Below are 60,948 nucleotides of genomic sequence, written 5' to 3' on the forward strand. Positions count from 1 at the left end.
TTTAAAAACGGCAAAAGAAGGTGTATTTTTTTTATCGTATCTGGGTTTAAAACATGAAAATGTGGTCAGAAACATTTAAATTGAACAACGGTTTAATGACGAGCAAATGGTCGGGTGCACTGGTAGATACGATCTTCTGCTACTGATTTCACCATAAAATCCTACGTCGATTAATTCCGTAAAGTCGTATCTGCCAAAAAATGTTTATTTTTATTTTTTTGGGCTCGAGTATAAGTTCATCAACTAGAAGCAAAAGATCGGATGTGCAGGAAGATACGACCTTTTGATTCTGATGAAAATTGAAAAAATTATCTACCACGGTAATTGCATAAGGACGTAACCGCCAAAAATTATTAACGTTATTCGTATCATTCCGATAATTTACGATTTGGATAATCGACGTCCAGAAAATCGATATAATCACCGTATAAATTAGTTAGTTTCAATTGTTTAATTTCAACTTGACCATGCGTTTCAATGGTTTCCAAACCAATGGCAAATAAAAAAAAAAAAATAAAAAAAAAGGCTGTTAAGGCCTTCTGTTGTGATCTTTTTTTACACGTGTATACTTATCTATGGAAAGAGGTCGTATCTGCCTACATACGACGATCTACCTTTATATATTCAAACGCTTGATTTCGAGCGAATTATAAGTTTTGATCATTTTCAGAGCGAACGGTGAAGAAAAAAAAGGATTCACCGTGTCTAGAACGGGACGACAGGTCTAAATAATCTGCGTACATGCTATTCGTTTGCCGCCGGTCATTCGTTTCAATTCTCGGGCGATAATTTATAAGGCGGGTTAAGCTGGTAATTAGTCATGCATGCACGAGGATCCATAAAACTCGAGTGGAAATATTGATCGAAATATTGTCTGTTTGATATTTTTAAACCGATCCGGACTATCATCGCACCACGTGAATGAGAATTGGAAACCGTGCACACAAGGTGAGCAGTCTATGTCGACCGTGTAACACGCGCGTACATCGATCACTTTTTATCGTTCTTTTCAATCGCATTATCAACGATAGATGTATCGTACAACGACGCTCTAAGGTGAAAAAAACTTTGAGGGATGATTGTTTCTGCTTAGCTGTATTGAATAGAGGTGATACATGTACAATCTAACATGCAGATTGTCAACTAGGATCAGATTACGGCAATGACGAGCGGTGGATTAGTAATATTCAATTCGTATCCGTCGAGTCGTATAACAAAATACATACAACGCTCATGCCGTTGTACAATGAAAAATGTGAACACAATTGCGTTCCAAATACTCAATATTTCAAATATTTTTCCCTGTTCTTTCGTCTTATCCTAGGTTGCAGCGACGTCTTTACCACGACGAGTTCGATGAGAGTCACGCATGCAGCTGCAGTTTGGCTATTGAATCGGCCTGACCCTCGTACGATCCACATGATATAATCCGGCGGAAAAGAACCGGTAATCGACGTCCGCACGATACGATACGTCTCACTTCGCGGACAGTTACTTCGAAATCAATTATCTCCGTCGTCGATTGAAATTCGAACAAACTACAATCCCGAGCTGCAGGTTATTCGTAAGCCAGTTGAAATGCCTCCCTGACTGGACTAACGAAACCGCTGCGGTATACCTACGACAGCCCCTCCTTCAAGCAATAAATTTACCTAGCTGCATTGTATAAATCGAGGCTGAATATGGGTATCAAAATTAACGGTGAGCCTTTTATTTGGCAAATTAATTTGGCAAAAATCTCCTTATATTCAGCTTCTCTTTCCTACTCGTAGTTCACGCGAGAAGAATGAGAAACAAAGCGAATAAGCGCGTATACCGGCAGCCGCTACCTACGTGATTGAAAAACGAAACGATGATGCTTTCGCGGGATTGTTAGCGGGTCGAAGGTAGGGAGGGGGGCATTCGACCTTGCCCGAGCGTAACGGTACTATGACAATTTATTTGGTAGGTACCCGTACCCGTGGCTATTCGCCCTGCACCCGCCCACCTTGCCTTGTACCCACCGCACCGTGCCTGCCCGATAGAACGGCGCGACGAGGAAATCCGGGGGCAACCTTTACCTCGATTCGCGGACGAGGGGACCAGGTTGTTACCCACGTTTCATTCACGAATTTCACTTTCACGGCCACGGCCGGCGGTCGCTTCGGCTGCCGCATGCCGCTCCGACCGAACGGAGCCGGTGTAATACACACAATTCGAGTTGCACGTAGTTTGCTCCGAACAAACCGCGGTGATCCAAGCCCGCAGGCGCTCGTTCTCGTCCGTCTCTCCAGCCTCGCTTCGCCAAAATCCCCGAGACTCTCGCCCGGCGACCGACACCGGCAAACCGGTAACTGTCCGCACGTTCAAAGTTCCGACGATTTTCAACGATCGGTTAATCATTCACCGATCACGTACATAAGCAATATGGTGACACGTATCGGTATTAATAAATATCGGAGCGTCGGAGCGCGGATTCGATGCCGCTACTCCGGGCAAGGCTAGCGTAGCACCTTTCTAATTGTACCTGAACTCTACGATGCATTCGCAACACTTGCATTCGAAGGACGCCGACAAAGTTTCACCGTCGACGATAACTCTTGTCGAATGTACGATATAGACAGGCGCAGATACCTTGTGGGATTGTGTGTACTCTCGACAGTTGACTGTACGGAAAAAGAATTCGACCAGCTGACCGTATCGCATGTCATTAAATATTAACACATTTCTATGCGCGCGCGCCCTCGTCAAGCTTTTAACTATGAACTGTGAGGCCAAATTTTTACTGCCTTTGACCACCCGTTGAATGACCGAGAACTTACCGTGAGCACAACGAATTGGCACCAACCCACGATGAAAGCTGAAACACAATTCCGGAAAAGATATTGCGAGATTTTGTTGTGCGTCTGGCGTGATTAACACGCCTCGATACGAGTATCTTGACCTTTTCTAACTTCCGGCTGATGTGCTTGGTAGGTTATGGTTAATACTGCGGAGAGGATAGGGGTATTTTTCAGAGAGAGAGAAAGAGAATCCGAAATTAATTCTCGTCGTGCCAACCACGTATTCCGAACGGACGGCATTCTCTAATATTACCCGATTCGGAGTATCGACACGAACCGCGAAAAATCTAGAAACTAAATGAGGCTGGAGCTAGTAATGTCGACATAACGAAACATCGGTTAAAAAATCATTATTGTACAATTTTAGGATGACTTTCGGGGAGTCGGGTTTTCAAAATCAGAGCATGTTTTGTTTATCATGCTTTACTAAACTTCAGATATTCCTGAAGGTGCACAGGAACAATTTTTTCTCACAATCAGTATGCGTCGTTAGTCACGTTACTGACTCCATCCTCATAAAACTAACCTACAGACAATTTGACTAAAACCCAACCTTATTGTAGACTGTAACTCAACTGAACTACATTTTTCTCAACTCAAAACATCATTCGAAACGTAATCTCAAATTAACTAAACTTTCAATTAAATGTAACCTTCATCTTAACTTAAACTCAACTAAAACGAAATCTGAACCAACACTCAACTCGACACGGCGCAAACTTAATCGCAAATCAAATCGTAACCAAAATTCGCAATCACAAAATCTGTATCGCAGCCGCTAACTACATCGGTACAACTTGACTCAAATCTCAATCCACAACGCATCAAATTTTCTCAAAATTCTCAGATAATTAATTACCTATTCCGAAGTATTCGAGACGTACACGACAGGCGACGCTGCAAAACACGCCACCGCAACTCGACCCTACAAAGCAGATTTCGAGCACTTTCCGACATCGTAAATCCAAAATGGCTGTATCGCACGCAATCGCCAGAACTAGTGATTCGAAAATCTCTCGATCTGCCGCAACGCGGATCTTTGCGCCACCTGCTACGTCACGTTACGCGACGCAAGAATCCGCAACAATTGATATTAGATCAATTTTTGAAATAGCGCAATTCGACGCCGGCCTATTTGATCATCGCAGAACTTAGCGCTAGATCGCGATTTCGTCCGCCGCGCAGCTTCATGAAGATCCCTCTTCGCTCGTCGATCTTACATGAGGTCGAAGTTGGTAACATTACCATAACGATGAACGTTTAGGAAAAATCGTTACTTCGCAATATTCAGATTGTCTAAAATTTACTAAACATTAAAAAACGAAAAATACTTATATTTTGTAAAGACAACTCCTCGTAAGTCATTCTAAAATTTTTAAATAATGAGTTTTTAACTGATGTTTCGTCAACTTAACGTTACCAACTTTAGCCTCTTTATTCTTCGCAAATTTGGCGGTCAGCTGTCGGCGGGGTGAAATCGGGGAGAGGAATCGCTTCCGCCGTGGGTACCCGGTATGCAGGGATTTTCGTTGGCTCTCTCTCCGCAGCCTCGACGTCCTTACTTCAAAATTATTGCCGTTCGCTATTCCATAAAATAGTTGAAATGGTCGCCGACCCTTTGCTTGGTGACGACGAAACTCGAAAAATAAAAAGAAACAAAAAGCCTTAAACGAGTCTTACTCGCTGCCCTCTACCGTGCCCATCTCGGAATATCGGATACGCGACTCCGGTTCTGGCGCTCTTTCGGAAATAGTTCGACAATCGATACCGTAAGACCTCTAATTTTGTTTCCGCCTATGTTTCAGAAAGCCGTTTGTGGCGGACATTAAAAATGCCACGTTACAGAACTACGTCGATTAGCATTACACGTATTTCTTTCAGAGGCTGTTATTTTGTTGTAAGATTAGGTCGAAATGATTTTTCAATTATTATTATTTGTTCCTGCGATAAGGCGAATTCTACTGTACCGGCGAGAGTATAAAGTATAATCGAACACATGTTCAACGGGGGCACGCGTGGTGCTTGAGATCTAAATATACGATGTGAGAGATGCGATTGAATTTGGAAACATCGACGTGACCAATTTTTACACCAAATTTGTGCCGACATCGATCAAAGCAGTGTCAACCGGAAACTAGCACTGCGACAATGATATACGTGATAAATACACACACGAACACACATCTATACTGTGTGGATCTTTATCACGGAAGAGAAATGCTACAACGTTCGGGTTGTAATTGCTCCGGAAAAGGCGGCGCATGTGTGCAGTATAATAGTAGCGAGAACGACACGTCGCGTGCAAACGATAAGTAGGCAGATAAGTGCAAGGACAAACAGGGTGTCCAGTAACATCAAAGCATAAAATTCCTGAACTTTTTCAGAACCACAAGCTGGGTTACCCGGAATATATACTATATATTGAATAATTTTTTCTTATGGATGGAAGTCAAAAAAATTTCTGTCCGTTTCGAAGAAGACTTTTGCTAACTGGATAATAAGTATAAATTATCTTTTATTATAAGTGTTTAGTATCAAGTGCAAACGCTTCGATGTGTGAGGTACTATTTCCAAGAGGATATATTTGTTTTATTTATTTTGTGGTATTTGTTGTTTAAAGCGGACAACATTTCTCTACAGCTAATTTGAGATTTTAGGAAAATATAATTACGTGGTATTGTAGAAAAATGTTAAACCAGAGCGACTATTGTTAACTTTGGAACAAGTTCAGTTTCGGATATTTTGAGATTAACATAATATGAGAAAATGGAGGAGAGGAAATAAATTCCAAAACAATAAATCATAGAAAAGGTTGCAATCGCAGGAATTTAACATTTATGCGTCTATGGCTATAAGCATGGCTTGATGTCGGTGGGAATGCTGTAAAAAAAAAGCATGTCTAAATTTCAAGAGAGGATGCATTGGATATATGTATGTGGCGGGTGGATGTACAGGCGATGTAAAAATAGTGACGAGAGTGAGAAAGGGAAAGAGGAGGCGACGACGGGCTCGGCGGGAGCCATCTTAGTCGGTGTGTGAAAATGTGAAGGCAACAACGGGGCAATGGGCAACGGGCAACGTGGAACAAGGGCCGTAGGGTGTACAGTCGGAGGTAAAATATTTGGCTGCTAGGTCGGTCGGCGGGCGTACGGTACAGTAGAGCGAGAAAATTTGACCCCTCTGCGATTACGTTAACGAAGCGACACGACGCTACGGTGCGGTGGTGCGTGAGCTGCGATACGCATTTAAGCGAGGAAAGGAGAACGATGCAACGGAGTATGCAAAAACGGAATGAGGAGAAATGAGGCAATACAGAGAAGACAAAGAAAATAATAAAAAGGAAATTAAAAAAAAGTAGACTTCTGAAGAGGGCAGAGGAGGCATCATACCCGAAGAGATTGCGGAGTTTCAGGCGTGGCGAATTCTCGACGTTGCAGGCTTGTGATAAGATATTACAGATATTTGACACGGGGTAGAAAAAAAAAAACTCAGCAATATTTGAACATTTTCGGGAGGCCTGATGTCTGGCTGTGCGTGCCTACGCGTTGACCGTTCACGATGAGCTTATAAATACATGCACGTAGCACATGCATGAGTAGATTCTCAATGCACCCGCCACGAATTAATCAACCAACGACCCGAAGTCCCGATGCACGAGCAAATATACGTCAAATGTTTTTTTGCAGCTGTACAAATTACATGTTACGTTACGTTACGACCATGCATAAATATATCAAGCGAATCGTCAGTATTAGATTTAAACATTTCTGTGATTAACGTTTTTTTTTTTTTGTCAATAGAACTTCAGCTCGTCAAGCTGCAATGTGCGTTTCACGTACACGTTATACGCACGCTTCAAAAACAGTTAAGGAATAACATTGTGGGTATTAGGTGGATTCGGTGTACATATTTCCAATTTTGGTCTGGACGACGACGAATGTGTAAATTTGCGAGCAATGATCCCGGCTGTAACACGATTCTGCCATTACGATTCCTGTGTAATTTTTTTGTTCACTGCTACAAACTTTTGCAAAGTTCACGCTGGTTTTAATCGCCTTATACCGTTATTATCAATAAGGAGGCGTAACGCGCAGACACAAAGCCAACAAAAAAGTGCTATTATACCCGTTAGGCGCGAAACGCTGTTTTTCCTGAACCTCCCTTCATTTTCCAGTAATAAAACTTTCCGTATTGTCTTCAGGTGCGTTTAAACTCATGAATTTTGTAGTTTCATTGACTTTACTGTCCTCTTCTGTTCCGTAGTATTTGACGGCTATAGTGCAATATTTGGTCTCCAGCCGGAGGTATTGACTTGAGTTAAAATGAGCATACCCTGAAGATATTTCTTTTTCACTCTGTATCTACACGCTTCGCAATCGGTATCGGTCAATGTTCCGTCTAAATATAAGAAGATGGTAAATGTGAACGCAAGATTAGTCACCGAACATCCCCTGTCCATTGCGATATCATTGACGTGTACTCGTGTGTTTCGTACATACGCGACAACGACACGAGCTTGCACTCTCTCTCTCCCTTTCCCTCTCCGTTTTCCTTTTCCTCTTCCTCTTCCTTTTCCACTCGCTCGCCCTCGCTCTCTCTTTCTCTATGTCTATGTCTCTTTCTCCCTCTCTCTCTCTCTCTCTCTCTGTGTCGGTGATTAAAACAACTTGCTGCAATTGTATGTAACAATAAAACCAACGACACGTCGTCAGTATTATATCATCGAGATGCTCGTCAATTTCAAACAAACAGAAATGCAGATCTAAGAATGTGTATATTATTAAGATAACCAAGTCGGTAAACAAAATTGGGTACATGTGTATCGGGAAGGTACTATACAGCAGCAGCGCATCCCACGTTGTTGACACTTGTTATTGTAAACAGTTGTTTAACGTCGGGGAAAAGAAATGTTTGTCCTCCTGTCAACTTCGTTTTCGACGTTTTTATGAGAGAGACACAATTGAGAATGAAATAGAGAGTTGAACAAAGACAGCGGCATGACACACCCAGCCCAGAAAAGAACGACGGACTTCACAATGCATACAATATAATAATTGCAACGACTTGCAAGCACCGGAGCAGTTTCGGTGTAAATATGAAGAATTGAGAATAAGAAATGTTTTGACTCAGCAGCGCTATACGAGTAATAATTATTGTTATTACAGATGACGGTGTTGCGGTCGTTTGTACGCGCCGTAAAATATGAAGAGAAACCGGTTGGTTGTTGGTTGCATAGCAGTACACTACACGAGATATCATAGAGGGCCGCCGCTGGACATTACGATATAACAGCAAGGCAGAAGTTTTTCATCTCGCTCGCCGGTTGCGATTTACTTCTTCGGAGATATTATTTCCTTGCTCACAGGAATACATGTATCTGTTGTTTATTTACCGTTGTCAACCTAATCTTCCCTTTACGGGGTTCGCCTAACCAAGATTTCCACTCTCGCGTATGATTGTATTTCTTATTTATCCATAGATCTACCGATCAATCAAACGCTTAGTTCCCGCATCGACACATTCGAAGTAACACATTCCAAAATTTACGGAGCCGAAACTGCGTTCAGTCACACCGCAGCTATATCAGCGTCGCTCGCCCGCAAGGAACGAACGATTATAATGTATGTGGCATTTATATATACTATTCGCGCCTGTTTCTAAGCGTTGAAAACAAACCGATGGAAAACGTTGAGCCATCGTTGTTTCTTTATCCCGTGTACTAAAATACCACAGCACACCTCGAAGAGTCGAGTAGAGTGGTGTATATCAGCAATTTGTAAATTTATTTGTTTAATTTGTTCGGTTCTAAACGTTTCTTCTCTCCTCCGACCATCGTACGGTGTTGTAACACGCCGACCAGAGAAGATGAGAAGAGTGAAATAAGGAGATAGATCTGAAAATATTTACACGTCCAAGGAGGAGCGAGATACTTATACCCACGCAAGAAACGGGATTTGAGAAACTTCTGGCTATGTCCGGAAGTGCGTTTTCCAGTTGCGCGGCCTGGAGGTGAAGAGGAAATCGAGCAAACGCAAGCGTGAATACAACTCAAGGACCCGTTTGAAACTTGAGAGACGATGGGACGACGCGACGCCATCGCCGTGTTTAGAAAACGCCGTGGGAAGAAGTGAAGACTTTGGAACTGTTGCTGCGCCCTTTCCCTTTCCTGTCTTGCCCAAATCGCGGGGAAGGTACCCCGGTCGTTCGATTATTCCGACACCGTTCCATCATACGGAAAGTCAAGTAGGCGAAAAATGTATACAGAAACGCAGAATTATTCAAACCGTTGTCAGAGAACCACGAGGCGAACGAAACTAATTTATAAGGGCAAGAAGAAACTGTCATTAGATGCTCGCATTTTCAGACCGATCGGTGTACTTTTGGAGTCGTCTTTAAACGATCATGATAGCGAATAATCGGGTTCTCCGTTGTCAACTGAACTCACCTGTCGGAGCTTTCCGAGCTATCGTATCGATCGACGCATCGTTTCTTCCCGCAGGGTCCAACAAGGGTATCGTCCGCTGTTCTAATTTGTCCTTTGAAGGTGGTGTTGCCAACCCCCGTTGGCACTTTGTCGATACTTTTAACCGCCGCTCCCCTCTTCGGTTCGGGGATGATAACACCGCGAATCGCGTCGCCGTTAATCTCCCCAAGCAACGCCGTTCTATCATCGACCGAGCCAACAGTTTTTTTCCCAACAACACTCATAGGGTGCAAGAGAACTACGAGAGTCTCTTTCGTTAGCGGTTTCTTGTGAACAACCATGGTCGTTGCCGAAGAACGAAGGGGCACATCATCATGGACACAACCACTGCTTATACTGCCACCTCTGCTAACTTCATCGTCATCGTCGACGTCGTCGTCTTCCTCGTCATCACCAGCATCACGATCGTCGTAGTCGTCGTCGTCGTCGTATTCGTCATCATCGTAGTCGTCGTCATCGTCATCGTCATCATCATCATCACCAACATAAACATCACGTTTCTTTTTCTCGTCGACACTCGCCCACGAGGTAATATTATCACTTTCTGTAACCCGAACACCTTCCTTATCAATGTTTATCACTACATCGTTATTATTACACTTGTGTCTTTCTTTGGGCACGCGATTTACAGTGCCGAACTCGCTCGGCGCCTCTTCACCGGACGGCCCGTCTGCCATCTTGTAAACGAACAACTGCTGATGCTTTACCGCTGAGCCGCCGGTACGCGATGCTGGTGGTGGTGGTGGTGGTGATGCCTTCTTTCCCTTTCTTTCAATCTCCTCGCGTACAGCTACGGAGCAGAGCGACCGTCGCGATCAGTCGCCCATGTTGACTGGAATCATGACGTCACCGTGCAAGACGCCAAAGCCAGCAAACCACCCCGCCCGGCGACGCTCAGCGAGACTACCGACGCGCTACCATACGGTCAAATTCCGGCTCGCGGCAGCGGTGTACAAGCGACATCTCCCAGCGGACTACGAACTAACGTAGAATTTTTAGCTCAATTACCACCGGTAAATGTTTAGCAAACAAGGAACTTGCAAAGGCTTGTAAGTCGAAAGAGCCGATGCTCGCAGTTTTCGTGTTGTATTTCCCGAGATAGTAGGGCCCTCTGAAACAAAATAAGATTTTGGAACTGATGGCGACCGCATGCCGGTAATCAATCACGATACTTACAATCTCGAAAGCAATTCTCCGCGGTAATTGTACTTTGCACCGTCTATTATCGGTTAGGTAAATGTAGATCGGTTACCCATAAGCATTTACCGTCGGGATTTGCCCGGCTGAGTTTTCATAAGTTTTTATCGGTAACAGTCTCACATACAGATCTTCAAACTTGTTGGATTGGGCGGTGACTCGTTAGTGAGACATCGATGTTGGTTCCCCCTTCAACCACCTGCAGCAGTGCGACCTGAAGATAAGCCAATCAAATCAGCCGGATCCTATATCTATACAATACCCCAATGTGACAGCGTAGATAGAGATAGATAAGGAACTACAGTTAGGGCCACACCAACGATGACACATCCCACCAACTGAACATACAGTTACTCAATGTAAGATCCACAGATTTCTATACACAGTGATAGCTAACAGCATGGAGTAAGAGTGAAGTAGGCCAATCTCCATGTTACAAATCCTGCGTTCATTTTTAGATCTTTATAGTAGTACGGTATTCTACCACTCACAGTACTGATGCACAATATGTGGTCGACTAACAGTGGCGGCGTATGGGGTTTGTTTACAATGCGTTCGAATGTCTACCGCAACAGGTTGTGCGCATTTGCACGTTGCGAGTGACTTTGTCAATGTTGGTTTTTTCAATTACCTGCATGCGCCACGTATTACAAACAGCAGGCATTAAAATATATTTTTCTTGTCATACGTATCTTATCAAACAATAACTTATTTCCTTTATTCATTATACAAATTAATTGTTAACGGGTACTTGTTTGCATTCAAGAACTTAACCTCACGTTGTGCACTTCCATATAATTATGAAACAATCGTCGAGGTTTATCATCTCCACGCAGTTATAAACTCTTACATAAATATTATAAACTCTAGTGAAATAGCTCAATTTGTGGCAAGAACAGTTATTTTTTATCGTCAAAAGAAGTTGAACTCATTAATTATCAGACAAACTGTGAATCCTTACCTGGGACACACATTTCAGACAATAATACATAAATTTATATAGTATCGACTAGTAGTGCAGTGTAAGAGTGCTTGTCTCTTGGTCGACTCAGCTAAAATTCTATTACCGTTCTTTTTAAATAGTACTGTTAATTATTCTGCTGTCATGTTTCGTTTGTATATTTGTATTTTTTTTAAATTGTTTTATTATGTGAATGTACATACACCACGAGCATGAGGCTCTATGAGGTTATCTGCAACTGTATATCTATCTATATCCACAATACCCTAGTACGACAGCGCAACTATTGCGCAGACGAAGAACACAGTTTGGTCACACTACCGTGACCAACCCCATTAACAATTGACAAGTATTAAAATTAATTTAAAATAAGTAAAAAAAAGAGTATACAGTGGAAAAAATCGGTACTTAGAATAATTTATAACGAAATTTTTTTTTTTTTAATTTTACAAAAGTCGAAAAAAATAGTGAGTATGGAGGGCCCACGACCGGACCGGTCTTAAAAGTTGTTAAAAGAACAGTGGTTTGAAATAAAAAAAATTTCAATCGAAAATTTCAAATCAAAAGGGACACTCACTTTCAAAAACACGATTTAAAATTTCAAACTCAAAAATCTTAATCACAAACACTTTAAATATTATTTTGTTCTGTAAAGGTCATTTAAAAACGAAGATTTAAAAAAATGAAACTTTAATTTGGACCATTATTATTAAGAAAGTTATCAACAGAAAACCAAAAAAGAGCGATTTTTCGGAAAATTTGGTATTTTTTTAACAAGTAATCAAGAAAATCTCAAAATTTACCAGAAAAGCTCTTATTAGGCGTACTAAAATATATCAAAAAATTGAGGAAATCAAATATCAAAATTTTTCAAACCGTCTGATTTGGTGTAGAATGCCCCATATATATGTCATATGTATTCTCGTGATCCGTAATTATATTATTTAGTTATAATAATGTGAAATAATTATTTATAACCGAATATATCAATAAAAATTAACATTTTCTAATAGAGCTAAAGTTAGCAGCCAAACAAGCTAAGTTTTTTTTTGAGGGTTGACTTTGGTGAACTTCTGATTATCGGTTGAAAATTATCGTACAAGAAATTCCTTTCACTAATTTTTATTATCATGGATATATATAGATTATGGTAGTATAGGTTTTGAAATAAAATATCAGCCTCCTGCATTGAAAGAGTATGCGCAAGGAATTTTTGTCAGTGGTAGGCAAAATCTTTGAAAGGTTTTTTGCACATACATTTTCATCGCAGGTTAAAATTTTTTTTCAAAGCCTATATCATAATCTAAAAATTGGTGAAAGGATTTTCTTATACCACCCTAGTCATTTACATGCAATCCTGTTGACCTCAACACTGAATTTAACATATACGTTTAAAGCCAGTGCGCTTGAATCAGGACTGGTTGTGCCAGTAAAATAAACAATGATTAAAAAAATATTGGGGTCTCAGAGATCTCATTGCGTTAGTTCTCTTTTTTATACATGAAAAATCTTTCCCACATCTTCCATAGTTTTTTTGCGAAAACTAACATCGGAATCTATTTTTTGAATTGTTAAATTTTGTCTCAGAATTTTGTTCGAGTCGTAATTGCGCATATATGGTGTGTAGAGTAATAACGTTCCAAAGTTGGCTGGGATCTGAGTGACCCCGTGTAAGTAATGTAGAAATTTCCATAGATGTAGGTGACTAGGGTTAAGAATTGAAAAACCGTTTTTGACCAAAATTTCACCAAAGTCTCCCCTTGAAGAGGTAAATCAGTTACTCGTTTTATAAAATAATAAATGAAAAACTGTACAGCACTGTCCAATTTTCAGGAATAGTTTAACACACTTGACTGCTGATTATCGCCACTGGATTTAGTTTCACTAATTTTTACATATCGTACATCATTTTCAGAAAACACAGTTAAAAAAAGAATTCCCAAAACGTTTCGATTATAACTGGAAAATAATACCGAACGTTCGTCAAAAACTTCATGTCTATATTTACAGCTAGGTAATACCACTGATTAATGCAGTCCATAATCAGAAAAACAACTTTAACCTTCATTCACATTTTGGGGTGATCTGCACCCCATAAAATATTTAAAACCCAAGAATCTTTTCAGGCCAAAATGTCTTGTTTTGTATGGGTGGATTGCGATACACCCCATACAGATACTACGTGATTATTAGGAAGCAGTGTGAATGGAGGTTAAGTTTTGAGTAACGCTTTAAATGATAGCTGTGAGAATTTTTCAAGACAACCAAAGATATCGTAAAACAACTTATAAAATGTCTTTAATACTTTTACGGTTGCTGCTTGAAATTGCACTTATGTACAGCTAAATATTAACGATCAACCTATCATTGTTATACATAGATATATTTTTCTACATTTTCATCATTTGAAAGTAAAAGAAACCCACCCCCTCTTATACCCATAATGACGTTGGCATAATCCCTTCAACCGTGCCAACATTAGGGGTGAGTACTTCGTTGCACAAGAAGTTCAGGGGTAGATCCACAAGGTGCCCCTTCAAATATAAAAAAATACATATATATTGAAACGATCTTGATGGTTGGAACACATTACACTGCATCAATAATATTCAATTGTACCCGTACCTTAATGTTGGCCACCAATTGCTCGGATTGAATAGGGTCAGACAAGCAAAGCGGAGTATCATCTTGATATAATTTCAGCATGGAAAAGTTGACAACAGTATCGGATGGGATGCAATTAAAAACCTGCAATAGGCAAAAAAAAAAATCATTACTTGAAATTAGTCATGCAAGTAAATTTTTATATTGCCTTACTCTTTCAAACATCTGGGTATTTAGATGACTTCTGGCGCACCAAATATCATGATAAAAAGATTTCTTCACTGGGTCCTCTAAACTGATTTCCTCTTCCGAATCTTGTATACCTAGATGTTCTTTGAAGAGCTGTTTGCGCAAGGAACCTCCATATTTACCACATGCAAATGACATGCCATTCATTCGACCATCATCAAATTCTTCATCCTGTACAATAATTGATGGTCTCCAGAATCCGATTTCGCTAATTTATATACATTATTGTAAAAGCATAGACGAATCAGATATGTAGTGAAAACAACTCACATGAATTATAACTGCAATTTCGCTATCCCTGGTAGCTATCATGCTTCTGTCATTAATGTTTGCAGAGCCGCAAATCACTGTACAATCATCAACAATCATTAATTTGCTATGAACATAGATAAGTTCTGTCACCAACGAGCCATTTAGTTTCGAATGATTTCTCAAGCCATGAAATGTTATGTACTCGCTGGGATTTGGTATACCAGCTTCCATCAACCGAACCAGAATGGCATCTTTTCCTCTGTAATTCGCATGTTCTTGGATTAAAAGCTGGGCTCGTCTTGTTAGAACGATTTTCAACAAAGTTCACATACCTTGATATGGAAGCATAATTCCAATGCGTTATAGCACGTAAAGCTGTTCCCGTCGTACCTCCTACTTCCCCCTCAAAACCAGGCAACAAAGGCATTACGACAAATACTCTGAACACAGAGCCTTCTCTGTAGGCTCGTATTATTCGCTTCAGCAGCGTTTCGCCAATACGATTTTTCACAATGTCACCTCCCACTGAAGCAAGTGATATAAAGAACTGATTCTCTATATAAATGTACCTAAAAAATGTAGGGGCTAATTTATAAATTGCTGTGTACAAGGAAGTGTTTTTATCCACAACAAACTACAACTCAATTTAGTTAGAATTCTTTAGCAATGAAATGATCATAGAAGGTTTCCATGCAAAAATGTAATTGGTGATTGTTTTGAAATTCAAATGAAAAGTATTAACATGCAAACGCCTAGTATGAAACGAGCAGTTGTTAATTAAGCGGTTACCAAGAAGAATTGCTTGAAGTGAAGTCGTTCTATCTGTAATTCCTCTGCATGATGAAATGTTCCAACGAAGATACAGTAATATATTCGTCAGGAAATTCGAAAGCTATAATTTATTCATGCTAATATGAATAATCCATGAGAGGAAAAATTTATTATAGAACTAATAACACTGTGCTAACCATATAGTTTTTGAGCTTAGTTCAATCCACAGATGGTTGCCACAATTATGAGATTATCTGACGTTTCTTCAATTTTAATTCTAAAATAATCAAGATAAATCAAATAATAATTTATAGTTTCTCACCTTTTGGAATTACTTATTGCTTGGATGTAAGCCTCGTGTATACTTTGCTCCACTGTGTCTGGTTCGAGAAAACCCGCGGACCATGAGCTGACAGATCTCAATACTTGGCATCTGACTTTAAACGTAGCACTGGACTGTGTGAATGGAATATAGCTTCTGCAATCGTTGTAGGATTTTGGTAAGAGGAACGGATAACTCGCGTTCAATTTTGCTTTCTCTAGCTGAAAATAAATCAGAATTTTAAGGTTCATTTTGGGAGCAATGAAATTTTTCAGTATGCTGCTCACCTTAACAGCATTCCATCTCTGTATAAAATGTCTAGCGACATCCCTAGCACTTGCACCCTGAACCATTACGCCAATGTCGTGCCAAGGCATTCGCGGGGTTGTGCATCTATCCACTAGATCTTGATAAGGCATGTCAAGATTATTAAAATCTTTTACTATAAAATTTGTATAATCTTTGCCAAGCCAAAGTTTAGCCCCTCCTGACATGCCAAAGGCAACGTCAGCAGTATCACATGTCATGCCCTCTCCATCTCCATATGGCGTTTCCAAAGTTGCGCTGAAAGCAGGAACAGTGATAAACAATTCTTTAGTAATAGATCCTAAAAATCTATGAAAGAAAATTAACTTACTCATCGACTTGGTCTTCTTCATCACTACTCCCTTCATTTGGATTATACACCATGTTTATCCACTCCTTCCTCTTCATCCTAACATTATACCTCACTTTGTCAACAGTCATTTTTGCCATATCGAAAATATTTCTTCTCTGTGACTCTGGAGTGTTGCATTTCACATAATCTACCACATCAGGAGGGGATAATAGTAACGGATCTCCGGGTTTTAATTGCGGCAACTGAGATTCGCTACTCATTGTTGGCCTGTAATTGTCACAGATAAGAATATAACTCGTTTCAATGCAGAATTTAATTCTAGATTCTATAGTATTGTCACGTGTCTGACTTACAAAACTGGCATCGATTTTGTTGTAGCCATAGCTACGGTGTTTGCTGCTACTGCCAAGGGTAACAAAATGTGTTTGTGACCCTGCAAGTTTTTTGTCGGTCTACTACTGGTACTCGTCAATTTTCCTTTTGTCGGAATATAGATGCTAGACTGATGAACAGAACCTGCAAAAATAATTTCTGTTTACCTTGTAAATGTGATCTTCTCATTTTCATCAACTGTCATATCTCTATTTAGTTTGTTTTTATAGGCAGGATTTAATACGTGCCTAAATCTGTAAGCCTGTGTTCGGAATTGTCCCATCGTCCGTAACATAAGTCAATTCCACCTAAGAATGCAAGCGCTTGATCTACAACCACAATTTTCTCATGATGCGCCCATAGAAAGACTCCAACTCTCGCATGATCAGGATGTCTCAAGACTTTTATGTTCTCCGGACATTTTTCAACAAGCTTCTGTTTACTGTAGAAACTATTTATACCCAGTGCCAACTCAACCTCCTTGTAAATCAGGACGAACACCTTTACACCTTCCATCTACGAATATTTTCAAGTGATTTGCTAAATACATTCTTGAGATGTGATAAAACTGATGTTTGGATACTAACTCACCACGTCTGTATTCCTATTTTTGTAGATACAAGCATAAAAATGTATCGCAAGTTTATATTTGATAAGTGAATAAGATAATTAAAATATCAATCAAGCTGCTATATACTTACAGCCTTTCGTTGCAAAATTTTATCCAGTCTCCAGTGATCTCCATCGATTGCTGGTCTTTTCATAAATATTTCTGGGGACAACCACCAATCCGCGATAAATATTTCTTCTTTAGCTCCCTCCAATGCATCGGCTACAGCAGACATATATCCGGCTCCATCGACATACCAAGATGCCAGCGTCGCTGGTCGATACGGAGCAAACGATTTGTGGGGATTATTCTGTACAAAGGGTTTCCCTAAATTCAAAATTATCAATCTCGTTGAAATTTGTAAACCATCTAGTACATTTGCTATTTTCTATGAGCTTGCGTATCAACTAAGATTTTATTCACCTTCGTTGTTGGCTAACTCTTGGATGAATTCCATCCATTCCTTAGCCTTCCTTCTCGTCCAACATTTGATAACTATCTGTCTGCTCAAATTCATTATCTGCAAGCCATTTCTCAAGCCTGTGGAATACATTCCCGAACTAACTTCGAATCCTTGATCCATCAAAATAACGGACTTTATTCTTCCATCAGCAGGCCTGATATACGCGATGAACGTGTCTTTTGCAATAAGATGTCTCGAATGCCACGTCCCGCATATAGATGTGCAAAAGTAGCTACACCGAACGCAGCACATTCCTTCTAACAAACCGCACATATTACAGCCAGTTTTAGAACCTGATCCAGTTCGTTTCATGACCAATCCTTCTTTTCCGTTTAGGCCCAAGTCTGCAATGAAGGTAAGGTGCGATACTTCCAGAAAGGCAATCTGTAATTCGAACATCTTGATAATTCAGCTTTTCATTTTATGCACCTCTTTGTATTTTATTTTTATTTTTTAATGAGTACTCTCTACAGTGCAAATTATTTTGTTCATTGTGAAAGCAATTACAGTATCTGGGTGACGTTTGTAGATTTCAATTTGAAGTAGGTTGTCAAAGTATTCCTGAAGTACTTGCATTCTGTGACTCAGTTGTTCATAGGGTACGAGGCCATCCGGTTTATTAGGAAATCTGTAAATAAACATTATTGGTAAATTGCAGCGGTAATCTTACATTAAAAATCAGAATTGCTAAACATATAGACCCTTTCCACCCTCTTCTCAATATACTATTCATTATTAGATATTTATTTCTAATCTTTTAGCTGAAAATAATCGCTGTAACTGAAAGTGACGGCAAATATTTTAAACCTCTCTCACCTGGGCAAAGCCCCTTTCATTCGGCCTTTTTGTCCAACTAATTCATAATTTTTAAAACTGTTCCTCCTTTCCCTATGACTTTTAGTTGGAAAAGGGATATTCAAACTAGCTCTGTAGATTTTCAGCTGATTGTGCAGGGTCTGTATATGTTTGTATCGTTTCTTTATCGTCCATGTAAATATCCCATGCGTAAACTGAATTGTGTATAAATTTGGGTTCAATGGATGTGTTGTGACACTGCGTTCATTGTCAATGATTTTCACGTCTATTTTAACCCCAGGGATGAATATATTGCGATCCTGACTATTGAATTTCACCGCTGTGGTGTAAATTGTCGAGAACTTCTTGAAGCCTACGGGACCTGAAAAAATGAAAGATTTGTATGTAAGAATTATCGATTTCCCAGAAACCTAATCAGCTTACAAATGATCAATGCACCAAGATTCACCTCTGTTGTCAGGCTCCGCTTCTCCTTCCTGCATTTGCAGCACAGCAGCATTCTGATGCTCGTCCAATGATACTTTGAATGAATCAGGGATTCCCAGGTAATCATCGTACTCAGAATCAGGAGATATGGGACCAATGTGACCAACGGTTCCGATGTCCTTAACATCGGTTACCTCTTTGTCATCTGACATTCTAAAGCTATATTGAATAATTGAATCAGAAATTTGCCATTAACTATTCTTCAATTTTGCATATATTGTGGTAATAAATGAGATCGAACTTATAGATCATTGAGTATGATTATTTCAATACTCCAAATACCATTAACTATTACTCCCTGGTCTTGTAGATCAAAATTTGTCCCTGTTCTGCGTCAAGTGAAAATAAGTTTAGCCACAAATTATGGCGCAGGTCTCAACGTTATCTGGCAAGAAATCATTCGTGTAAGCGGAAATCGGAAAATAAATAGACGTCTTCGGAGGGCGTGGGCGTATTAATAATAGGGTATATGTCACTTTTGGGTTTACGAGGTTAGGAATGGTCGTAACTTATTCTACATTCAATCTCCACTAGACTGCTCATACATATATACCACCGGGAGTGAAGGCAGTTATCTTGGAAGAATGAGGATCGTAAAATTTATCATAACTAATGTATCCCATTCCCGATCATTGCCTATAAGCAGAGAGGAGCCAGATAACGAAAAGAGAAAAGGAAATAAGTCATCGTTTTGCATCCTTACCCAGTATTTAACATCATCCATATAATTTTCCATAGTTTAAAACTGACGGTTGATTGTACACTTTGCCAAACGTGGTAGATCCAAACTGTCGTTCAAACAATTTTGTAGGACGTGCCGCACCAATGAATTATGAAACTTTCCGTCACGCTTCTCAATAATTGTGTCAGTGTTTAATTGCGCTCTCTCCCACTTTGCCATGTTTTTTTATGGGTGCTAGGCTACAACAAGACTTAAGGCTAGATTTTCACGGGCGGTACAAGTCGCTCATGAAAACCGCGTACCGACGCAGCGGCTAAATGCAGCGCGTAAAAATCCACACGTGGTTGGGTCAGTGGATCTCAGTTATGTTGGCATTCAAAGAATTTAAAAACCTAGGTTTGTTATTTGAAAGTATGAATAGACGAAGAAAAAGAAGAAGTGAGAAGGAAATTGAATAAAGTGATAGCAATTGTATGAAGTAAGAAAATAATCTGATTCATTCTCATTATTTTAGAATTGTGCGTTCATGCATGAGATGCTTTTTCATACGTTTATTGTTACGTTCCGAGTCGATTCTGATTCGCTGCGTGATTTAAATTATTCTCCTGTCTTACGTAGTTGGTATATGGTAAATCTCGGGAATCCGCTGATCAGCTCCTCAGATCTTCTCGTTCAACTCGCCTACAATTCTAAGAGTTCGTTAGGTAAGGCTCGTGCCAACCATCACTACGCGTGATTGAAATAATTATTTATAACAACACTTGGGTTAACTACTCATTTATTAACAATCTACTTCTAGTTCTCAATGGTAGGTTTACAATTGTGATACAAACTGATATTAATCACTATCGCAGTCACAAACTGTTAATAAGTCTCGGAGGTTCTGAATTAATTATAATGCGATTTGATTTTAGGATTTCGGTAAAGTTCTGATCTGCTCTCTATGATGTCTGAATCTTCTCCTGTGTTCTCTATGATGTCTGAAGTTCTTCTCTGCTATTCTGATCTCTGGAAGGGTTGAATTGGAGGGAAAGTAGGAGGAGTTCAAAAGGAGTGGCGGTTTCTCGCGGGTCTCGGATGATTGGTTAAGGATGATGAAATAATTGGGGGTAAGGTTTCTGGTTAGTGCATGAGATCTCGGTGGTGGATTAGCGCAGGTGGTTGGTTTAGGGAAGCAAGCGGCGAAGCGCTAATTGGTCTTATCGTCATTAAAATGAAGGCGCTATCCTAAATTCTGAGAATAAGGGTTTCTTTCTCTGTGAGCTATCCATGATTTCTCTTCCCACGTTTCCGGTGTCTAGTCTACTCGATTATCTATTGCAGGTGTTTATTACTTTGAGTTATTACGGTTGAGATCATAAATCAAAGGTTTTATGTGAAAGCTAATGTTGAAAGGTATAACGGTTAAATGGGAAAAAATATATATACCATATATGTTATGAATTTGACTGATGAAATAACGGTTAATCTAGCGTATGAGAACTATCGATATATGAATTTGGACGTTACGATGGTAACTATGTGTGTTGGTATCAATCTACGACTATTGGTAGGAGCACGTAAAGCTCTCTTATGGTAACTGCACGCTGGTAAGGTAGGGCGCAGAGAGGGTGCCGCCGTAGATACCGCCTGGCACGTAACATTATTACCGCATAGTCTGCACTGAAAATATTGCAGCAATGAACAATAATAAAAAAGACACGAATAGTTGATTCATTTCAATGCATTACACGTATTAAGATTCCAGAATAATTAGAATGAATTAGATTATTTTCATACCTCAAACAACTGGTATCATTTCATTCAATTTATTTCTCGCGTCTTCTTCTCCGTCCGATTACACTTCCAATTCACAATCCTAGATTTTTAAATTCTTTGAATGAAAACATAACTGAGATCCATTGACCTAGCCACCTGGTTTTGACGCGTCGCGTTACGCCGTTGCGTCCGCCAACGGTGCGGCGCTGTCACGGCAATTTGCCACAAGTCTATGTTTGCCACCCGTGAAAGTCCAGTTTTATAGAGATAGGAGTGCACGATCGGCCTGCTTAAGGGTATGTAATACTTCTACCTTTACCGACCGAGCAAATTCACCCTTATTCTTAATATATTTGAAAAACAAATGAACCGGACTGCGTCAAATTTCGACTGTGCATCGCTCTTTCATAACGAAATTCAGCAAAGTTAATATCTCGAAAACCATCACAAAAATGTGTGGTTTCTTGACACGTGGTACTATTTTCACATTTCCCGTATTTCTGGGGTTATGAAGTCCATGGATAAGATACTTACTACCATTCCACAAAGAAGAAGAAGTAAAATGAGCCATCTTCAGGTGATTTCATGCTATATCGAAGTGAGCAAACGAGAACTACAAATCATAATAATATCGTAAATAAATTACGCTTAGCTGAGCATTTCTTGGTTGACGTAGTTGCCGCCGCACAAAATGGCGCTTCGGTGATGCCTCTCGAATTCTCTGCGCGACTGGCGGTAGTTTTATCTATAAAGCAATGAGATTCGAGAGAAAGAAATTAATTTCTCGCAAAATTTCGTTTTTCATTGAATCCAAGTTGTAACTAACCCGCCTCTATCCCCACGATGGAAACGTGCCCCTTGATATTTCTTATTTTTAGAAGTGATATTTGACAGTACTGAAACTCCACAAATATGGGAATACGTAATACATTTTATTTTTCGGCTTCTGGCATGAAAATTTTTACTAGAAATATATAATGAAAATTATCGAGTGAGGCGGCACAGACAAATTTATATCGTACAATCTGAATTGTAGGAATAAAGATATTAGAAACTTTCATTTATATGATAATTTTTATTTTTTATGTGCTATGACAGGATAGAAGATGTTTATGAGCTCTCTATATGGGCCATTTCACAAAGAAACGACCAAGCCAAACCGATGGGGTCGGGAATTTAAGTCATATATTTTTTTTTTAAAAGGATATGAGTTTGGAAATATACTCCTAAAGGGCGTTTTTAATTGCCACCTTCGTTTGGACCGTTCGGAAAGAATCACTCTCGGTCAATTTGAAAAGTTTCATATTCGAGGCCAAGTTTCTAACAGAAAAAATGGATATTTCAAAAAAACATCAGGAACAAAAAGGTTTTGTTTTTGAACGTCGTTTCAAGAAAAAAATATGTGGTATCATAAAAACTAGAAGAAACGAAAATAATCAATATTTTTTCGCCTCCTGAAAATACGGCATTTTGTATTTGGAAGAAACAAATCTTAAATTAATCTTTGTCAAGTTACGAACGTTTCAAGCCCTCATACACCGCGGATTAACGATTTTTCAATTTTTTACATGTTTAAAAAAAAAAAAATCTGAAATAATATTACTACGAAATTTAAAAAAATTTTTTTTCATATATTATTATTATAATTGAATATTTATTTATTATATATTCATTATTATACATTCTTAAGCATTACTCGTGAAAAACATGTTTTTTGTGAGTAATGTTTGCTGAAACTCAATTACTAAAAAACTTAACTGTTGGGCAACTTATTTACCAAAAATGATATTTACGAAAGCGGAATAAATGAGAAAATTGTAATTAATTGACTCACCGAGTATATATAATGAATTGTGATTTGATTGACATTATCATTTTTATTTTTTTTTTTTTTTCGAATAAAATTGGACATAACTAGTAACATTTTACTGTTTTTTCAATATACCAAGAAATTGATAATCGAGTGAAACCGAATATCTTTTATATCTACTCTTGATATATTGAAAAAATCGTAAAAAATTTTACTAGTTATGTTCAATTTAATATAAAAAAAAATTGACAAATGTCAATCAAATCACATTCTGCCCAAACGAAGAAGGCAATTAAAAAATCTCTTTAAGAGTATATTTCCAAACTCAAAACCTTTTAGAAAAAAATATGTGACTTAAATTCCCGACCCCATCGGTTTGGCTTGGTCATTTCTTTGTGAAATGCCCCATATACTCTACACCTCAATGCAATTATGCAACCAAAAACTTTGAGTGCTAGAGTAAATGTCAGAAAGACGTCCCCCGTGTAGGACGAGATCAATAACACAGTGCGTCATAAATAAAAATAATCAAAAGCAAAAACATAGAAAAACTCAAAATAAATCAGATCAATAATAAAAGACTCCGGCTGAAAGTAATTAACAAAAAAAAAAAAAATCCAAAACATCCAGAACAACTCAAAAGCAGTAATAGAAGCAATAATAAGCTCTGTCTCGCAGTATTCGGTGTTATTCGCTACCCTTTGTATGGATTTTATTTCTCTCCAAGCGAACGAAATATCACAGCTGTAGCTCCAAAAAGTCAACAAACGCTCGATCAAGGTGGATCGTGACCTTTGTCTCCTATTTTCCGACCACTGTTGTCTCCAGTTCGAAATTTCCAGAGCGCAATACAAAAAAAGAGCCTTAAAAATTGAAAATTTTTAAATCCCTCACCATTTTTAAAATAATCACAAAGAAAAAAAACGGCCAGGTACAATAATAGCTACATTTGTATACATATTGATAAGATTTTATTTTTTATTTTCAGATAACCCTTCACCGAGATATCAATACCACGGTAGAGGGAAGATTTTTATATTAGTCGTTAAGTCAAGGCCCATATCTTTGTTAATTTTAAGAAATTTTTTAACAAAAATTTATATGAAACAAGTTTAATATACACTTAATAAAATACCGACAATCCGACCCCCTTATTAGTTAATCGTCCCTGTGGAAAAAATTTTAAAAAATCAGTAATTTTTTCGGCTATCACAGTGACGTTCCCCCTTAAATTGCTAAATATTTTCTCAATCCAACTGTCGGAATATCGAAAACAAACCTCAAAGTAAGTACTTAAATGGTTAGGGAGGTATTTCTGTGATTTTAAGTGGGTAAAAAACAACTATGAACGAATTTGTATACGTTAGCCACATGGCCACCAAGGAGTTAAATCTAAATGCGCTAGCTGCACTCACAAAAGAAAAAAAATGAATGTAAAAAAACATCATTCGATCGAAAATAATATTGCTGAAGCGAAAATAATATTGAAAATATTTGCCCCCTAATTTTTTGCAAATTTTTGATTGTTACATATATATCTATTTATATTTCCCGTAGCAAAGCAAGTAACCTACTTTAAGCTTTAAAATAATAATTTGCTACGTTTTACTTTTTGATTCTTATCTATGTACACAAGTGACATGTTGTTAATTATATTCTGATTCGTTTCAGGGCACTAAGTTTCATTGGCTTCAGTGTAAAATCACAATTTCTCTATTTAACTTGAGATCAGTCTTCTTATTTTTACCTGAAATCATGAAGGTCTGAAATGCAAAGAAATACTGTCTCTAATAGTATTTTGCAAAAGATTGATGGTTACAAGTATAACTGTATAAGTATATCGTGTAGGTCTAGATATAAGTCGACTCTAATTAATTACACTTCAGATTACTTTCGGACGTTTTTATTGTGTTTTGCTCTTTTTTACTTGAAAACGGAGTTTCATCTCAATTTGCAGACGATCCATTATATCGATAGTCTTTTATGCGTCGTTCTCTTTGAATGCACTTTGAATTCGATCGGAGGTGTCTGCAGATACTTTGTTTTGTGGTGATTGTTATTCTTCTTTTTTTTCCAATTTCTGTATTATTGTCTTTCAAGTATGTAAATGTTAATGATTTATAATAGATGGTCATCTACACACTACCCATTCTAAGTGTTCTAATACCCTGTCAGTTGAAATCCCGCGCATGCATTCAAACTCAATCAGCTAATAACTTTCCCATAACAGTCACAAAAATAAACCAGTAAATAATAAAAACTAAGAAACGACGAATAAACTGCGTAAACAAGATGAAAATATACGTATATATCTATATTTTTAATGATGATCTGTCTATTTCCTTGTACACTTTTATATATAAATTTGTTTGACCAATGTACAAGTTTTCTAAATCTTTTTTTGTGTACATGACCGTGTCTATGACTACAAATGATGTGTCAAATACTTGACAGAATCTCATGCAATGCCAATTCAATATATTTTTGTCATCGTTGAACAAACAATCAGCGAGTAATCCATAGCCATAAAAATATATTGAACTTTCTTCAGACAAAGGGCTCACAATAAGTGAATGAGAGTTGAAATAAAAAATTCAAACTAAAATGAAGCAGGATGAGTAATTTGATTGGATGTTCAACAGAATTTCAAAAACTACTCATTTCCATTGCTTACTACATACTCACAGGTCGCAGTTCTTCAAATTCTGATTTTATTCGTACGTGAATTCAACTAAAACTGATGCATTAATACTGTAAAGTGCTTATAGAATTGTGATAAACTCAGATTCTTTTAGTTTAGTCAGAGTGAATCTCGATTAATACGTGATTTGTTCAGTTTGAACTACTATAGTGGCACTTCGCAATGGTAATTATGCTCTGTAGGTATCATCCACAGCTTTTGTGACGCTAAGTACGGTAGAGTTCGGGTCGGTAACCGACTTGCAATTACCATTTAGAGTATCTTGAAAATTAGTTCCAAAATCCTACGGCATGTCAAAGGGCGCTACCAAATGAGAAACACGTAAAACAAGAGTGTGGATTTTCTCAGGCGCCTTTCTTCAGCTAACAGCTCTGAATATGAAGGGCGCAACTTGCCGCAACTTGGCGCAACTGTCAGTGACGCTTAATCGTAGATGTTGTTAGTTCGAATCCCGTTACGCTGCGTATGTTATATGTGAATGTCGTGCGGCAGACATCAGCGGCCAGCGTACGGAAATAATGAATGAACGTGTTCATACCTGCCTATTAATGCAGCGCAGCGTCGTTAATGTGATGACACAGGATACCCCCAATTATTAAAATATCCGATCGACACTTCGACACTGCCAATTCTTTATGCGCACTGGGGAGATCTTTCAGACCAATGCACGTATACGATGCACGCAATGAAAGGAGCGCACTTTCCGACGATCGAGGTATCATTATCTTATCTCTTGCATCTATGTGTGTGTAAGTAGCGCTGACGATATGTGGATGAAAAGAAACATGCGATACTTATCGCCCTGATTTCTTTCGCGGCTGGTCGATAGATAGCCACTTTATTTAAAAATTTTACTCTCCCGACTTTCTTTCATTGTATCCGAATATGATAGGTACTGTTTTACGAGTGCATGAGGGTGATTACAGGTATACTGAATCAAATACCTATAACAATGTGCGTGTATTCTTTTCCACTGAATGCACCCGAGCACATAATTACCTATCAGTTAGTTTTAATCAATCATATATGTATTCAGATGCACACATACAAGCAATTCACTGACAATAAGAAGTGAAACCTCGGAATTCTGCAACTTATAATATAGTAGGTGCACTGTTGTGATATTCAAAATATAGTTATTCTGACCTATTTTTCGCATCGGTACTATATCCATGATTGGAGGGTGATAACGATTGTTATTAATCAAGAAAAAGAAGTAGACATCTTTAGAAATTTCCAACTCTTACCCCACCATAATGAACGAGTTACTGCGGACGTTGTAAACCGCGAACTGTAAGATGTCACTTACAATTAGTTCCCATCGAATAAAGTATATCCGATAATGATGAATGCGTAATAAAATTAGGCTGCAGTACAGTATTTAACTGAGTAGAAGACAATATTGCAAATCCTTCGTAACAACTGTCCCAGGCAATACGCATTAACCCATTACAGCCCAGAAAAAAAATGGGTCAGATAACATCAAACTAACTATTCCACTCATAGTAAAATGGAAAAATAAAATAAACATACTTTTTCTTATGTCATTTACAATTGTTTATAAAAAATTATTTAAACAAATTATGCTGAAAGTCGTTATTTTGAAACTGACTACACTAATCGATTCTACGGGAAAAATTATGAAGGAAAACTATGTGACATTTTTTTGTCAGAGTTCAATTTGTTAGTGTAATAGTTTTTATAATGGAAAGTATGGAGAATTTTGAATATATTCATCACGATTTTTCTCTAACCAATTGAACTCTGACGAAAACATGTCACATAGATTTTCTTCATTTCCCCCGTAAAATCGATAGACGCAGTCAGTTTTTCAAAAGAATGACTTTCAGTACAATTTGTTCAAATAATTTATTATAAACAATTGCAAATGACATAACAAAAAATTCGTATATTTTATTTTTTCCATTTTGCTACGAATGCAATAGTTAGCTTAATGCTAGCTGACCCAGTTTCTTCCTGGGTTTTAATGGGTTAAACACACATCATAGCATCAGTATTAACTCCTTTTACAAAACGTACGACCTAAGCTATCGTCGAAATGCCTTCTTGTCTGCTGCGATCATCTAATCATTAGAAAAGCAGCTATCTTTACGGTGGTAGTAATTTTAATTTCACCTGCAGCGGCAGTACGTGTACTTATACTGTACACGATCTATTGCAGTGGGCTAAACGCGTGTGTTCCGGTCGGTGAGAGGGGGGCAGTTTGGTACAGTACGGAGTTACAAGGTGGGAGAGACGGCCGCAGCGGTAAAAGACAGCGAAAGGGAAATGCCGGGTACGACCTGTTGCTTTTTTTGTTTGTTTCTTTTTTCTTCATCTTACTTCTTGCCCCTGCCCTGTTTTTCGACCAGTCGATACGGATCGAGTTTCATTTGTCGCTGGCGCTTTACCACTTCGCTACCAACTCAGAACCATACCACAGACAACCGCTAGCCGATCGCCACTGACTGCAGGTATAAAGCCAAAATGCATTTCGCGACACACCGGACCTGAATTACACACTACACCGCGAACTCAGTAAAAAACCGCAACATTCTCTCCGGCAAAATTGATCGAGGCTCCATTTTTTCATTGGGCCTTCATGAGAAGTGCCAGTAGACGTTTGCTTTCCTATTTTCCTTCCCTTTCAACTTTGTTCTTTCACAAATTCCTACCACTTTATACTCCTGCAAAAACTGCAGCAAGAGTTCGCCGCTTCGTGTGCCATACTGCTTCCACAACTGACTGTCGATAAGTGTTCGTTGATGTTTATTGATTGTGATCGTTGTCAGACAGTTTTATGCTGTGGTGTAGTGCTCTAGTGTGATGCATTTCCGACTGGAATAAGAACACCGAAGGATCCTGAGGTAATGCATAACATACTGATACATTTCATTAATCTTTTTCTGGTTTTTTTTCTATTTTTTACTGCATTTATTGCGTCGATTCGTTCATATATCGAGATCTCGCCAAATAGAGATTCGTGATCTGATCAATGCTTTTCATAATTTACGCTACTTACCGTTCATCAAATTGCGGGAACAGAATTGGCAACGATCGCCAATGCAAGTCCAACCTGGAACAATATGGAGAGTTGAGATTTTTTCCAGTACGGTTAATGGATGTGGATTAACGACCTTTACGATATATAACCGTCGGCATGAGCGCTTTCTATAAAACGATATTCAGTCTCTTACGTAAATTTATAACGATATACATTCATACATACAGCCGCGTGGTGTAAAATATGAGAGTGAGAATAATCGCTGCTTTTGTAAAGTTGAGCGATATAAAGAATGTTAGACACCAAATATAAATTTACATCACTATCTCTGATGCCTCTCACGTTTCATTCAACGCATTTTTTTACCATTGATACAGCAGGCTTACAGCGGCTACATAAATCGCCGATTGTTTAGTCCCACGAGGTGTACAAATTTGTAGAACAAGAATAATCAATCTACTATAATCGAAGAAATGCGAGTAATGAAATAAAAAAAAAATTAGTAAAAAATCTACAACAATAACTTTAGTTCCCTTTCAACATTACTCGCGGTGTAAAATTTTTAATTTTCTTTTGTTGTCCCGTCAAGGGTGTAGTAGCTGTACAAACTTTCCATGAACGTATAAGTTCCCGTCAATCGCTTTCAAGGTAATTGTAAAATCTAAAAGAAAGTTTGCAGTAGTGGCGAGGACAGGATAATGTGCGGGTAGTTCCGAAATGATATGTGACTGGTAAGATTATACGAATTTAAATAATTGAAGAAGTATAATTAGATAAAATATTGCTGTATTCCAGACAAGTATAAATATACATTATACCTGATCCACGATACTTTTTATAATAACACTACGATCTTCTATCCGTCTAAAACAGCACCACCCGGATAACACCGACCTTGTCGCACGATCCGCTATCCGTGTCAGACAACTCGCTATTTTATCTCGGTGACTATTGTCGGTAGCATCTTTGTTTTACGAATCAAAAAGATCTCTCTCAACTAATTGTAAATGAAATCGATTAGATTGCAATACAAAAATCTTCTGGATACTAATTCCCGGTTATATTCTTTTCCTAATCAACTCAATTGAGGTTGCAAGTCTTGGGACAGATAGTTTGAACGATGCATCGTCAGAGTAGAAGTTGCAGTACTAATTAGTACCTACCTTTTTCTTTTTAAAAGATGTACGATTGCAATGCGGTGCTCGAGTGCCGCTATTACAGTACCTACAGAGCAATCTTACGGGTAAAAGTGAAATATTGATGTATATTTATATTATTACGGGAGTCCGTTAACCTATATTCTACATCCTTAGAGAAAAATACATTTGCACATTCTCTTTTGTTCGGTTGATTTTTAAAAATTTTCTTTCATTTTATTGATGAAACTGAAAGTGAAGCTGCATAAATTAAAATTGATACCTGCATACAATTATCTCGTACTTGCTTATATATAACGTTTCCTTACGCCAGTTAATGTTGATTCTCGGTGAAAGTGCATATTATGTTCAATTTGAAATAGTTAAAATAGTTTAATGCTCGTTGCGTTAGATAAGAAATTACATCAATTTGAAACCGAAAAGCGTATCCCTCTTCCAGAACATGTTCTCAACATTTGATCTACATTCATTATTTTTTTCCTTTTTCCATTCTTGCAGAATGAAGTGGAGGCCTTCCCGTTCCACTGCGGTGGTATCGCTACTGGTGATCGGGCTCTTTATTGGTCTGACTGATGCTCTGCGTGGATCGCCGTCTTCGGTCAGTTGATTCTTATTAAAACGAATACATAACACATGATACAAATATAAGTCAGCATGTGTGAAAGTTTGCCATCAATTTCCGATACAAGTGAACCTTAAATAGGGATGAGAGCGTGAGATTGACATGTTGGAATGATAGCTACAGGTAAGCATCGGGAAGTTATTATAGTTATATGAGAATGAAGCATGAAAAATCAGCGCCTCAAAAATTTGGATATATTTAGGTCTTGAAACTTGTCAGCTCGGGTGCGGTTCGGTAAATATTCTATCGCAAAAAGTTCCTCAACTCTGTTCGACTACATACACGTGCTAAAGACGGATGTGAGTATCGGGTTACGAATACGTATCTAAGACGCATGTATAATCGAACAAGTGATACGTAAATAGTGCGTAATTCGGCCGGCTCGAGATCACTTTACGTTCGCCGTATCGAGTTGCCAATTAGTTATAAAATATATATCGCATAGCTTTGGCTTTGGTTACATTCGCAATTTGCTGGTACTGTTCTCACCTCACCTATTATTAATATCGATGAACTGTACTTTCCTGAATTTGCCAGGGATGAACGATTATCGATTTTGCCATCCCGACAAATATCCCCACTGCGCAAGTTGATTATTTTCTGAACGTCGTCCAATAATTCTGTTGGCCAGATTTTGAAATGAATGCAAATCGCTGACAACGGCTCGACATGCCAGAGTCTGATACTTATAATTGGAATGGCTCGTCGACGGGTTGAAAGAAATGTCAATGGAAAATACACGCAGACATTGTAAATTGGTAACAGGCCGCCTTGACATTAGACTATGTTTTACACATGCATAATACCTAAATGTAACGAAACAGCACTGTTGCCATCGGATGAGTCCTTCGAAACTCTGCTACAGCAATTTTTTGGAAGCAGCCCTCTGAATACAGAGGACCTCTTGGGATATTTTATCCTTGCACCTAGCGCACACCTCTAATCGTTTCGATCGTCAATATAATTATTACTCGGTGACGGGGGGTTCATGCAGAGGATACATGTAGTCCAAGGTTTCTGTTGCAATTACAAATAGACATCCATCCTTTCAGCGATCACACTCAGACATTAAAAAGGGGTACGTGCAGATATATTTGCCGGGTATGTGTGCGATTTGCGCCTGTGCCAAGCAAGTGATGATGGGTAGGTGCCTGCGAAGAGGATAGCAGTTTTTTAATATCTGACCGTTTTACCTTTCATTACCAGTAAAGGCCAGGTGTTCACGTCAGGTACAAGACAGTCTCCCTCGAATCCTTTGGCCTCGAACTTTTGGAAATATCCTTTCATTTCTCAGTCGAATTTTGAAGCGTGCATAGTAGTGATGCGATTTATCCGAAAATTGATCCATGTATCTGGCGGCAGTTCATGAGGTGTCTGCACCATCATCTTTCAGATTTCTGTATATTAGTAAACTTCGATAAAACGGTGAAACTTAACAGGCTCAGCGACGGACTGCGCAGGCGCGAGCTTTGTCGTCTACTGTGATTGGCGGTCGAAAATATCGCCATTGTACAACCAATTTGAGTTAAACTATTTAGCGCCTGCGCAGTCGTTCGCCAAGCCCGTAAAGTTTCAACGTTTTCTCGCTGTATACTAATAAACAGAAATATGAGAGATGATGGTGCAGTTACATCATGAACTGCCGCTAGATACATCTGATGGTCTAGAATTTGAAGAAATGAAAATATTCCGCTGAATTCCGAAAAGAGAGTACATACCTGTATTATCAATAGAATCAATTGAACGTAGCTCACGTGGGATCCTATAGCCATCCCATTCTGAAAATTTGAGTACCCTAATGAATAAATCTCAGCTTTCACATAAAAAACTCAAAAGTAAGATAAATTTTGGTGGCACGTGAAACTATACCATTTTTTTTTTTTTTTTTTACCGAAAAACGTGTTTTTGAGATTGATTTCGAAAAGTTATCCAGAAATGAATAACATATTCGGAAAGATGAGAATTTTTTTCATAAGATGCCTATTTTTGCAAAGTTTTTTTATGCCGATAACGACACGAAAACAATTCGAGTTTAAATCTCAATTAGGTCGCAAAGATAAAGTTTGATGTGGCATTTCCCGCGAACGCTAAGTCCTAGAAGGTTCAAATTTGGTAAGCTTGCCATTCTTGGTACATACTACAAGAGGTAAAAATTTCAGACAAATTGATTTTTAACGTCCCGTTCATGTGTTGGTTATTGGTGGACTTACCCATATAAATTGAAAAACCAAATCGATTGATCTGAAGTGATTTTCGTATCATGCAATTAGTTTGTTTGCGAAATTCGGAATAACGTGTATATGAATATGAATTTATTTTAACACGTTCTAATCTCTTACCATTTACTGGACAGGCGTATGTGGTTTGGATCCCAATGATACGCGTTACAGTTTGTGCAGAGCTGCTTTCAAGTCCTGACGCCACAGTGCGATATAGGCGGGCACCTATACCGACACCAAAGTGAAAAGCTGAAAGAACCGGTCGAGAAATTCTCTGAGAATGATTGCACGCGCAATTGCAGCGGCTCTCGCACATATTATACCGTATATGTTACATGATGCGGCCTGATTAAACAACTCTTACAATTAGGAAAATAAATTTTTCGACGTAGACGAACTGTAAGGGATGATTCATTTCTCATACTGCAATTTATCAACACCCAAATCTGTGTACCATATAAGCAGACATCAATATCGCACCTGTCTAATATTTTTAAGAGCAAGCAGCTAAAATTGAAAACTTACTGAAACGTGAAAGTTCTGCGCGTTCGTCCGTGGCCCTGGGTCAGCGGCCGTCTTCTTGATGCCCTGTCGATCGAGGGTTTCGTAACTTCATAAATATGCGGTATATTTCGTAGATCTACGAGCTAGGTCAAATGATTTTTAATTATTCCCACGAACTGCCCTGTAGTCTTTCCATGCGTATAAAACAACCACCGTGCTCTATTTGACGGACGAGATGATGTAGAGATGATGTTGATTATTCGCATTAGGTACTTCCGAAGGGCCATTAAGTCGCCTATACCTTAAGCGCTGCGGTGAACGTTGGAAAAATGTCATATTATCTATGGCGGAGCGGGCAATAAAATTGATCGAAGTCGATCACCTGATAGCTGGCCCATAGCGTGTCCAGATTATATACGAGCGTAGGCCACTCTTGGAACAGGGTACAGCGTCCAAGGTTGCAGTATACCTTATGCCTTTTACCCGACCGTCTAACATTTTTCCATACTGTTAAACATCCATCATACTGTTGTATACGATTTTATAATATTCACGGAATTAACAGGGTATGCTGCAGTTTAACTTGACCAACGAAAACCAAGACACGGTATTATCTTCCAAACTTTTGCAAGTGCCGTACGATTACCGGGATGGATTGTAGACGCTAATTACAGTGAGATTCGAGTGAGTTCAGATCGAAATCATAGCTTTGGATCGCGATGTCACCCGGGATATATACCAAGAAGTATCACTGTTAATGGAATTCTCGACATTTATAAGAAGCGCTATAAATTACCTTCCTATATAGGATTAGCGCCATGTATCCGTGCTTTTCTTTTCGATAAAATGATCAGCCTTGGGCTTGTTGGTATTCTATGGTCGCATCACATACGAGTATATGCCTTACCTATCACACTGACTCGAATGGGCTTTCTCCGTGCTGCATAATTTATCCTGCCAATTTCTTGATCCATCGACAAGATCACGCTAACACCAGTCTAATCGAAGCGATATCTGGTTGGTGGCACGTCTGCTTGATCGATCAATCTCTAGTCATTCCCCGACCGTAACTCATTCAGCTGCATATAAAATGATCACTTTTACCCCGTTTCTCAGATACCGTGTCAATAATGTCGCCAGTCAGACTGTCGTTTCTTTGCGGCCTTGAATCCCAGGCCGTTACAACAGACTAAACGATGATTGTTAGTCGTATTTTGTTTAGTCAGGATCAGCTCGTGAGACAAATTGACGTGTACGTACGTACAAAATGATATGAGTATTGAACAATGGATTCGATATGTTCCGAAATCAAATTACAACAAATTGTACATTTGTGTACCTACACACAACGAATATTATGATAGACATGTAAAACAGGTACGGAGACACAAGTTGATAGAGTGACATGATTCATAATTCGGCGACTTTTTTGGTACGTGTTTTTGTTGAGATGAAAATAAAACCACATAGAGGCAAAAAATTAGAAAAAGGCACTTACATACAAACAATAATAAAAATTGAAGCTTATTAACTTTATAGATGAGGGAAAAAAATATGCTTGCGGGTAAAAAATTAGAGCGGTTTGTTACGGTTGTGCTTTATACGTTTATAATAGCCGACTATATCGAACTGATGTCTAATAAACTGCAGAGATTACGATCGGCCTTCCTTCAGAACTTAAACACAGGTGCGCTCATATTAAAAAAATGCATTATATTAGTACATAATTGGAACATTGTCCATCATAACGCGTTTACACACAGCCGGCTTGTCCGGTTTCGATATCTCGGGCCGCGCAGAAAGTTTCTGCCACGAAATGTTTTCAGAAATGTAACTTCTTTCATCCGGTGTGTGATTTGACGTTGGACATTATTAATTCGCCAAGGCTCGCCGCTCCCCAATTCTGTAACGATTCCTGTAGAACATTCCTCGGGTATGCCATGAAACATTTGCATCAAAGGCTAGTTTAGCTTTCTCTCGACTGTCTTCTTTTTGTGTCTCTCTCTCTCTCTCTCTCTCTTTTATTTTATCACTTTTACGAATTTCTCGATTGTTTAATTTGACTTTCAACGATGACATTACTTTATAATTCATCACCGCATATCTGTCGAATACTGTGCAGCTGCATTGTAAAATGTACAGTTTGTATAGTTATGATATACACGGAGAGAAACTCTGACCCGGAAAGTAACATGTGTCACTCAATTAGTCGTATCCGAGTTGGTAGATTACCTGTTCTCTATAACTGACGTCAAATCAACTCATTATATAGTCTGATACACAAAAAAAGTAAACGAATAAATAATAAAAAAATTCTAAATAAGTGGTATTGCATGAAAGAACTGGCATAACAAGCTCATCGTCAGATTTTTCTTCAACGTAATTGCAAGTCCCATATTATGATTGCATCAAACAATTGGATGTCAAAAGACGTGAAATCCAGTTCTTCAGGTTGAGTATAACCTCTTAATCTCCGAGTAGTAAACTCGAGAAGTAAGAATAACATGAGGAGTAACCTGTTCACGCTCTCTTGCACAAAGTTACGTAAGTTATGGGCCACCATGCGGCTGCAGAGGTGAAGTGGAATTAGGGTTTCTGATCTCGTCTGGATCACGATGTGGATTCGGTAAAGGCTGGAGGCGACGCGGATGGGATGCGTGAAACACGAAGAGGAAGGCGAAGGTGAGAGGAGAAGGACAGTGGCGAGAACACGCGACTACCTAGGTGGATGCTCAACGAGCCTCCGGTGTTAACACGTCTGGTAGAAAGTTGAATTCTTAATTTTGCTCTTCTCAGGCCTTCGAGCTAAATTACAGGAAGACGCGCTCGCACGTTGAGTCGGGGCAGAGAAAAAATCCGAATTTCGAAATTCAATAACCGTGGAACAATGTGTGGAGTTTACCGTTCCAAAATCATATTATTTCGAAGAGAAATCGATTTCAATAGGTAACCGCCTTTCAAACTATTAATTTTTATTTATTCACGCGCATGGTACTCGAACGTGAAAAATATAATGTCGAATCTCGTAGAACTCATCTGCCAATTTGTCTCGCGCAATTTTCGAAAAATCAATTAGGGACGGAGTATTACTCACCGCCAGTCTGCAGAAACTACCAGAATTGAATTTTTCTGTACACGTTAACCGTAATATACTGACGTAATAAAACCTGTACATGCAATTCTTGGCGAAAGCATAACGTTGGTAAAGGCACATCGTTTAGAAACAGTAAACCAGTTATTAAAATTGATCGTTGAATCCTCCAACCGATCCCCCTGAGCTATTTTGCAATCTCTCCTCGTCTTCATAAATCCATCACCGAATTACATAGCGCTTGGGTTTTGGATTCTGACGATTATAGCCTACAGAGAGAGCGACCGTGTCAGTTATCCCACGTAATAACCCCAATTAAAAGTTACAGTGGGGTTCATCCGCGCAAAATTGACAGTCCCGGCTGCTTCTAGTTTTACTGGATTGTATTTTACATTGGTTTTCCTTTATCTTAATACGCGTCCGAAAGCACATACGGCCAACAATTTTTGATAAGTTTCGAACACACAGTGAGTACGGTAACAAATAATGACTAAATCAGATTGGGCTCATGGTCGTCCTTCAGGTTGGCGGTAGTTGATACGATTTGATTACTGGAGACCATTCGTTTGCGAACATGAGGCTTTTCTGTAGGTTCGTATGCCTCGCCGCATTTTATCAACAGCTCCGGGAGGTGAGTGGTGTGTCCTTCACTTGTAGGGTAAACTACACAGTTTGTCCTGACACCGAATTTTCGCAAATCATATATGTATTTAATGTCATCCGACGGTCCTTCAGACGCTGGCCGACGTGTTGCTTCTCGTGAAAAGCAAAAAAGCAATTATTAACCAGCTTCGACCGGTTTATCAATCGGCTTCAAAGATCTTGGTTAGATGAAGTAAGATAGGATGGGAGAGAACAGTGGATTCGGTGGTCTCTCTTTTGAACTCAACGAAGACTTCGATTAGTGCGAAGTCGCGTTAGTCCGAATTTTCGTAACTGTAAGCCGTGCTTTCGAATTGCGTTATAAGGCATAGTCGAGTCGGCTGGAAGAACATATTTACGTGGACTAGGAAATAAACGAGAGGGGAATATTTGACAGAGTATAGTTACAATATCACCAGAAACATAACGACACAGTTGTCCGGGTCGGTGCGAAGTGGTCTACCTTCGAGGGAATTGATAGTTCAACCTCTCACTTACATGCGCGGCAAATATTTATATACGTATGTGTAAGATTCATTATTTTCTGCCATGCAACCGCTGCTGCAGTGCCAAATGAACTGTCGATGCACTTATATGCGGTGAACTCCTGCACTCAGCCTTCTGTCTTGAAACTATTCAGCAACGATGAAAAGCGGTATCGTTTTTTTCCATCGAAGCCAAGACGCAGTTGTCCTACATTGAGACAGGTCAATTATACGTTTATGAACAAATAACTGTTTCAAAAAAAACAACGACGAAAGCTAAAGGTCATGGAAAGTGCGATTTCCAATGCGTTTGAGGTGCGTCCACAGTCTCGTTCGAAGTCCATACTTATATTACAATTACTTACAGGGTGTCTCAGTGATTTCAGGGAAATAATGAACAGCCGCAGGTATAAAAGTTGGTTCGTACTTGTGATTTAGCGGATTTCCAATAGGTCATAATTTTGTATACGCCTTGAGCGCAGATATTGTTCACTTCAGTTGGTGAGATTTCATAAATTTTAATAAAAGATAGCTACTTGTACTTTTCTGTCATCTATTATGTGTAAAAGTGCCAAAAAGCACTGGGCAATTCTGGGAAACGCTTCTCATTGTAGCTGGTCAGCCGTGACTCGAGACCTCGAAGGCATTCCGGTAAGCTTGGGCGTGTACGACGTGCAGCAACGCGAGTCATGCAGCCGCCAACTTTTACTTTCGTAAATCGAGCAAGTGGGTACGATATAGATTCACTATTACTGAGTAAGCGGAACACATACTACCAAGAGGTAAAGAGTTTACGACAACATGCTGCGTGGGGGTTAAAACTGGAGCATTCGCCTTTTATCATGCAGGAACCTGGATCACTGCTGTAGCCAAAGTAACGTCAAATGTCGAGGTTTGCGTCGGCTTGTCACAAGTTAGAATCAAAGACTTACCAGCACATTTCTCACGTTTGAGTGATTTTCCAAGGTCATTTCCTTGGCATCCTTCATCCCATCCGCTTGTTCAATTATGGCACATGTTTTGTAGCACACATTTTTCACAAATCTTCCAAAAAGTTCGGCGAATGAGGAAACAAACATGTATGTACCCATGAGTAAATCACTGTATCATCGCCGGGTCGAATATAAATTAAGCAGACAATGCCAAAAAGTTTAGATTCTTAACTTGATCACTTTTTCATTATAGTCAGTTATGTTCAACTAAAGTGGTCATTGAAACCGCAGGCGTAATCGGTGCCCAGGTTTAAACGACTTTGCACGACCGTTTGAAAGTTCCTATTCCCCGAGGCGAAGAATTGCCTACGCCCGCAAGTTGCGGTATCCGTGTACGCCGAACCAGATCTGCTCATAAGCATTTCGGCAAGATCTTTCCAATTCTGAAGTAACATACTTTACATTTTATTAGTTCTAATCGTTGTTGCGAAAAGAAATAGGAATTTTTTGTAAGTCATATTTTAGCCGAACAATTATCATGCGTTGTTCGACGAGACACCAGTCTCTAAACATTCTTTCGAGTTGACAAACGTAAAAATATGGTCGATGAATCTTGTAGCGAAAAGTAAATTGGCGAGTGTTGAGGGAATATTGATTGATTGCACGGGAGATAAGTCGTTGGACTACCAAGAGCTGTACAGGTTTAACTTCCAGACATTATTCATGTCCACGTTGCGATAGAAGAAATTCACGCTTTCACGAACAGTAATTCCTTTTATGGATGATTGCAACGCATTAACGTCAAGGAATATGACGCTCTATGACGCGAACGCTTCGCCAGACTTGTTGCACCTGGTATAATAGGTCGAATTCTCTCAGACCCAGTGACACCAGCTAGTTTCGACAAAGGTTATACAGCTGAACGGCGCTTATCGAATTGACTTATTGTTAATCATATTACTTAGCACGGACAAGGTCCTAATAGATTTGCAGTATCATTCTCCCAGCTGAAGATCGCCTACCGATAAATGGGCCCCGATTTCTAACAATCTATGGGTCGCCACGGCAGCTACGAGATCATTGAATAATCGAAGTCAGACTACCGTCTACAACTCCACTGTGATTCGTCTACGTGTAGATGGATTTAAGAATTTCTTCGTCTAGTCAAATTGGAATTTTCTGTGAATATCAGCCGCGGATGATGATAGAATGAAGTAATGGATTTAACCTGGATGAAAGCGGAAAAAATGTTTCACCCAGGTGTCTGACAATGACGGGAACCGATAACAGAATAATACAAGAGTGATTCAGTTCGCCACTATCATTGCGTTATCGTCATTATTAAAGTAAGTTGCGTTAGGTTGAAAAGATTGGAAAGTATTCCAACTGTGCCATGTTCTGCACGGAGTATATAGCTGTGGTAAATTGCCGATTGTATCACGGTGACACATATTTGGTCGAATAGGAATGAACTAATTCACTCCTATTACTCAAAACTAAACGCACATGTATTCACTTATTGCATTCCGTAGAGAAGAATAATGTATAACAATTTGTTCATCGCAACTGGTCTTATTATACGAGCAAATAGTGCTACTGCGCTGATCAGTCATCGTCAGCCGCCACCGCTTGAATTCGGTATGTGGTCATTAGTTTTACGCAAACTTCCAATAATTTCATAATCAATTTCGGTGCTGCCTGATTGACCCGGTTCACAATAAATTATGAAACGCAAAATCGCACAAATTTATTGCACACAAAAATACGCGTGGGGTGACCAACGGTTAATTATATCAAGTTCTTTTCTTGAATATGTATCATTTTCGAGGATACGCGATCAACGATTATTAATTTGGTGGAAATTAATCCACTAACTATTGCAATGCTAATTACCATTTATTAGATTCAAAATATTCATAAAGATCAGAGTCGAGATTGTACGGGAACTTGATGTTTATTACAGATAGGCGTGGCCTACGCCTCAGCTAGCCCACCTTGTCGTATTGGGTTTTCATTTCGTAGTTTTTTTTTTTTTATACGATCTACTTTGGACCGATCCGATTCGAGATTGCTTTAAAGTGGACCACTTTTGCTTCTGCCGCTGCACCTACGAACGAGAGACCATTACGCACGCCGATACGTAACAAGGCTTTCATTTATAAAGGTAGTGCAAGTAGCGTTGTGAGGAAAAACTCTCTCGTCGACGGCAAAAGAAAACTCGAAAAAATAGAGGCTGCTCGACATCGACAAAGATTTCATCGTAATTTTTTTTTCGCTACTGACAGTCCTTTTAAGGGACCTTCGAGAGTCGTCGTTGCGCAGATTAATTCAGTCCGCTCTGGTGGCTAATGATCATTGTAAGTGTGTGTATAAATAGAATTTCTTCGTTTACAGTGAAGCGGGATCGTTCTGAATCTTATGCAGAATTAAACCTGGTTTCGCAGCTCGTTATCCAGCTCGAAGCTCGGGCTATTATACTCACGGTTATGTATGTTATGCGTATACATCACAACCAGGCTCCGTTGAATTATTTTAATCTCCGCTGTTTGGAGAACGAAATTTTTCCTCGGCAATACGTCAGTTTCAATTGCTCATTTTTTCGGTAGGTACAGAATTTTTGGAAAGTGCGTGTAGTACCGATTCGTTATCGGTAGTCAAAAATTTATATCGGTACTCGACTGATTCGTGCCAAGATCAGACATCGCTTAATGCTTCAAAATAATATTGGCTTTGGCGTCAACGGGATGATTTATTATCGTCATTTGTTACTTGAATATATATGAGCATCTCTGCTTCAATGCCCAATTCACTGTTGTATAAAAAAATCTCTAGGTATAAGAGAATTGCGTGCGCACGGAGCTGAACTGGCACCGGCGAATCCGGATTACCTTGTCGAAAGTGCCTACCTTATGTTCACATGAGAGATGCTGGATTGCGGTGAACTGGATCACCTCAGGTAAAATGTGGTGTGGCCATCCGCGTCGGTTATATAAAATATAATAATTTTGCTGCATCCTGCCCCGCACTGGCTGATGAGTTATATAACCGCCGGACGTGGGGAGCTACCCATCCATCTTTCGTAAGTTGACACGTCGAATCGAATCCTTCCTATCAGTAATACAATTAGTCACGGTCACATTCAAATTCGCTCCCTGCGCTAATAAACATATGCTAACGGTGATTGAGTATGAATTCGATTGGGGATGGAGTCAGCAAGCGATTCGATTTCGAACTCTACGATTAACATGGGTTGCCCCACTTGAACAAGCATGGTGAGTGTGGATAAATTACAATCTCTGTTGCGAGAGCAATTCGTCACTGAAAATATGTTGTCTTCGTTTAATGTCTCTATCTCATTGCGTCTACTCATGCACGTATTTATGCATGGAAAAAGATGTATAGCTGACATAAAGCGGGCATGAGGCCCGCAATCCAGTGTGGAGATCGCGATCACCGCGCGCAGATAACAGTTTTAGAAAAGAAATACCTACCGAAAAAAATTGCGTAACCCACCACAGTGCGGCGTAACGGATATACGTATGCTATCTACAATAGCTGTAACATATGCATTATATGTGTGCATGTGAAGAGCGTATCTTATAGATTAAGCGAAAGCTTTCTCGCTCGTAAGGGTACAGTACGACATTAACATAGATTCAGGGTCATATTATTCAGAAATTTTTAATTGCCTGTCAACCAGTCCAAAACCTGTTGAGTTACTTTTTGTCATCTGACGCTTGTATTGCAGGTTGATCAACAAAGACCAACGACGACCAGTGGGAGAGGTAGCGCCAGGTTCAGCAAGGTAGCCGTCCCGGACGGCACGAGCAACTCGAAGGCCGTCAGTCTTGATGCTTCGTCAACTCCCTCCTCAAGACGGCCCTCAAGGCTGAAATCTGGCCCTGGATCGAGGAAGAACCTAACGCCGGAAGCCAGATTAGAGACGTCGGCTGCCAAGGGTACCACCATCGCGAGGCGACGCACAGGAACGATTCAACAGAGTGGATATAGCACTGAGAGCATTAGACCGGCAGAAAGCGCCATTCAGAATGTTGAAGTAAAGAATACAGCAAGACGAAACACTGCCAGCTCAAATGAAGAAGGAGAAACGACCACGAGAAAGAACACCGGGGATAGAAGATACCTACCGGACAAACGGTCCAGGGTGAAAACGAACAAATCATTTGACGACATTGAACTGGAAGTACCGAGGGAATCGGCTGGGCGAAGCCAAAGACCTGAGAGAAAGACTTCACGTTCTAGGATTGGGCTTCTGAGTGGCGATGGGATCCTGGCTAAAACTGGCCCTTCAGTTTTCTCCGGAACCGCCGAGTATTCCAGGTCGAGGACAGGTAGGAAGACACAGAATCAAGCTCTGTCGGAGGAAAAGACGTTGGATGATTTTGGAAGGTCGAAATCCAGTAGTGCAAATACCAAATTGAAGGATCCGCAGATCCGAACTAGGGGGAGATCTGTTATCAGGATGAGCCCAAGAAATTACGACACCACTGTGGCATCTGAAACCCTCGCCAACACAGAAAGCGTTCGAGTTGCCATCCCCCTGAACGTCGACAAAACGACGGTTCCGTCACTGAGCTCTGTGGACACCACAGTTTCTACCAGTACTACCGAGCCTTCAACAACATCGTCACCGCATTCGAGAAGGGGTAGTGGCCGATCTCAACAAAGTTCCACTAGTGGAGGTATTTTTGAAACGACAACGCGCGCGTCGCGACTCATCACCAGAGGGGGACGCACCAAGTCGCCCGATTCGAACGGGGCATCAAATGACGGTTCGATCCGGGGTGTTGCTTTTCGGTCCAGGAGTCGATTGGAATCAAATTCTCAAGCTCATCAGCACTTGATGGAGACAGGAGATGAACGACTCAAGTCGAGAGGAGGACGGGGCAGAGGCAGAAAGTTCGAACAAGCCGAAAAAACTGAAGATTTTTTTGTATCTCGAAAATTTAACACAGAACCTCTTACCTTCAGAATCGCAGATCCTGGAAAACAAACAAGAATTTTCGATGCCGTGTCTGAGAGTTCAAGCAACCAAATGAACAAAGATATCGAAGGGTCGAGTGCGCGTTTTGGCGAAGGAGCTTTATTCAGAAATGATCAGGTGCAAGACGATAAACCTAAGATCGAGATATTTACTCCAGTGGCGGAAATAGCGACACTCCAGCCGCTGGCTGTAGGAAAACCTGTTGAGCTTGAAACCACGGAACCGGTGGAAACAGAGACAGAATCTGCAGCTACAACTGCAGTGGCAGCGGTTTTCGAGAAACTTGAATCGACGACGAAACCATCTGAAGTAAGATCAGAGGCTAAAAATCCCCGAAGTAGAATCCGAAAGAGGCCCGAGATGAGGCTACTTCAGAGGGAAGAAGAACCTCGCGACAACCGCTCGTCGAGAAACAGAAAGCCGTTAACCACAGTGGAAACTGATATCGAAAACAATCCCGATACCGTTCCAAGAGGAAGAAGTAGAGCAGCTTCAGTAAAGAAAAACAACGCTCCCGGTCAGAGACGAAGAGTTACCAATGACGTCAAAAGGGAAAAATCGACGGTTGCACCGATCAGTAGCAGCGAGATCCCTCCAGTGAATATTCAGGCGTATAATGAAGTGGTGGAAACAGTCGGAAAGACAGTTGACGGCATTGAAAACAGCTTGATAATATCAAGGATATTGTCGCCGACAATTATTCCAAAACGACGAGGCATGAAGAAACTGAACATTAAGCCGAAAGACGAAAAGGAGGAGCTGAGTACAGCTTCGAGTATAAAAACACATGAAACGTTGAACGAACCAGGAAGAAGACGGGGAGCGGGAAAGCCCAATCGAAAGTTGGAGGTCAGCGCTAGTGAAAAACCAGTCGTAGAATCGATAGAGGAGGACAATTATCCACCAGAATTCAAAGCTCGGTTAGCCGAATTGGTGAGATGGCAATCTTATAGTATTCCGTAATAGCGTACGTAAAAATATATTTGAAGTTTCTTTCTTGCAAATACCCCCTTCACCCCCTTTTTATCTGTCGTAAAATTTTAGCTGCAAGGCAGTGTCATTACTTGGAAACCGGCAGTAGCCAAGTGATAGTGGCTAATAAGCAGAGTAATGATGTAAAGTTAAAAGGAGACATGGTTGCAAGAGCCTAATAATAGACATACCAATACCGTGACCAACACGTAGTCAATTACCATTCAATTCAAAGTAGCTTCAGAAGTACAATCTACCGCGTTCTACATTTCTGCAGCATAATAGCCGGGAGGTCTTATTGTTAACCAGCAATTTGCCGAAGCTATTATTTATGTTGCAAATGTCATGAAATCGCAGCGATTTTTTATGAGGAATTAAAGCGCGGATTTAGGTATAAGAATTTGATTATAATTCATCGCTTCGGTCTTATTCGCAACATCTGGACAACTTCAAATTGCAATGTTACATTATTTTTTCCAGAAAAATTCAGAATCCAAGACACCCGCACCCCCGAAGTTCACACCCAGACTCAGAAATAAAGTGAGTTTTTTTATCGAAAATTATACTTTCGCCTGATCTTGACCTACGTCCAATAAATTGAAGATGATTATTACCCATAAATCGATGGATTGCGTAATTAAGTATATATTAAAATATTTTGACCTCCGACGTTATAGAGTTTAAAGTAAATATTTTTCCTTGGATATGAAGGTCGGTGACAACAGTAAAACATTTATTTATGTTTCGGCCCGGATGGGGACCCTCCTCAGAACGATATATTTACAGAATATCTGTCACGAAAAGAATAATATGTAACACAAGTGAGTTAATTATAATTAATATGTACAGGGCTTATGAGATTAGCAAGGCAAATTGTGCTGATATAATTAAAAGGAATTACCTGGTAATAACATGGAATGTTTCAAATTTGAAGAAAACACGAAGAAGTCAATATTTAAAAACAGGTAGAATGAAAACCAATGTGAAATTAATAATGTTATTTTTAATAACTGCGATACGAAACTCCCAAGCATTCATCTTGGTTAATAAAATTGAATAAAAACACAACAAACGAAATTTTTGAACAGAGCTCAATTTTGAACGTGTAGGTCGTCCAGTCTATAGGGGAAAGTGAACGAAATCAATCAGTTATTCGTTATAGAGTTTATTGGAACTTGCAAACTGATCACTCGGGAAAAGTGTTTTTATCAGATTGTCAGATAAATTTATATGAAATTATAACTCGAATTTAACCCGATAAGATTATATAACATTATACGCATATAATTTTATATCATTTTGTATAATTTTATATATTCTTATATAATGTCATATTATTTTGTTCAAATTTATGGAATCATATAAAATTATATCAAAATTACATTATTTCGAAGTATTGTATTATTCTATAAAATTTTATGACGTTGGATAAAATTGTTGACATTTATTTAAATTTACATAAAATCATACAAAATCATGTAAAATTATATTCATATAATTTTATACAATTTCGTCAGGTCATTTTCGAGACATAATTTCATATGAATTTTTCTGATCGTATGAAATCATTTTTTTGCGGGTAAATCGTGCGAATCTAACAGTTCCGGGTCCAGAACATCTTCCGCATTTTTTGCTCAATTTTCTGGTTGTTAAACAAACAAATTCTTACTGCAGCTACATACAGTGGTAGGTAACGATTTATAAATGGATCAATCTGTTAGTTGTCTCCACAACAAAGTGTATTCAATTTAAAATGATTAGATTTCAGCATCTCGAAGGTACAAATGTATAAAATTGGCATCTATCGTATGCAATCCACTGGCAAAAATTCATGAAATTGCTGTCGCACCTACCCGTTTACCCGATATTATCAATTTAATAACAATCCCACATTCTCTGGCCAAACTCTCGTGCAATCCAATTTTCGAAAGTTCCTCGCCATGATTAAGAGATCTACTTTCATCACACTACCGAGTCGTCTGGCCTTTTATGCCACATAGGTATAATTGTGCGTCTGCGTATATCACCCTTGTCATCTGACGGCAGGATGGCCCGTGTTCCCGGGGAATCGGCATACTAGCATTACAATTAGTAGCCGGCATCTGCAATGCCGGCTCTTTGGCTGTTTTGTCTTAGAGCCTAGGTGAAACTAGGTGAAATTAGCACCGTGGAACTTAACGATATATCCCTGAAACGTCGGTATCGCACGAAATTCTTGCCCAGCAAAATAGAAAATCCGATAGTCTATCCGATTCTTATAAGGATACGAACTTTTTTTTACTACGTCATATATTTTTAGTCTCAATGCCTAGTTACATGTCGTGATTATTTATAATTGCATGCACAATCACTTTACGGTTACTGAAGTAATGACTTAATTAAAATTAGTGCCAAAATGATTTGCAGTTTCTGAGGTGTTAGGCAATTATTGTATACGTCCAGCGTTAAGTTAACCAATCCTACATTTCTATGTGATTCATTTTCAGTTTACGAGCTGTGAGGTGCGCACGTGTGATTACTGTAATATGGTTTGATTTACTAGTTCAATGTTTTACTTCCTTAATTTCGCGTTTAAGCATGACTCTGATCATGGATGAATCACGATAAACAGAAAAGAGAAATTTTGCGATCACTGCTGGGAGAATATTTAATTATACATAGAGAATCTGTAATCAAGGGAATTGTCGGTCGTTCACTTTTCCGTAAAGTAAACGTGATCGTCGACGATCGCATGATAGTTCAGAGTGTTACGTGGTTGTCGACGAGTTGAGCGAATCTAAACAGGTATTTAACTCTGTGAAAAACCTAAATTCTCATTTGCCTGCAAACTAGTCAAGGCTTGCAAACCTGATTGCGTAAAGTCACCTCACCACCGCAATTATTTCAATTCCTGTTATGTACATGTACTTCAGACACATGTGTGGATCAATTCCGGCTTCGCGTTTGACTCGTTGTTATCTATTTGCGACGCAGATGAAGCAATAAAAGATTGAAATTCCAAAGTTTTCACTTAAGTACTCCTAGAGATTTCTACGAATGCTGTACGTTTTTCCCACCGTGAAGACAAAAGTCAGGAGAATGCTACGAGTGTTTTTAAACAACAATACAGAATAAGTAAAACAAAAATAAATAAAGAAACAGAATAAAAACGTTGTATCGTACGTCGCACGGGCGTGTATTACTTTGCTTTTATTTTTCAACTCATCGGAGAAAGTGTGCGGCAGCAGGAAGACGCGAGCTGAATCCACGTGGAGCAATAAATAACGTGGCACTTTTCAGGGGAATTTTTAATGTCTATGCCCATACACGTCACCGTAATCTGATTTACAGAGTGAGAGTGAATCGATTTGCTAATATATATACATATACATGTATATCATGTATTATTATAAGATGAATTTGCTTCGGTCAGGACGGGGTGCAGGATTTAGAAGGAAGCGTCGCTTTGATCCGATGATAAATAAAAATTGGAAATCCAATAGATGCAGAAACAGAGTGAATGCATAAGAACAGCCCTTTATCCAATAACCTTTCGTTTTGTTATGCATTTTCAAATGCCGATCATAATATCAAGTTTGTCAATTGAAATTGATATTGCGTTTACAGAGCTATAACTCGAGGAAACCATCGCCGATGTTGTTCTCATCGGCTGCACAACTCAAACTAGAAATGGCCAAGAAGCTGGTAAATCCAACCGCAAATTCTGGTCAAAATGTACTCGAAGTTGAACAGACCACCGTATCTTCTTTCACGACGTATCGGCCAACGCGAAAATCTGGGCTTGGAAAACGCCGAAAATCGGAAACAAGCATTGAATCAAAGACTGAGGAATCTGAAGAAAGCAGAACCAAGAAATTGTCTAATGGGAGCGTGAGTCTTGAAAGGATCAAAAAAGCTGATCACTCGATGCCTATCAAAGATAATTTAAAGACTTCTACCACCGGTGATGGTTTTGAAAAAAAAAACGTAATTTTGGATGGTATCAGACGGATGACACAACGCCCAAGCTTTGCCAAACGCAGAAGTGTCCTAACTGATGAGAATGCTAGCAAAGTCACTGATTTCACCGCAGCTCCATCGTCAATCGGTTCTGAAAGAAAAATCATATCAAAATACAATAGAGCAGGAAGAATTTCGCGCAACGAAAACAAGAATGGAGTTACCGTACTTCCTCCGGTTGAAAAGAATTTATCTACGTCAGAAATGCATCCAGCGGGCAAGAGACTGAATCAAATTTCAACCGTGCTTCCAAACGGCTCAGAGTCAGATCCGAACACAACCTTGAAGCCCTTTGCTCGATACACAAGGCGCAAGTCGGAATCCAAGACCTTCCAAAAGATCGAGTTGCTCCCAACAGCATCTAAAGCATCGGAACCCTCGCTTACTGTAAGGCGCGAGTTCCGCCCAAGGACTGCCACTTACCGCAGGCATTCGGAACCACCTTCACCCCCTGCGGAATCTGCCAGCATCGCAATAACACCCAAAACCCCCAAGTTCCATGCCACGTTCAAATCTGACTCCACCTTGCCAAAAACAAATGCGAATAAAACCTTCAACGTGCAGATTGCTTCAAATTCCAGCCGTAACAACGAATCTACATCCTTCTCGAACGCTGGGATTGTTGGTAGTAGTAACGGGGAGACCGGAGCCGACAACGGTTCCAGCAACGTCTTCAGCCCAACGCGAGCTTTGTTATTGATGAACAGAAATAAAACACTCCTCGAACAACTAAGGAGTACCGTGGCACCTCTTCTGTCAAGCCTGGGTATTAAGTCTCCTATTTTTGCTGGAGCTTACAGGAATACGACTAGCAGTGGGGTAAGCATGATTTCCCAACCTTTATACTCATTTCTATTTTCCGACCCAGGCAATAATTAATAACTTTATGACAACGGTCATAGAATTCGGCCATCCGGGTCACTCCCAGTGGGCAGCCTCCCAGGTTCAGCGCAAGATACAAGGGAGCTGAATTGTTCGTGAGACGCCCGAACATCTATCAGCCGACAGTACCTTCAATTTTTAGTTCAACAACCCCTTTAACGCCACTCCAGGTAAGAGTTACAACGGAGAATTATTGAGGAAACCGATAATTGAACGTCTTTCGTGAGAGGTAGCCATATCAAATCGTGGTGCTTTTTCTCTGAGAATGGAACACATTTTGCACAAGGTCTAAAAACTTCTCGTACGACCGATAAACTTGCGAATCGGTTTCGCATTTATCAGCGGCACAGTCGATATAATTTGCATCGTAAACGGGTGAATGAACAACTTGTCATTCACTAGCTGCCTTCTATCTCGACTGACCGACTTTGGACTGTGTTTACCGATGGCGTGTACTGCATGCTTCCTGCAACCAGTAAATGCGTAAATACTCTTACCGGTCGAGTTACAATACTGGTCTCATGGTGAAAGTAAAGTCGTATGTTAAGTAGCACAGAAATAATATTTATTGATTACTATTTGTAAACATCTAGTATTTCAGAAATAATTTTACTAGTTCTTTTGTAAATTGTTTTGTAATTTTCGCATGTATACATATTTTGTCACCGACATGCACGATTGTGGAGACAAGCAATACGTATAGCGTTCATAACATCAGCACTGTATCTCTTCGATGTGTGTAAATATTCTCTCTTAGAATCAAATGGTAATCACTGATAAAATTCACTTAGCACTATCACCGCGCACATTTTGCAACTGTATAGCACCCCGGGTCGCACCTTTTGATTTCAGGTATCTGCAATCCCATCGCCATTGGAAGTGTCGAATCCTGGAGAACCGAAAATCCTGACGTATTATCAAGCATTGGAAACAGCCAATATTAACAACGAACAACAACAAACTGACACAGAGCAACCCGCGAGGGTTAGCCAGGTAGACAACGATAGAAATAACGCAAACGATAACGTTACAGACCTTAACGACACGAACAATGCTAATATCGACATTAATAGAACACCAAATACTGATAGCCGATTAACTGAAACAGTAACAAGCCTTGGCATATCTGAAAATACTTTAGCAACAGAACCAGAAACTACCCTAGATCCGATAACGACCACCCAACCATTAAATACAACTACAATTACTAGTTTCGATACCTCTGAAACTACAACGAACACTGTACAGCCTGACCTCGTGGTTGACTCGAATCTCAAATCCACTCCGAATTCTCTTACAATAGCCGAGTCTGTCACAGAGTCTATTCGAGTAAGAACTAGTCCTACGGCGAGTGGGGCTACCTTGCAACCCTTTGATGTTCCTTCGACGACACCCTCCGACGACACAAACTCAAATTCAAACTCAACACCGGCGCCTGACACTACCGTCACTTCCGAGCTTGAGACAACTTTTTCACCTCAAAACTCTGGAGCCTTCGCAAACCTATTAGACACCACTCCACTCTCATCGGTGTTCACTTCAACTACTGGGGGAAACTTAGAAACTACCACTGTTTCGCTGACAACCGAGGCCCAATCGATCTCGTTCGACTCCCTGCAAGAAATGATGCAAATCAGTATCGACTTTTCTCAAATGTCGACCATATCTTCTGAAGTTCAGTCGACTCAAATTTCCGAAACAACTCCCATTTCTTTATTGCGATTACAAATGCAAGTGGACGATGTTGATCAGGGCCCTACAACTGTGTCCCCTATGTCAACACCAGTCTCTTTAAGTTCTAAATCTACACCGTCTTCCGAATCGTTTGAAATCAATACGACTAGCAAAACACCCCAAACAACGCCTTCCATATTGGCCCGACTTTCAGATTTCGAAATCCCAGACGTAACGACCGTAGCGTCATCGACCCAAGATTTGACCACCCCACCCAGCCAGGAAATAATGGCTCTGTTTGGAACCACTACAGTCGTGAGCCAGGTAATAAATGAAACAAATGATGACGCTGTCACACAAACCAACCAAACAATCAGTCAGGAGTTAGAGTTGGCAATGCTTACAACTACACAGTCAGTTAGTCAATCTGGCACTACAACCACAATAGACACAACAACTACACAAAGTTTTGAAAGATTAGTAGAACAAGGAACAAAGGCCGCCGATGAAAACGCTTCAACCACTCCGTTGGGTGGATCAATTAGTAGTATCACGGTAAACGATCAAACTGGAACAGATTTAGACATCACGACCGTTACATCCACACAGTTAACCAGCCAATATGATTCTACAACAGCAACACCAGCATCAATAACAACAACAGAAAATAGTCAGAATATAGTTAGGCAGGAAACTGACAGTGCTGGCGAATTAAATTCGTCTAATGGTACAGCTGAGGCAGACGATATGCTTTCACGATTTTTGTCAGCGTCAACGACAATAATACCAAATGATTTTGCCACCACTCCAGAGTCGCTTGATGTTTCACTATCTACGACACTATCGACAGCTTCTGAACAAGCAGCAACCACAATGCAATTTTCTCTCTCTACGACACTAAATTCCGTTGAGAATAGTTTCGAATTGATCTCAAATGCGGTGGCGCCTGTGACCGTGGGGCCATCTTTGGTTAGGCTCTCTGCAAATTCTAATGCCGTGATGCCGGCAGTAACCACGGGAGTTACGTTCAATGAAGAGGTAACCACGAAAGGATCACAGGAGACAACGACGGAATTCAATTCTGCTAGTACAATTCAATTTTCAACAAGTTTCTTAGATAATAACTTAGGCTCAGAAATAGCTGCGCAGAAAAGCGAAACACAAACTATGCTGAATGATGTGTCATTAGAACGAACGACTCCATTCGAATCGCTACCTGTTACGACAATAACGATACAAAACGATACACTCGTTGAAACAACAATACAAGACCTTGCATTAACGACAGGTATACTTGTAAATACCGAAACAACCGTAGGCTTCGAAGTTGCCTCAGAAACTCCGGGAACCCAAGATAATGGCACAACACAGCTAACCACTAACCAATCTACGGCAAACGAAATCACCACCAACTCATTTTCAGACACAAGTACAACACCTGAATCCACCCCTAGCCTCGTAACCGATACGCCAACTCTGCTTGCCCGTTTACAGGATGTAACCGCAACTACAACTGCAACCGTAACCGCCCAAGGGACGGCTGGTGTCGACATGCAAGTAACCACTCGACCGAACGAATCAACCAATGATCTCGAAACCACCCCTTCTCCCTCCATCACCCAATCACCTACCACAACCACATCCCAGGCATCAGACAACGCTTCGACGCCCGACCCAAACGTCTCCATCATAACTAGGACCACGAATTTACCCGATGCTAGCATACCGACGACCGTGTCTATCCAAACGAGTGTCGATTTCACTGTAACGACAGAAGAAATTTCTGCAACGACCACCACTCAATCTCCGATAATCGGCACAACTGCCATTGTTGACACCACCTTCCCATCGATAACAACGACTACGACTACTACTACGACTACATCTACGTCTATGGCGACAACGACAGATGCAGTGCCTCAAACGACCTTTGGCATTGACGAAAACTTGATTTCGTCAGATTCAGAAACCACAGCTTCAGCTGTAAACGAAGCTACTACAGAAACTGTTGCTGCAGACGCGATACAAAAACTCAACGAGGTCGATGATTCAACGACAATATTCAGTGAGCAGATGATCACGACCACGTCGAGGGTGGAGACTGCAACTAATTTTCCAGCTCCTACGACTTCTTCTCAACCCGTACTACCGACCGTTGCTGATACGATTGAGTCTTCGACAATTCCACAAGTCTCATCGACAAATAAAGCGATCGGTGTTAAATCCCCAATAGTTCAGAACACTCCTGACCCCAGAGGGAGTTTGGTCGTAACATCCCCCGCTTCGTTAATCATGGGGCGTTTCGGCGGAAATAGATTGACACCGGCCCCTCGGTTCAGTCCCAGTTCTTCTACTCGGGCCCCGCTGCGAGATTATTACGTCTACGGAATCTATCCGAACAAAACGATCGTTCGGAAGCGACCCGAGGACAACGTGATCGACGGAAGGAACGTCAACAGTCCATACGTAATATTTGGGATTTATCCGAATGGAAAATTGGTACGAAAATTTCCGAATGGTACCGTTATACCGGACCCTCCAAGGAACCCTGTCGAGGTCGTCTTCTCACTAAGCACTACTACCACAACTAACCGGCCCAGCCCTGTTTTCTATAACCAGGCTAACCAAGGCTATCATAACCAGATATCTGCAATCTATAATAACCGACCTGTAGCGAGTATCTTCAACCAGAATGCGAATCACTTTCCTGGCGTCAATCTTGGACTTACTGGTAACACGATTGCCGGAAACACTGGAGGAGTTTCCGGTTTATCGAGTGCTGCTAGCGCCACAAAGAAAATGGTACTCGCTTCTTTTTGTAATATGATTTGATGAATTGCTGATAGGCAAAAACTTGCGGTTTCATCGACACTCGTTTCACTGTTCGAACAATGATTTCGGAAAATCAAATTCAGCAATTCTACTATTTCTATTGGTCCTTCTGACTTAGTTATTTGTCAATTTCATATTACCTGTAGTATTTCATTTCAACGCGTGAGCCTTGTAGATAAACAAACTAATGACATTGTGTTAACTCTATTAATTTTGAAATAATATTATATTATCTTGTGTTCGTGTTCTTTTTCTGTAAACGTATTTAATTTATCAATATTTAATCCTCGGTGTACTAAATCATTGTATTATCAGAAATACGAAGAACCGTCAATGAAAATATTTTCAGGTAAAAAACAGTAAACACAAATATGCACATATCTACCTATACCTAGTTGTGAAAGTATTGGAGTAGCAATATTCACATTATCTACTTCTCTCTCTCACTCTGCACTTTTCAAGCATCAGCGCACATAATGCAACCAATAGGCTTACAATTGGGTTTTTTCGTTGTGTTGTACTGAGCATATCTATTTTTAATATCGTTACGTAAGAGTGTAGAGTAAAATTCTACCGACATTGATTTCACCGTGATTTAATGGATAATTATAAATTTTCAGAGTGACATTTTGTTAGAAACTCAAATGGGAACCAACTCAAACACCGCATCGGAAATTTCGGATTTACTAACTCTATCCCCGAACGCCAATACCATTGGATCATCCTCGGCAATCCCTGGGGCCGCAACAATCGTCACACCTCGAAACATGGATACAAATTTGAATTCGAATGTGCAAAACGGTCGACGAACTTGGCAAAATACCGACTTTGATGAGGCTAGTCGAACCAGGGTAGTCAATGATCAAAGAAGCTCCGTGTACATCGGACAGGTAAAATGAACATGAGGAGAAAATATTCTCTTCCTTACATCAGCATCAACGCAATTTATTTAAATTCCTACAGGACAAGTTTGTAAATTACTGGAGCGACAGCACGTTAAACACTAGCCCACGAGTTCAGAACATCAGGATAAATTCAGTCGCCGTAAGTAATGAGGGATTGATTAATTAACATTGATATTATTTTGATACTACAATATTAATATTCTCAGAGCTCTCTGTTTGAAGAATTAATTTTTCTCAGGGCTCCTCGAATCTTGGTCCCGCGTCCACAGTTGGCTCGTCACTACCGTCGTTCGATATATTACCGAGTAGTCAATCCGAAAACCCAGTGACGGCTGGTCCGGGTTTTCCTTGGCTAGATCCACTGGATCAAATACTCGGCGTAACAACCAATTCCCCCGTTATCACCGCTTCTGTAGCATCGAATACGCTTCTGGTAGGTAATTCATTGTCAGGTTAAGAATAACAACTGTTTTGGCGTTACATTGTTTGCTGTTACTTCTGGAAGATAAAATTGTACTCCAATTTTTTTTCTAGGATAATGCGAACAGCGCAACTATACTGCCGAGGCCTATCAACCCCTTCGTTGAAGTTTTCACCCCTGGATCGAGCTCCATTGATACCACCGTAACTCGTTCTTCTGCATCATTGACGGATGCTGCTGTGGTAGCTACAATAACTACTGCAACTACCTCGGAACCAACGAGAACAACGACGACGGCGACGACGACGACTACTCTGCCATCAACTACCTCAAGTATACCCATATCTACTTTGGTACCGAGGACGACGACGACGACGACGACTACAACGACAACGACAACGACAACACCGGTACCAACAACTACAAGTACGACTTCAACTACTCTGGCACTAACGATTCCAACAACTACTGCCAACCCAACTGCCCCATCAACGCCAGAAATAGCGACATCTTTGAATTCAGAAGGGCCTTCGCAACAAAAACTGAACATCCCGAAGCAAACCGCATTTGGTAATACTTTCGACGACTTGGCTTTCCTTAACACTCTGGTGAGTTTTTCCCGCTACTGCCCAAGTATACATTCATCCAAATTCCTGCCGACGCATTAGATTCATTCATTTATGACGCAACGCATTGTTTAGTTGTTTTCATTTATGTCTAATATTTTAGATACAGCCAACAAATGGCGATGACACGTCTACATCAAAGACTTTGACGCAGGCTGAGCAGTTTCTAGCAAACAAGGTGAGCTTATCTCTCTATCTAATAAAAAAGTTCTGAACAAATGAACAGGTAAAAAAGATTATAATAACAATAGTGTACGCATGAAGTTGGCGGTGGGGTGAGATGCCGAAAACAAAACAAAAAGCATCTAGCAAACAAAACTTCCTTTGACAGCTGTCATCGGCTGTTTATGACAGTCTTTGACATATATTTTTATAGGTATCTGTTTCTGACACGCAAAAAATAAACATGTAAACGAGAATTATCAAGATGATTCCCGACGGGAATTGTCTTTTTCGCGCGCTGGCGTATTGTGTATACGACACTCAAGATCGACACGCAGAGGTGAGACTGAGTATCGTTTCAAATGTATCATACTGGCAAACATGTCAGCAGAAGTAATGAAACAGAACTCGAGGAGAGTTATATCAGAGAAGAAATAGGTTTTTTCGGATCCTGTAAATCCTTGATCCGGTTAACCGCTAAGTAAGGGCCTTCCCAATTTATTTATAGTTTCGGACATCGTCCTTTCTGTCTTCGAGGTTGAAATAGTCAGACAGAAGCTCCAGGATTAAATTTTATATCCCTGGCTCAAATATCATAACGAGTTTTTAATTTGTCTGAAGCCATAGAAATTCTACTTATAGCAAAGCTATGAATTTCTTCTACTATAGGGAAAATAATAACTATAGCAAAATAAGTCGCCAAATGCAATTGGGGATGCATGGCATCGGGGGTTTTGTACATGTGAGCGGATTCGTTTACGAAAACAATCTGAGCAGACCTGCATAGGGAGCCAATAGCAATGTCGGGTTGATCGGAAACAACCGATCAACAGTTGCGGACCTGTCATCAAATCAGTACAAATAAATTCACCTGTCTAACAGACACTGTATAAGGAAATAGTGAGGCGCGTAGCGCCGAGGTGGGGTTGGCGCGCGAAGCGCGCAGGGGCGAAGCCCCTGGTATAAATAATTAATAATCGACCAGACCTTAAAGACATTTGCAAACATAAGTATAACTCGTGGATGGATTGTGCCTTAGCATGACTGTTGGTAATTATTACGTAGTGGCGACTGATTAATTATTTGAGATAAGATCATACAGTTACGCAACGATTCCATACCACGTGTAGGACATTCCTGATACTAGTTGGTAACAATTGCGACTTATCGAAAATCTTGACTACCCTGAAAGAATTTAAATTGCAGATGAACATGCAAGAAAGTTCATATGGCACTTATTCTCAGAAATCCTAATAAACTTGAATTAGTAGTACTTTTATTCCGTTCAGAACAACCCGTCGCGATTGTTCCCATCACAAATCCGGGACAGAAAATTGGCTTTCATCAATAAACGCGACAGAGAACTGAACCGCTTATTATTTCTCGATTAGGATTATTTAAATAATACTAAATGCCATCTATTTACTGGTTCACAATTCTTGTTCACTTTGAAAGTTCTAATTTCATTTTCCACTTCAGATACTTTCCCTGGCTTTGGGCAACATGGGTCCAACACGTTCCCCGAAAGCGATTCAAGCCTCAAACGCATCACCGAATTCATTCGACCTGTCCACCAGGTCGAATTCTCGATCGAGGCCCATAATAATTGACCTGCTCCCCTCGTCGACGACCCAGAAGCCAACGACGATAAAACCCACTACTCAGTTCACGTGGAAACCGATTCCCATTGTCAGAACTACCTCGACTCCCATCGTCCAAACCACCAGAAAGGAAGTACCAGTCTCTGTTATCACCCCGAAACCTGATAAAATTAAACAGAACGCCGCCTCATTTTCGAAAGCAGCGTCACCCGTCCCCACCGCACCCAAATCCAGTCCTAGAACCACTACCACACCGGCCAATCAAGGTTTCGGCTCGGGTCTGTTGACCGCCCTTTTCGGAAGCAATCCTTTCTCCCCTCCTCCTATAGCCGTACCAACGGTAGCGAAAAGACCATTCTCAACTACTTCGAAATACGTGCAAGCTTCGGAACCATCACCAACGACGCGGATACTGAATCAAACCACGAGTTCGCTAAAGGGGTCAAAATCGTCGGTAGGAACCGGAGACCCAATGCATTCTGAAAGCTCAAATGTTCCTGTTTCAATGCAGCAGCCAGTGAAAAACGAGATTACAGTTTTACTGAACAACCCGAACCCACGAGTTCCAACGTTGTCGACATCAACCTTCTCCCCGGAAGACGATGCCAAGTTTTTGGCAGCATTATTGAACTCGGCGCAAAAGGGCGGCTCTCCATCCAGTAAACCCGTTCCGGGTATCTCGCGCGACGACGAAGCCTTTTTAAGGGCGATTTTGAGCGGCCAGGCGAGCGTACAGCCAGCGTCTTCAATTGCTACTAGTACCAGCGGCGGAAACGACGCAGCTCTTCTTGCTGCACTCCTTAAATCTCAAAACATCGATCCTAGGGTGCAGCTAGGAGGCACTGTGAGTAAATTGTTATTGTCCTTCAGGTTTTTGATTCGCGATTCGTGTAGACGAGCATTGGGAATAAGTCGTACAATTTTTGTTAGACATCACGAAAACCTCCGACCACGACGACGACTTGGTCACCCAGCTCGACCTACCCGCCATCGATATTTGAGTCCTTTGGTAGTTTCGGGAGCCAGCAGAGGCCGAAAGATTCCACAGAAGTGACGCTGACCGGCGGTTCAGGTGACGGCAGTGTCAGAAGCCAGGTCGTTAATGCAGCGATCGGAGCCACCAGGGCGTTCAGTCGATTTCTCGGAGCGGCAATAACGGTCAGCCTGGAATTCTTTTTCTGCCAACTATACATAGTCATTATTGTTGTTAATTAGATCAAGCTTTTCATACAGTTCTATTGATGTCACCGAACGGCGTAGCACTACGTTACGATGTTTACTGTAAAATGTTCTTTTCAGGGCGCAGCGCAGCAGCTTCAATCCTTTGTAAGAAACGGTACTAGATACGTGTCTGAGGCAGTTGGATAATGTCGTGGGGACCAAAAGAGGTACTTCAGTTAGAGTATTTATTATGAATCCGGTTTGGATTATGATCGGCGAACATGTGTAACTCTACAGGCATCTTGTGTTATTCTTTCGCAACCAGCACCCATCGCCAAAACCGTCGGTCTCAGAAATTACACAGTACTAAGATGAAAATGGTTTTGGAAAAAGTGAAGATGAACAAAACTAATACAAAATTATGGTTAATAATGGTTAGTAAAATCTCTGGTTACAAGCAGGTGCGCATGGTTTCAAAAGCACGATGTATATAGGTAGAAAAATGATAATCAGAAGCACCATGATGTCATTATGATTTTCCATAACTGTAAATTTGTCAAGACTTAATGTAAGCGGAACTACAGGTTGTTGATAAGGACAGCATCGAGTGAACAAAAACTGAGCCTATGAGTTATATACTCCACGATTTAGCCATCAAATCGGATGTCTTAATCTCCGATTGAGGCCGATCGATGGGCAAAAAATGATTGTATAATTATGATAGAAACTGACAAATGAAACGATATACCCAGTGCTCTCGAGTCTCAAACTCAACAGTTAAAATACTCAAATACACATATGTATATAATGAATTTATTGTAGGGACAGGTAACGCTTTAGTTTCTTTCACTCTCCCCTCTATACTTTTTTATTTTTAAATTTATACGCAATTTGTGACATGTTGCAAAATTAAGCACGTGGAAATATCTTCTCAAGCCTTGCAAACGTTTCTAGGGTATATATTTTATTAACGCTAACGATATATTCCTGAGACATTTGCAATGTTATTTATAAGCATGATATGTAATTATGTTAATACCCACACTGTAAAGGTATGTGTATCTATTTCTGTATCAACAGGAGTATCTTTCTACAGGATGCTCAAAGTTTAACATACTGATTATTTCAATATACGGTAGATGTTTTTAGCACGCTTGTACAGGTAAAGGAGCTGGCTGCATATGGATATCAAATGATATAACAATCTTATCGATAATAATGGGAAGTACCCAATAATAAAAATATATTACATTTACGTGAAGTGGAAGGTTTATTACAGAAAAAATTCTTACATCGTAGTATATGCATTGTATAAAATATGTATATGTGCATAGTTATACCAATCTGTCTAGGTATATTCTATACCTATAGGTATTATATATTGTATATATATTCTATTGTACACAAATCTGCAGGTATATGACTTCATCCTATCCTAAATAGGCACGCGCCCTGTGTTTTGTAAAATAAAGTTGAGACGGGTATTGATTATTATTTTACTACAGCCAATAATTCGGTTTATTTTTGGTTGGCTGGCGTGACGGAAAAACATCTCAATAATGCGGAGCACAAATACAGAATATCATATATACTAGTCCGGAGACACTCCGCCTTTCCCGCGATTCCAACTGTGGGACGATTCGACTTTTCTTTGACGTATAACGCGCAGTCTCGTTGCCTGGGAATGACAGAGACATATCCAGATCCGAGATGAGGGTGAACGTCCTGAATCTTCATGGCTCCATTACTTTTTTTGCCCTCAGGGAACCGCGTTTCTTTACCAAGACCATGCGGAGTTCTTCTTGTCTCGGCAACGATTTCATACGCTTGATGATACGATTCACATGCATTTCAACGGTATATACATATCTTAATATATATAAATCTCGTGTCACGATGTTTGTCCTCAATGGACTCCTAAACCACTTAACCGATTATAATAAAATACGCACACCATGTGCAGTTCGATCCAACTTGAGAGATAGGATAGTTTAAATCTCAAATTATAGTCGCAATTATAATATATTGCTAATTATTTGTGTTATTATTTGACAGTCACAATTATCTGTTAAC

At 39.9% G+C, this 60,948-nt stretch overlaps 3 protein-coding genes and 1 long non-coding RNA gene across 18 annotated transcripts in view; 2 read left to right on the forward strand and 2 right to left on the reverse strand.

Moving 5' to 3' along the window:
* The window catches only part of LOC124303724 (mediator of DNA damage checkpoint protein 1), an 82,697-nt gene extending 72,547 nt beyond the window's left edge, over positions 1–10,150 (reverse strand). For 5 of the 6 annotated variants that reach the window (XR_006907966.1, XR_006907967.1, XR_006907968.1 and 2 more), the window contains exon 1: positions 9,268–10,149. Coding sequence is in view for 2 of the 6 variants with exons in the window: in XM_046761302.1 (XP_046617258.1) it covers positions 9,268–9,983 (716 nt within the window). In the remaining 4 variants the exon portion in view is untranslated. Of the gene's footprint in view, positions 1–9,267 lie in introns of all 6 variants that reach the window. The other variant, XM_046761304.1, reaches the window with a different exon arrangement.
* Positions 10,151–11,196: 1,046 nt separating this feature from the next.
* On the reverse strand, positions 11,197–19,970 carry LOC124303723 (phospholipase D2). Of its 4 annotated transcripts, none has more exons than XM_046761299.1 (17): positions 19,732–19,970; positions 19,311–19,413; positions 18,991–19,187; positions 18,543–18,903; positions 18,234–18,354; positions 17,687–18,110; positions 17,355–17,590; positions 16,902–17,169; positions 16,635–16,797; positions 16,300–16,548; positions 15,950–16,226; positions 15,663–15,883; positions 14,902–15,138; positions 14,588–14,828; positions 14,282–14,488; positions 14,090–14,212; positions 11,197–13,998 (listed from the first exon to the last, which is right to left on the reverse strand). In XM_046761299.1, the coding sequence occupies exons 3-17, from the start codon at positions 19,178–19,180 to the stop codon at positions 13,897–13,899; spliced, it is 3,420 nt and encodes a 1,139-aa protein (XP_046617255.1). In that variant the 5' UTR covers positions 19,181–19,187; positions 19,311–19,413; positions 19,732–19,970; the 3' UTR covers positions 11,197–13,896. The 4 variants fall into 4 exon arrangements, with proteins under 4 accessions (XP_046617255.1, XP_046617256.1, XP_046617254.1 ...); XM_046761300.1 differs by having other exon boundaries at positions 19,311–19,664; XM_046761298.1 differs by lacking the exon at positions 19,311–19,413.
* A 356-nt stretch (positions 19,971–20,326) lies between these two features.
* LOC124303728 (uncharacterized) lies at positions 20,327–24,757 on the forward strand. 2 transcript variants are annotated; one of them, XR_006907972.1, is made up of 3 exons: positions 20,327–20,414; positions 20,625–20,819; positions 24,267–24,757. It is a non-coding gene; the product is annotated as an uncharacterized LOC124303728 (long non-coding RNA). The 2 variants fall into 2 exon arrangements; XR_006907973.1 differs by having other exon boundaries at positions 20,381–20,518.
* Positions 24,758–28,376: 3,619 nt separating this feature from the next.
* LOC124302278 (serine-rich adhesin for platelets-like) lies at positions 28,377–60,136 on the forward strand. Of its 6 annotated transcripts, none has more exons than XM_046758255.1 (16): positions 28,377–28,846; positions 30,639–30,738; positions 42,384–44,573; positions 45,093–45,152; positions 48,219–49,430; positions 49,514–49,663; positions 50,346–51,491; positions 52,662–53,969; positions 54,620–54,889; positions 54,963–55,043; positions 55,143–55,337; positions 55,439–55,933; positions 56,055–56,129; positions 57,593–58,558; positions 58,645–58,872; positions 59,014–60,136. In XM_046758255.1, exons 2-16 carry the CDS (start codon positions 30,640–30,642, stop codon positions 59,080–59,082), a joined length of 8,544 nt encoding a protein of 2,847 aa, XP_046614211.1. In that variant the 5' UTR covers positions 28,377–28,846; position 30,639; the 3' UTR covers positions 59,083–60,136. The 6 variants fall into 6 exon arrangements, with proteins under 6 accessions (XP_046614211.1, XP_046614212.1, XP_046614207.1 ...); XM_046758256.1 differs by having other exon boundaries at positions 50,346–50,486; XM_046758251.1 differs by having other exon boundaries at positions 50,346–53,969.
* The last annotated feature ends 812 nt before the right edge of the window (positions 60,137–60,948 follow it).

The sequence above is a fragment of the Neodiprion virginianus genome, chromosome 4 (assembly GCF_021901495.1).
Source record: "Neodiprion virginianus isolate iyNeoVirg1 chromosome 4, iyNeoVirg1.1, whole genome shotgun sequence".
In the NCBI taxonomy this organism is placed as follows: Eukaryota; Metazoa; Arthropoda; class Insecta; order Hymenoptera; family Diprionidae; genus Neodiprion; species Neodiprion virginianus.

What these genes read in the sequence shown, in the direction of transcription:
- LOC124303723 (XM_046761298.1), bottom strand. An exon ending in GAAGAAGACCAAGTCGATGA is followed by an intron (nt 16,227 to 16,299) that starts GTAAGTTAATTT and finishes TCCTGCTTTCAG; the next exon opens with CGCAACTTTGGAAACGCCAT. An exon ending in AATTATGCTTCCATATCAAG is followed by an intron (nt 14,829 to 14,901) that starts GTATGTGAACTT and finishes TGCGAATTACAG; the next exon opens with AGGAAAAGATGCCATTCTGG.
- LOC124302278 (XM_046758251.1), top strand. Translation starts at nt 30,640, where the DNA reads ATGAAGTGGAGGCCTTCCCGTTCCACTGCGGTGGTATCGCTACTGGTG. An exon ending in TGCGTGGATCGCCGTCTTCG is followed by an intron (nt 30,739 to 42,383) that starts GTCAGTTGATTC and finishes CTTGTATTGCAG; the next exon opens with GTTGATCAACAAAGACCAAC. An exon ending in TAGCATCGAATACGCTTCTG is followed by an intron (nt 55,338 to 55,438) that starts GTAGGTAATTCA and finishes TTTTTTTTCTAG; the next exon opens with GATAATGCGAACAGCGCAAC.